This window comes from Glycine max, chromosome 6 (assembly GCF_000004515.6).
Source record: "Glycine max cultivar Williams 82 chromosome 6, Glycine_max_v4.0, whole genome shotgun sequence".
NCBI lineage: Eukaryota > Viridiplantae > Streptophyta > Magnoliopsida > Fabales > Fabaceae > Glycine > Glycine max.
In genome coordinates, this window is record NC_038242.2 from 42,532,096 (window position 1) to 42,604,184 (window position 72,089).

General features: G+C 34.3%; 3 protein-coding genes and 1 non-coding gene across 9 annotated transcripts; 3 read left to right on the forward strand and 1 right to left on the reverse strand.

The window, feature by feature from the left end:
• Positions 1-4,436: 4,436 nt before the first annotated feature.
• LOC113002056 (small nucleolar RNA R71) lies at positions 4,437-4,543 on the forward strand. The gene has a single exon (XR_003267584.1). It is a non-coding gene; the product is annotated as a small nucleolar RNA R71 (small nucleolar RNA).
• Positions 4,544-16,042: 11,499 nt separating this feature from the next.
• LOC100801017 (uncharacterized protein YnbB) lies at positions 16,043-21,519 on the forward strand. Its single transcript, XM_014777051.3, has 13 exons — positions 16,043-16,120; positions 16,196-16,286; positions 17,702-17,820; positions 18,575-18,684; positions 18,903-18,993; positions 19,125-19,238; positions 19,321-19,470; positions 19,730-19,807; positions 19,888-20,110; positions 20,220-20,308; positions 20,700-20,819; positions 20,952-21,044; positions 21,125-21,519. Exons 1-13 carry the CDS (start codon positions 16,043-16,045, stop codon positions 21,161-21,163), a joined length of 1,395 nt encoding a protein of 464 aa, XP_014632537.1. The 3' UTR covers positions 21,164-21,519.
• Positions 21,520-32,418: 10,899 nt separating this feature from the next.
• On the forward strand, positions 32,419-38,306 carry LOC100813477 (transmembrane protein 184C). Of its 6 annotated transcripts, none has more exons than XR_003267462.2 (6): positions 32,419-32,620; positions 34,912-35,209; positions 35,359-35,481; positions 36,272-36,562; positions 36,769-36,912; positions 37,027-37,164. XR_003267462.2 is itself a non-coding variant. In XM_006582127.4 (6 exons), exons 2-6 carry the CDS (start codon positions 34,961-34,963, stop codon positions 37,957-37,959), a joined length of 912 nt encoding a protein of 303 aa, XP_006582190.1. In that variant the 5' UTR covers positions 32,420-32,620; positions 34,912-34,960; the 3' UTR covers positions 37,960-38,306. The 6 variants fall into 6 exon arrangements, 5 of the variants coding, with proteins under 5 accessions (XP_025984761.1, XP_025984762.1, XP_006582191.1 ...); XM_006582127.4 differs by lacking the exons at positions 36,769-36,912; positions 37,027-37,164 and adding exons at positions 37,212-37,446; positions 37,946-38,306 and having other exon boundaries at positions 32,420-32,620; XM_026128976.2 differs by lacking the exon at positions 36,769-36,912 and having other exon boundaries at positions 36,976-37,427.
• A 5,560-nt stretch (positions 38,307-43,866) lies between these two features.
• LOC100814017 (uncharacterized) lies at positions 43,867-46,055 on the reverse strand. Its single transcript, XM_003527229.4, has 2 exons — positions 45,815-46,055; positions 43,867-44,464 (listed from the first exon to the last, which is right to left on the reverse strand). The coding sequence occupies exons 1-2, from the start codon at positions 45,927-45,929 to the stop codon at positions 44,178-44,180; spliced, it is 402 nt and encodes a 133-aa protein (XP_003527277.1). The 5' UTR covers positions 45,930-46,055; the 3' UTR covers positions 43,867-44,177.
• Between the last annotated feature and the right edge of the window lie 26,034 nt (positions 46,056-72,089).

A 72,089-nucleotide genomic window follows, 5' to 3' on the forward strand; every position in this document is an offset into this window, starting at 1 on the left:
AGAGCATCATCAAGCCTGGTACTCCAATCTTTCCTGCTTGGCTGCACAATCTTCTCTAGAATTCTCTTGATTTCCCTGTTAGAAATTTCAGCCTGTCCATTAGTCTGGGGGTGGTATGGTGTGGATACCCTGTGTACCACCCCGTACTTTTTAAGCAAGGCATGCATTGCCCTGTTGCAAAAATGGGTTCCTTGATCACTAACAATTGCTTTAGGTACTCCAAACCTGCAAAACAGATTAGACCTGACAAAGTCTGCGACAACTTTAGCATCATTAGTTCTAGTGGGCTTGGCTTCCACCCATTTTGAAACATAGTCAACTGCAAGGAGAATGTAAACATAACCAAAAGAGACAGGAAAAGGACCCATGAAATCTATACCCCAGACATCAAACACCTCACAAATAGCATAGGTTGCTGAGGCATTTGTTGTCGCCATGTAAGTGTATTTCCTGCTCTCTACACTACTCACAAGTGCTGCAGATCTTCCACGCATCTTTAAAGATGGTGGGACCAATAAAAACCACAATCAAGCACTTTGTGAGCTGTCCTTTGAACACCCAGATGACCTCCCGGTGCGGAAGAATGACAGAACTGCAGGACTGAGTCAGTCTCATGATCTGGAATACACCGTCTAATGACCTGATCACTGCACAATTTCCACAAGTAGGGGTCATCCCAAATAAAATGCTTAGCATCACTTTTAATTTTATCTTTTTGGGCCTTAGATGCTAAGGGAGGAAAAACAGAGGCAACTAAATAATTGACAATGTTAGCAAACCAGGGAGTAGAAAGAGAGTCAGAAATACTATACAATATATACAAATGATCATCCGGGAAATCATCCCGAATAGGTGAATCTGCATCAGAGACACGTTCGATCCGACTCAAATGATCAGCAACTAGATTTTGTGCTCCGCTCCTATCACGGATCTCCAAGTCAAACTCTTGGAGCCAGAGCATCCATCGGATCAACCTAGGCTTAGAATCAGCCTTCTTCAACAAGTACTTTAGAGCTGCATGGTCAGTATAAACAATAATGCGAGTACCAAGCAAATAAGATCGAAATTTTTCAAGAGCAAAAACTATGGCTAGAAGCTCTTTCTCAGTAGTAGTATAATTTGCTTGGGCAGCATCTAAAGTCCTAGAAGCATAATATATCACCCTGGGCAATTTATCAATTTTCTGAGCAAGGACAGCCCCCAATGCATAATTTGATCATCACACATAAGCTCAAAAGGGGCTGTCCAGTCGGGTGCCTGGATGATGGGGGTGGTAGTCACGCTCTTTTGAGGCAATCAAAAGCCTCTTTGCATCTGTCATTAAAGTCAAACTCCACCTCCTTTTGCAACAAGTTGGACATGGAAGGGCTACTTTGCTAAAATCCCTTATAAAGCGCCTGTAGAAGCCTGCATGACCAAGAAAAGATCGCACCTCTCGCACACAAGAGGGGTAAGGCAATTGTGAAATAACAGAAATTTTTGCAGGATCTACTTCAATACCCTTATTGGAAATAATGTGGCCTAAAACTATACCTTGCTCAACCATAAAATGACATTTTTCAAAATTTAGAACAAGGTTAGTTTCAATGCATCTATTCAAAACTTTTTCCAAACTATTCAAACAACCATCAAAAGAGGATCCATATACAGTGAAATCATCCATAAACACCTCTATGCAATTTTCTAAAAAATCACTGAAAATACTAATCATGCACCGCTGGAAGGTACCAGGGGCATTGCACAGGCCGAAAGGCATCCTCCTATAGGCAAAAGTGCCGAAGGGGCAGGTGAATGTGGTCTTTTCCTGATCCTCAGGAGCAATAGTAATTTGCATATAACCAGAAAAACCATCAAGGAAACAGTAGTGGATTTACCTGCCAGGCGTTCAAGCATCTGGTCAATGAATGGCAGGGGAAAATGGTCCTTTTTGGTAACCTGGTTCAGCCTCCTATAGTCAATGCAGACTCTCCAACTGTTCTGCACCCGAGTAGGAATCAGCTCCTCCTTCTCATTTCTGATCACTGTGAGGCCAGTCTTCTTCGGGACTACCTGGACGGGACTCACCCATTGGCTGTCGGAGATAGGATAAATGATTCCAGCTTGCAAAAGCTTGGTTATCTCCTTCTTCACTACATCAAGAATCACCGGGTTGAGTCTTCTCTGTGGCTGTCTTACTGGTTTAGCTCCATCCTCTAAATTTATTCGATGCATACATGTGGATGGGCTAATACCAGGAATGTCCGCCAGGGTCCAGCCTATAGCCTTCTTATGCTTCTTGAGAACTGACAACAACTTCTCCTCTTGCTCATCAGCAAGGGAGGCAGATATAATCACTGGAAAACTCTTGCTATCATCCAAGTAAGCGTATTTTAAATTTGATGGCAGAGGCTTCAATTCTGGTGTGGTCGGCTGGACAGTGGTAGAAGGGTGATGGTTTCTCAGCCTTTACCTCATAAAGAAAGTCAGAGGTATGTGTACTTCCTGAAACATGGTTAGTCCTATCTGACTCTATAAAATCAATCTCAAGAGGTAAAACACCACCACCAGGCATGCAATCAATATCACTCTCAGATTCACTCTCAGCATCAAATTCAGACATATGATCAAGTACAATTTCAGACTCAATGCATGAAGAGTGAGAGGCATGCAGATTAGAATAAAGATCAGTCATGTATTCATCAACAACATGGTCAATTATTTCAGCACAAAATACAGAAAGATCTTCAGATGGGTATTTCATAGCATCCAGAATATTAAAATGAACAGTTATGTCACCAAATTCCATAGACAGTGTGCCTGCATAAACATCTATCTTAGTTCTAGCAGTTTTCATAAAAGGTCTGCCTAGAATGATGGGAACTGATCCTTGAGAAAATCCATCTTCCATATTCAAAATATAAAAATCAACAGGGAAAATCAGTTCACCAACTCTAACTAAGACATCTTCTATGAAACCAACAGGGTAGGCAACACTTCTATTAGCTAAATGAATTACCACATCAGTTGACTGCAAGGGGCCTAGAGATAGAGAATTAAAAATAGACAGAGGCATAACACTAACAGAAGCTCCTAAATCTAGCATGGCATTGTCAAACTTACTATTCCCTATGATACAAGGTATGCTGAATGTACCTGGATCTTTGCATTTTTCAGGAATTTGAGGAACAGATTTACCAATCAATGCGGAGACATTTCTGCCCATGCTAATCCGTTCACTTCCTTTAAGCTTCTGCTTATTAGTGCACAGCTCCTTCAAGAATTTGGCATATCTTGGAATTTGCTTTATCGCATCCAACAGAGGTATGTTTACCTCTACTTTTCTAAACGTTTCCAAGATCTCTTTCTCTGCCTCTTCCATTTTTTTGTTGGAAACTGTTTTTGGAGGGAATGGAAGAGGGGGAATGTGCTGCTTCTGCAATTCAGAATTACCTGTGGAAGAAGATTCACCTGCACAGAAATTGTTAGGTAAATTTTTGTCATCACCTTTTTCTGGAATAAAGTGAAGTTTGGCAGGTTCATTTGCAGATTAGGACGGTGCTACGGGTTGAGGTCCTTGACATTGCTTTCCCGACCTCAATGAAATAGCATTGACATTTTTGGGATTTTGGACAGCTTGAGAAGGCAGCTTGTCAGAATTCTGGGATTGTTGTTGATTCAATTGGGTAGCCAATTGTCCCATCTGATTGGTTAAGCTCTGAATGGAGGCTCTGGTCTCTTGCTGAAACTGCATGTTCTGCATAGTCATTTGCCTCACAAGTTCTTCGAGGGAAGGTTGTGGAGGGGCCTCAACTGTTGGCTGTTTCTGGGGTTGTTGTTGTTGTTGGATTGGTGGAGGAATGTATGGTCTGCTTGGGCCAGCAGCATTTTGGAAGGAAGGAGCAGGCTGCTGTTGTTATTGCTGAGGGCTGGACCATCTGAGGTTAGGGTGATTCCTCCATCCAGGGTTGTATCTGTTGCTGGAGAGGTCATAATTGTTCTGCTGTGGTTGATTTTGCTGCTGAGGTTGAGGAGGTCTATTGTAAATATTTGCAGCATAAGCTTCAGGCTGCTCAATTGCTCCAGGTTGCTGCATGGAAGGGCAAAGGTCTGTATGGTGGTCAGCAAAGGAGCACAAACCACAAACCCTTGCAACAGGTACAGATTTCTGATTCAAGGCCAGCTGGGTTACCAAGTTAACCAATGCATCCAGTTTGCCTTCAAGCTTCTTAGTTTCAGATGATGCAGATGGGTTTGTAGCTACCTCATGCACTCCTATAATGACTATGGCATCATTTCTGGCGCTAAACTGCTGGGAGTTGGAAGCCATCTTCTCAATTAAATTTCTGGCTTCAGCAGGAGTCATGTCTCCAAGGGCTCCACCACTGGCAGCATCTATCATACTTCTCTCCATATTACTGAGTCCTTCATAAAAATATTGGAGAAGAAGCTGTTCTGAAATCTGATGGTGGGGGCAACTGGCACATAGTTTCTTAAATCTCTCCCAGTACTCATACAAGCTCTCTCCACTGAGTTGTCTAATACCTGAGATATCCTTCCTGATGGCTGTGGTCCTGGAAGCAGGGAAAAAATTTTCTAAGAATACTCTCTTAAGGTCATCCCAGCTCGTGATGGACCTTGGAGCAAGGTAATACAGCCAGTCCTTTGCCACTCCCTCTAATGAATGAGGAAAAGCCTTCAGAAATATGTGATCCTCTTGGACATCTGGGGGTTTCATGGTTGAGCAGACAATGTGAAATTCTTTCAAATGTTTGTGCGGGCCTTCACCTGCAAGGCCATGAAACTTTGGAAGCAAATGAATCAGTCCAGTTTTAAGAACATATGGGACATCCTCATCAGGGTATTGGATGCACAAGCTTTCGTAGGTGAAATCAGGTGCAGCCATTTCCCTTAGAGTCCTCTCACGGGGTGGAGGTTGTGCCATGTTCTCAGAATGTGCAAAATCAGAATGCTCAGAATCAGAATGCTCAGAATCAGAATGCTCAAAATTATAATGCTCAAGATCAGGATGTTCAAAATCACCAATAACAGAATGCACAGATTCACCAGTAATGGAATGCTCAGAATGATCAAAAGGTATAAAATGATGCCTAACTAATCTATGAAATGTCCTATCTATCTCAGGATCAAAGGGTTGTAAGTCAGATGGATTACCTCTAGTCATACACTACATTCAGCATGCACACAACTAGTTGCCTTATCATGTAAATAAAGGTGTAGGTTTGAACTACAGCTACCCTCAAATGATATCCAAATGACTTGAAATTTTGTGAGCAACCTTATAAAATGATGAGAAGATAGCACAAAAAATTTCAGACAAAAATTCAAAGTCTAACTATGAAAGCTAAAAATGGTAAGTTAAGAAAAATAAGTGAATAAAACTTGAAAAATAAAAAACTTTTGACAGAATCGCTTTTTTTGGACGATGGAGACCTCAGCCGGCCCATGGCTGGCTACCACGGCGTAGGAAATTTTTTTCTACCCCAAATGCATATACAATAATTGTGATTCTGATAACCGGAGCAAAAGTTATGGCCGTTTGAAGTTTTGACAAACACAAAATTTGCTAGTTTTTTTGAACTTTCAAATCTGACCAAACTAAAGGCTCTAGCTATTTTTCCCACAAAATATGGATTAAAAGAAGTTACCACAAAAAAATTCAGCCAAAAATAACAACCCTAGCTACTAAAACAAAAAATCTCAAATAATTCAGCATGGGTGGTCGCTAAAATCCGTCTCTAATTGATTTCTACTACTACTCTGTTTTTGCCGCAAGCACAATCTTCACAGCAAAACACCCAAGACTGAAACAGGGGAAACGCTTAATGGAAAAACTGAAACAGAACACACATTAAACAAAATACCAGGACATTAAACAACACTAACACACATACTAACACAATACTAACAATTTAAACATAAAACACGAAAGGATTAAACACACAACACTAGCTAGCTATTATGAACCTTTGGACACTGCTCCCCGGCAACGGCGCCAAATTTGATCGAGGCCGTACCCGAATCAAATAAACATGAAAATGCAGTAACTAGGAAGTGATCCTAGGTCGTTTCCCAACGAGCAGTGACAAACCAAATGTTCATAATATACTTGCAGTAACAATAACGATTGGGGGGGGGGTTTGTTTGTTTTGTGATTAAAGAGCAGAACAAGTAAACTGGAATACGAAATTACTAATATTAAAAACGGGTTGTTTCCTTTGATTCAGAAGCCATTCTCTTATCCTGGGTTATGGAGAATTCGTCCCTAACAGTCAACCACTTAATCCAACCCTATTTCAATTTACTAAGCGAAAATCAACTTAGGGTTGTCAATACATGATTAGGCACCACATACACCAGTTAGCCCTTCGTCCATTAAGCATGAACGCAAGTTAGGCTCAGAGGCAATTAATCGAACACGAAGCGTGCACTGATTAATATTCACGAATTTGGGATAACTGATGAAGGGAAAACTGCCAGGGAACCACATTACAAGCGAAACCTCAAAGAGAGTTGGGCTTCGTCCTCAAAAGGAAACAACACCAGAAAATCTAGCCTTCCATGGATTCAAACAAAAAACGCAAATGAAACATGAAGTAGAAACGTAAATGAACAAAACGTAAATGAACAGAAACGTAGATGAAACAGAAACGTAAATGAGAGTAGAAGAAGAAGCAAGAACGAAATTGTAATTAGAAACAGAAAACGTAAAATTGCATTATGTGAACAATAGCATTAAGCAGAAAAACGAAAACCCTAAAACAAAAGCTCTGAATAATGAATAGCATAACAGAATGCCCTGCACGAATCCCAAGGTTGCTATTTAAAAAGAGTCACTCAAAGTCACTAGGCCCTATTACAATACTCTGGCCCAAAACGAAATAAACACTGAACAACATAAAATAAAATTGCGAAATTTCCTAATTAGAAATTAACTAAGGTAAGCGCTGCTTAATTTGCCCTCTTCAAGTCCATAACCAAAATCCGGATTAAGCCCAATGTTTCATTAATTCCTGAAATTAGATTAAAAACATCAAATTAGCTAAATGAGCCCAAATAATAAAACTGCCTGATTAATTGACAATTAAGACCAATCAGTAATTAAAATGGTGCAAAAAGGGTTTAGAAAATAGAAGAAAATGATGGCACATCACCTGGTGTGTGTAATATTTCATTAGAGGTGTCTTTCAGGGTGGAACTTTGTCTTTATCTTCGCAATCAACCCAGATGTTTCTCTTCCACCTTCCACTCTCTTCCCTTAAAGCATGTTTCTCAAATTCTTCTAGAGTCACATTCACTGATTATTACAAATAAAGATGTTTCCACCAACTTCATTGTTCCCCCTTATTACTTAGAGAAATTAATAATTCTGGTCTTGATCTAATATAATGGGTACAAGGTAGCCAACAAATAATGCCTAGCATCCAAATAATAATCATAGTAAAATAGTGTAATAAGATTATCTATATTTTAAAAGTTTGACTTTGGTGGGATTGTTCTTGTTAGATGGCATTGATTCTTTAGTCAATCTTTACGCTAATCGTATTAATTTTAAACAACTTGCCATATGTTGACCAAACTTGTGTAATAAACTAGTAGAAGAACTAATATGGTCTAGCAGAAAAACTTTAATGGAACAAAGTGGAACTTTAAAAACATAAGGGATCAAACTGAAATCTAAAATATAAATAAGAAACCAAATTTTTATTTTAGGCTAATAATAATAATTTTCTGTCTCTTTTCACTGGAACATATAGATATTAATTTGTAAATATTGTAATTGTAATAATGGTATAATTCATACTGACAATGGAAGCTTATTACCCGTTAATAAACTTAGAACTTTGTAAGTTATATGAATGTAGCAGAGATATATATCATTCACTACCAACTGAGTATCCAGCAGAAATAGTGGTTTTGTTTAACAATTATTGGAGTTTACTAATGATGAAGAATTTATGTTTTTTTCAAGAATAAATTAGATTTGCATCTCCTGTATTTTTTTGAAATTGCACCAGACACCATTTATTTTTTGCATCTTATAATAAACTCCTTAATTGTTTAGCTCATATTGCACCCAGAACTCCTCCCTCCTAAACATCGTTTAATAATTTAATAGAAAGTAGACACATGATAGTCACTTGACTTTTAATGAAAATTTATGACTAAAATATTTTCATTCATAAAAGACATGATATCATTTTGAACCTAGAAATATTTTAATAGTCTTCCTTCTTTTTCTTTTTTCTCTAATTGAACGTGAACCCAGTTTTTTGTTGAGCATGAACTTACCTTGTTACTACACATGTGTTAACACCCTTCCTTCTTTTTTTAGTTCAATTTTTTTATGTGTGTTGGATCATTTGGTTGTTGCATTTTTGTTGGACGTGTTCTCATCAATGTCTATTGATTGAATATGGTTATTTGCTTCAAATTTTAGTGTCTTGCTTCTGCATTTGTGTTTTTAACTCCTTGCTTTCAAATATTTTTTTATGATTAGGTGTTTGATATAATGTTTCAATCAAGAGTTGTATCTTCTTCAAGTGTTAGCAACAATGAAGTAAGAGTCAAATATTAAAGGAAAAACTATTATTGCCTTAAGAAATATCCATTCACAGGATTAATTGTTAATTTTTTATTGAGTATTTAACAAAGATGTTATGGCAATTTTATCTGCTCACATATCTTAGTTGGTGTTAGTTAAGGATGTTAATAGAAGGGGGGGGGGGTAAAAGTAATGTAAAAAAGGAAGGAATATCTGGTGCAATTTGAAGAAAAAAAACAGAGGGTGTGCGAATGTAACAAAGATGTTAGGACAATTTCATCGACTCACATATTTCAATTGATGTTAGTTAACGACGTTAACAAAAGGGGGATAAAAATAATGTAAAGCAATGAGGAATATCAAGTGCAATTTGATAAAAACATAAGAGCTATGAGTATAATTTACTTATGAATATTAGCATGGTATAGGTTTTTTTCCAAAGAAATACTCTCCCACTCTAATTAATAAATGGTAATTAATTAATTTTCTAAAGGGAATTAAACCAAATATATAAGTCTTGTAATAATTAATAATTTCAACAGCTAACTTTTTTTCCGCATGTAATTGCACCATGTTCATACATATTTAAAGAGAAGGAAATTAGAGAAAGCAGATATATAAAAGTCTACATGTGCTATTTATTTTTTTCCTCCAGATTACAAAACAAAAACTATTATTTAACCTATTGTAAATAAGAAAGAGAATTATGAAAGGCTAAAAAAAAGATCAAGATACTCTGCAGTTCTTGTCCCTTAACTTTTTTTATTGTACAATTATAACAAGGCAAAACAAAAATACTTGCTTCAAACATGAGAGATCAATTATACCATAAAAAAAAGCTTAAGAAATGAAAAGTGGAAAACTTACTAAAGGGACACCCTGGACAGCACACACAAGTGATGAAATATTGACCTTTGTTATTAATTTTTAACCTCCCAACATAATCTCCATAATTTTTTGTTTGAAGAGACACAAACAACCTCAATATAGTCCTCACCTCTCTTAAAACCTAGAATCATTTTGAGTTCTTCTTCATCAAACAATATATTACCATCATCTCCAACCTTAAATTGCTTTCTTCGTTTTGTTGGCCCTATTTATATCATCATAAAAATAATTCCAAGCTACGAATTATAGACAAAAATGAAAGTAACTAAAACATGTTCACTGGCATAATGGTGTAAAATTGTGAACTAGTTAGGCGACAATATTGTTACACAACAAAGTAGAGACAATGGTCAAGTAGGCATAAAAATATGCATGCAAATATACACATGATAAGAGGGATATAATGGCCTAAATGTGAAACTAAGTATGCTCTTGACAGAGGAAGTATACTCTTGACAGTTTGGAGGAGACATGCATACAGAATTGTAGACATGTTGATAGCCCTATGGATCCGAATATGAAGCTCAAGGTAGATCAAAGTGAAATTTATCCTGACCCAGAGAGATATAGGAGACTTGTGGGAAAACTCATTTATCTCACCATTACAAGACCTAATATTTCCTTTGTTGTTGGAGTGGTGAGCCAATTTATGCAAAATCCCCATGTTGATCATTATAATGTTGTTATACGTATTCTTAGATATATAAAGAGAGCTCCGGGACAAGGATTGCTTTATGAAGACAAAGGTAACACACAAATATCTGGGTATTGTGATGCACACTGGGCTGGTTGTCCCATGGATAGGAGATCCACATCATGATATTGTGTCTCCATTGGAGGAAATATTATCTCTTGGAAAAGCAAGAAGAAAATTGTTGTTGCTCAATCTAGTGCAGAGGCTGAATACAAATCTATGGCTATGGTTACATGGAAACTTATATGGGTTAAACAAATTCTTGAAGAGTTAAAATTCTGTAAAGTGGTGCAAATGAAGTTATACTATGATAATCAGGCTGCTCTTCACATTGCTTCAAACCCAGTCTTCAATGAGAGGACCAAGCACATAGAGATTGACTGTCACTTTATTCGGGAGAAGCTACTGTCCAAAGAGATTGCCACTGAGTTCATTAATTATAATGATCAGCCAACTGATATTTTGACTAAGTCCTTAAGGGGTCCTAGGATTTAGTTTATATGTTCCAAGCTTGGTGCATACAATTTATATGCTCCAGCTTGAAGGGGAGTGTTATAATTATGTGTATCTCTTGATAGATTTTTTGTTTTTATCTTTCTTAATTTCCTGCTTAGCTTGTTGTAGAAGACAGTGGTATGTCTTGTCTTGCCGAGTTGTCTTTCTCCTTTTTTGGTGTATATATATATATATATGTTATTTGAATGTAATAAAGCAAGCTAGTGAGTGAATTGTTCTTCCTCACAAAAGTCACAGCTTCAAGTGCAACTAATTTCCACATCAGTTGGGGTTTTTATTATTCTTCTTCTAGTCTTAATGCTTATTTTAGACTGATCACCTACTCCATGATTATAGGAATTATTAGTTTAGTTGACAGACACTCTTTTGGTTCTTGAACTGAGAAGAGTAATTGGGATTGTCACTAGACATAGGTCAATACCAATTAGGCTCCATTAATTCTTAAATGTTAATGTTGGTTATTTAGATTAATTTTCCATGACATTGGGAATTAATCTAAATAATTTAGACTCTTCCGCCTAAGACATTAGGATTAGAATATATTTGTGAAATGAGGATAAATTTCATGATAATTAGGTAAATTGTGTTTATTATATTGAAAGAGAGGGAAACCAAGTCTAACCTCTCAATTCTCACAACAACATTACGATTGTTCTACTACTATTCTCTTTTACATTACTTTTGTTCTTACATTAGTTCTTTAATTAATTATTTTTACTGTTCATTGTTCTTTATTATTCAAGTACAAACATGTGAGAAATCATTATTCCAAAACCTGAGTCTTTCGATTAGAATTGCTTGGATAAGCACTAGTCCTTTGGGAGATGACTTGGACGCAAGTCCTATTATTTTGAAACTTGTGGTTTCATTTGACCATGCAAAAAACACCTAACAAGACTCTATTGTGATGCTTTTGCAAGTTGTTGCATTAAAAAAGTGAAGCTCTACCTCGGACTAGATAATGTACATATTCCTGAGTTTTTAAATACGATTGTTACATCTAACTTTTCAACCATCAATTAAAGCTTAAGATTGGTCTTCCCATCGTGCTATTAAGAAATATAGTTCGATTTTCTAGGTTGTGTAATGAAACTAGACTCATTGTCACCCAATTGGAAAATTATGTTTTGGAAGCAAAAGTCATTTATTGCGTCAACATTGGAGAAAAAGGTTTTCATCCTAAGATTAACATTGATTTCATCTTATCATAGAATTCCATTTTAGTTTCAGCCCAAACATTTTTTTAGTAGTCTTTTCCTTTGGAATGACAATATACAAAAGTCAAGGGCAAACTCTAAAAAATGTTGGAATTTATCTTGTAAGATCAGTTTTTTTTTTTTTACATGGACAATTGTATGAAACAATATCAAGCTTACAACTCGCAGACGATTGAAGATTCTTATATATGTAATGAGGATGAAGATAATTCAAATATCATATATTTTCTATCAAATACAATATTTCAATATTTTTTACCATTTCATTTTTTTATTTCTTAATTTGTGTAACCTTCAACATTAATTTGTGGTTTCAAATGGACAATAAATGCAACATGAGATTGAAATTTAAACATCTTTACAATCAGAAACACATTGTAATGAAAGTTTTCATTTTAATAAGTTACAATTCAAAATATAGTTCATCAAATTCTTGCATATAAAATCATATATTTCTAAATTATTTTTATCTTTATTTTCTTTGATAAGCAATTATAGATATGTGAAGAATAATTGAATAATTACTTTTTTGTTTCAACACTTTGTAACATCATTAATTGCTTTGCAACAGTGACACATTTTATCTAAGTTTTATTAATTTGAATATTTTTTAATGTTTTACTTATTATATGTCAAAACAAATAATTCAATAAAAAAAACTTGAATATTATTTTGTTACAGAACTATATTATTTAACACAAAATTATTCTTATAACTACACAAACAAACTGTTTATTGTGTGCATTGCACATGTCAAAACTAGTAGGTACAATTGCAGAGTTTCAAGCCAAAAGATAAGGTGCATGCATATTGGGAATTGAATTTTTATCACTAATGCTTAGGTAGCTTAAATGCAAAGTGGAAGATTACATTTTACTATATGAACCTTATTAGTTGAATGGATGAATTGAAAGTTGTTTTTGTTTCAACTTCCAAGAGAACTTATTTACTATAGTTGGTGATAATCTTCACCATAAATAGAAAAGAGATTTAGTGGAGAAACAACACATGAAGAAAGTGTGAGAGAAGAGAGATTATGAACCAAAGTCATTTTGTTGAGAGAAAAGTGTCTTTGTGTGAGAGTGTTATCATATCTTGTAATCATTGAGTGAGATACTCGGGTTTGTAGAGTGATACACTATTTGAAGTAAGTTACAATCTTGTAATCATTCTTGTGATATTGAAAATATTTTTTGAGACGATTCCATGGACGTATGCAAGAGATGTCGAACCACGTTAAATTTTTGTGTTTGTTATTATTTTTATATTGGTGTAATCTTTGTGTGTGTTATCACGATCCTATGTGGGTGTGGGTAATTTTATTTGTAGGAGTGTTGATTACCCAACAGATACTAAGGTAGCTTATTTGTTCTTTTGGTGCTTCACTATTGCAACAATAAAGAAACAAAAAATTTAATGAAGTTGCAACAATATACATGTCAAGTAATATGTCAATTGTCATGACATTTACATGTCATCATCTAGTACCATATCGGAAAAATATATTAAATATTTATCACAGACCGACGAAAGGAGAAAAATCACACAATTATTGTACTAGAAGATCTAATTCACACAATTAGAACTTGAAGTACCAAAATTGCATAAGTACAATAAAAACCAAAAGTTCAATTAAGTTAAAAACATTTATAAATTACCCCACATTTGTATCAAATTTAACCAATTTGTCTAATAATAAAGATAATAAATTGACATAATTATATTAATAATAAGTTAAATAATAATAAAAAAATTCTGAATCAGATAATAATAAGAATTATTTAAAAATACATATATTGTTATATAATACAAATTATATGTATGCGATGAAAATCTAAATTAAAAAGCTTATATAGTATTTTATTGTGAGACTTATTTTCATATGAATATTATAATAACTTGTTTTAAGATGAATATATAAGTCTTAATTATTAATTTAATTTTTTTTAATGTTAATCATACAGAGAGAGGATATATTAAATTATATCAAGAGTAACTCTTTTAAAGCTACTTTTAATCTTTATCATTTATTTTCTTAGAATCTAACTTATAAGATTAGTGACTTATTATAACTATTAGATTTTAAAAAATAAATGATGAGGATGAAAAGTAACTCTAAAAGAATTACTCTTTGTGTATATTGATCCCTCCTCGTATGTATGGCAACTTCTATGGTGGACCACCTTTTTAATTGGTTCACCATGAACTACATCTTTTAATTGTTGAATTAATCTCATGTGTACGCTATTATGGTAGACCCTAACCACCATATCCTGTCTTTGTTCCCTTGTTGTGTTATCGTCTATACCTTTGTCATAGCCAACGACACTTCCGACACCAGCAAACCCCTCATCATCGCCACAAACACCATCGTTGTCCTCCTCAACACCTCCATCATCTTTTTTAACACCATCACTGCCACTGATAATCCCTAACCGTCGCCACATCATCCTTCTTCTGTCACCACCGCAAGAACCCAAACTCCCTTGCATCGCAACCTTCTTCGTCACCAAGCGCCACCAAAAACTACCATTGTTGAAGCTCCTTCACATCTTCTCCAAATCAATTCAACATAAGACATCCTTTCAACATCTCCCCAATAGTGAACGAACCCAACACAATTTGCAAATTGCCATGAAGAAATCTACATCATAGATCTCTCATCACATTGCAAGATTGAAAGCGTTATTTCTCTTTATTGTCCAAAAATTTGAACAACAAATTTACAAACATCATATCGCTTTATCTTTTGAGATTTTTGCTTGAAATCTAGTTCTTCTCCCTTCAACGAGGTCAAGGTTGTTGTTGTGTTTACATGTGTAGCACTGCTATAATTGTGGCACCATGTGTTGCAACCTACCCTTCGGCGGGGGTGCGAAAAGGCCAAATAATAGGCCAAAGTGTTTGTCTCCAAGGGAGAAAACAAGCAGAGTCGCCATCAATGTTTATTCGAGGAAAACACTAGAAACACCAAAAAGACAAAGGTCTGCGGATTTTGAAAATGAGGGTTCGGAAATTGTTTACGCACAGGAAAGGTATTAGCACCCCATGCGCCCGTCACAATGGACGACAGCCTCTAATCGAGTGTGCAAAACATGACTTCAAAATTATGTATTTTCCCTTTTTATGTTTTTTATTTTTTTTTCCCTTTTTATGTTTTTTTACTTTTTGGGGTCGACAAGGGTGTTGCCCTTGCTCCTACGTATCCTCAGGTGCGATGAGGAAATCAGACCTACGTATTTCTTTAAGTCTAAAATGTGTGTGTTTTATATTGATTTTATGTTTTTTTTTAAAAGATTGATTTATTACGAACAAAAGTCATTTAAGGCGTTAGACCTTGAAACGATGTTTCAAACTTTTAAAAAGCGAAGAGGATCGTTAAGGCATTGGACCTTGAAACGATCTTTTTTTTTTTGTAAAGAGGAGAGAATCGCTAAGGCGTTGGACCTTGAAACGATCTCAAGTGATATTTGATAAAAAGGAAGTTAGTTATGAGTTGGTTTTATCTTGGTTTTTGCTTATTAACCTTCAACCTTTTTTAAAGATAACTTGCAGGACTAATGATCGGTTAAAACATGCTTTACAAGAGAAAAACAATTACCGATGATAAGAGAAGGAGATAAAGATGCACAAAACAATAAAAAGGACCCCTAAGGGTCCATGAATCATGTTCAAATCCTTAAAGACAAATGCTAACCAGATGAAGAATGAAGAACGAACGAAGAACGATTGTGGTTTCAATTCGGCAGTAATTGAGCTTCTTTTTCTCTTCTTCCTTCTTCTTTTCTCTTCTTTCTCTTCAACCCTTCACCTCTGGACCTCAAAACCTCCCTCTCCACCCCTCTTCATGCTTATTTATAGCAAAACAAAGTATTTGGGGTCATGAGCTCACCCAGGCGAGCTGATTACTTCACCATGAAGTTATTTGGTGGTCCAGGTGAGCCAGAGGCTAGCCTAGGAGATCCAGGGGTCTGAAAAAGCCTCCAAATGACCCTTTTGCCCTCTCTTTTGGGTATTTTTCGTATTCTTTTCCAAAACATCAAAAAACCTTTCAGATTGCACGACAACTGGTGTTAAGCAGCTCAATTCAACTAGCAATAATCAAAATGTTAGCAAATGATAGTCTCCAGACGAAATTAGGGTATGACACCATGCATCGTCAGTTTATGGCCATGAGTGGTTGTAATGGCGGCAAGAGAAGTTGACAAGGTAGGAGAAGACGAAGCAAGCCACGACAATGTGTGGAGTGCGGGATCTGATGTGGTAGGTCTATAGTAAGCTTGTAAAGAGCAAGCTACGACAATGGCAAATCAATGATGAAGATGAAGGTTGATGAAGGTGGATACAGGACAAAGACGAAGTTGTGACAAAGATGGATTTGCAATGGTGAAGATCTGGAGAGGAGAGTGCTACACATTGAAGGAAGAAAGTATGTGCTAGAGGTGCACTTAAGGACATGTGGGGGATATTTATCCAAGGGTTAAAAAATAATGGTTCACCATAAATCATTTGAGAGACTGGGCCACTGTATTTAGTTTTGTTAATGATTAATTTTCATCAAAGAATCTGATTGGTTACTTTATTGAGATCTTCTCTTTCAACCATTTTTTTTCCATCAACAATACTTAAACATGAGATATTATTTAAAGAGAACCAAACTTATACCTATCAAATCAAGAACTTGTTGATATATATATGGACGTGCATGTGTCTAAAGGATCAATTTACACTAAAAATATCTCTTTTAGTTGTAATAAATCAATAATTTTATATGGTAGATTAAAACAGAATGAATAATAAAGATGCAAAAATATCTCTAAAAAAGATACTGTAGAAATAACTTGATTTCTTCTTATATATATTTTAGATTTTTACCGTGTGCTCGCGTCGTGCGCCATAGTCTGGGATTACAAATAGTCAAAAATCACTACTCAAAAAATTTAAAATTACATTTTTTTTTCCTTATTTTATCAAGGAAGTATGTGCATTGTACGCAGCGCCATTTCTGCTTATCCTATTCGAGCTTCCACTCCAATGGCTACCTCTCCACTTCCCATTCCTCTCAATGTTACCAACACTCATCATGCCATTGCCAACCCCTTTGTGCCAGAGGTACTGTGCAGCGAAACCCACAACCTTAATTTCTCACTCCACCATTTGGTTGCTTCTAAGCATTCAAAACTGTTTAAAAAAAATTGACCTGTTTGAAACCCAGAACCATATTTTGTCGCTGCATCGCATGGTTGCTTGGAAAGCATTCGAAACTGTAAAAAATCAGGAAGAAAAAAATCTTTTCCTTTTTTCTTTTTAAAAGCTATAAAAAAGATTGTATTTTTGTTTCTTTTTTATTGCTGTTAGTTTCAAACATGAGAATTGATTATGCGTGGTTGGTCTTGTGGGGCTAAGAAAATGTTTGGAGGAAGGAGGAAATCAAATCAGGGTCTGTTTTTGGTTGAATACCTTTTTTTATTTCATTTCAGAGTTTGGCTTTGGCCTTTGGGTGTTTACTCTATGTGTTGAGGATGTGAAAGAAATGAACAATAAAAGTTAAATGCTAGTCCTGCAGGATTGTGATTTTCACTGGTTTGTGAGAGTGCAAAAGAATTGTTCAGTTGAATGTGCAAAATTGCTTGGATCAGTTGAAATGCACCTATGAATTTGTATTTTTCTTTTTTATGACAAAGGGCATGTAGAATATGATTATATTTTGTTTGAATAGTGTGGGGGAGCATTACTGTTTTTTTTTTTTGGAAAAAAAAATCTGATGTGGTAGTGGTGTCTGATTCACATGTGGAAAATTCTTATGGATTGGGAAAGAATATTGATTGTTTCCTTTTCTCACAGTGCTGGTGGTGAAAGCAGTGGATTCCTTGCATTCAGAGTTCAGGGCTGTGGATAATTTGGTTGTGTGCAATACCAACCGTGTCCTTAAAGCTTTCCAGAATGCTCGAGTTGGATCCCATGTAAGCATTCCCCTTGATTTATATAACCTTTATGCAAATGTACATTTAATATGATGCTCAATGCTCAAGGGTTCAAGGCTAATAAACTTGTTAACTGTTTTGATTGTAATTGGTAGAGATGTCCTTTAAGCCATTGGGCTGATCTTGATGCCTTTATGTATTTTGACATTTTTACCAAAAACATAACTAATATAGGAACCCAAAAACTTAGGATTCGATTAGGGAGAACCTAAGGCTGCCCATTAAAACTTGAGCAGAAAGTACACATGTACATCCAATAGCTACCTTTAGGATACTTGTAAAAAAAATTTAGGTACTGACTACTGAGTTGGCATACAGTCATAGTTATTGAAAAGTAATCCCTGAGATGCAGGAAAATGGTAGTTTTTCACACTGACATGTGGCAAAGAACTAGAAAATAAAACAATCTCCTTTCCCTGAAACCAGAGAAAAATATGAGTTCTTCAACAGTGAAAGGTTAATGTTCAAATTCATCATCACATTAGTTTATTTTTGTTTTCTGGTACTCTACTAAATTTAATTGTTGGGAGCTCACATGTGTGGTAGCATGCTTGGTCACTAATGTCTTTGTTGTATATAAATTGCTATTTTGTCTGTGAACTTTGGTAGTTGGTAGTTAATACAATCAAGAAGTCAAACTTTTCCATTACAATAATATGCAGAATTAGCTATTTTCGGTGTTTTGGGTTCTAATTGGTTGCTAATAAGCATATTGTTAATTTGCTATCATCAGCACTTTGGTGGTTGCACTGGTTATGGTCATGATGAGGCTGGGGGCCGTGGAGCTCTTGACCAGGCTTTTGCCAAAATTTTTGGGGCAGAGTCAGCTATTGTTCGTCACAGGTTTGTGGTTTTCCATTTGTTCTTTTTTATACTATACTTAGTTTTTACCGAAGATGAGCCTTGCCACAACAGTAAGGCTATTGCATACTAGGTGGGAGCCTTATGCTCTAGGCTACCTTTTTCTTCTTAGTTCAGTAGTTCTTACTGAAGTTGACTCTTAATATAAGGACCTGGTATTATAGAAGTTATAACAATTATTCTGACTTTATTTATTATAGAAGTTATAATATTCTCATCTGTCAACAGTTCTTCTCAGGCACTCATGCTATCACCTGTGCTTTATTTGCTCTCCTGAGGACAGGGGATGAGGTAACACATTGTTTTTGACATTCTCTGCTTTTCATTATTTGCTAGCGATTTACCTTTATAGTCTATAGTTATAGAATATTTTTCTTTTGAATTTATAACTGGAATAAGGTTTAAACTGATATAGCTGTCAGCTTTTGGCAGTTGCTGGTGCTCCCTATGACACGCTAGAGGAAGTATTAGGGAAAAGGGAATCTGGTGGACTGGGTTCCCTCCAAGATTTTGGGGTGAAGTACCGAGAAGTTCCAGTATGCTTCTACTGAGTAACACTATTTTTTCTGGCTGTGGTTCATTAGTCTGCTTTCTGACTCTTGAAATTCTCCCCTCTAGCTTGCTGAGGATGGTGGACTTGACTGGAATGCACTCATGAGTGCTGTAAAACCCAAAACAAAATGCGCACTCATTCAGCGGTCATGTGGTTATTCATGGCGTCGGAGTTTGAGTGTCAATGAGATAGGCAGGGCAATAAAAATAATCAAGGTGAGGTTCTTAACAAGGTAGAAATGGTACCTTAGCAATTTGTTTGGGCCCGTTTGTTTAAACTTAAAAAAATTAAAAAAGTTTTTTTTAGGAAGCAGATAAGATTTGCTTCTTATCAGAAAAGTGTTTATTTTATTAAAAAAAACACTTTTTAAAAATAAAAAATTAAAACAAGCGGATCCTTTGTCTGTGCATTCTCCTGTAACCTATATGCATATGGCATTTTTGCTCTATGATGTGCTCAAATAAATGTGTGCAGAAGCAAAAGCCCAGCTGCTCAGTTATGGTGGACAATTGCTATGGAGAATTTGTTGAAAGCATCGAGCCTCCCATGGTGGTATGTGGTAACGTGACACACTTGTCTTGTGTTGCTTTATTCCAAGGATGTGTAGCATCACACTGTACATTGGTGGGCAGGGTGCAGATTTGATCGCGGGCAGTTTGATCAAGAATCCAGGTGGAACGATTGCTCCGTGTGGTGGATACATTGCTGGGAAGAAAAAATGTGTTGAAGCAGCTGCAGCCCGTCTTTCTGCACCAGGACTTGGTGTGGATTGTGGTTCAACCCCTGGTGATATCATGCGAGCCTTTTTCCAGGGTTTATTTCTTTCATCTCAAATGGTTGGAGAAGCAATCAAGGTACAAGTCTGCAAGATAATTCATTTTTATAGGAGAGATTGTGCTTTTGTTGCTTCTATCTTGCAGTGAGACAATTATGTATTTTATGTAAGGGATCCTTCCTGATTGCTGAAGTTTTGGCCTGATTGCTGAAGTTTTGGCATCTAAAGGCTATAAAGTGCAGCCTCTCCCCCGCATCCCCCGTTCTGATACAGTTCAGGTTTTCTTACTTGATCCTTCTCTGTTTTCTTTCTAAATAAAATATGTAGTCCACTTTACTAGCAAAAGTGCATTGCCGGTAGAAAAACTGTTGTTGAATTAGACAATTAGTTAGGTCTTGTTTGCACAAACTTTTCAACAAATACTTTTAGTTATAGGATAAGAAAATGAGAATGTAAAATGAATCCAACTTTGTCCACAAGTTAAAATCAACTTATTCCCCTTAATTTTTTGCAGAAGTTAAATGATTAAATGAAAGAACTTCTAACATGACGTGGTGCAGAAGTTGTTTTTAACTTCTAGCAGGATTTGAGTCATTTAGGAATCTCTTTCAATATTATAAGATGATAAGTATTCAGATGAAAACTAAAGTTACTATTCAATGCCAATAGGCCATCCAGCTTGGAAGCCATGAGCGTCTCCTTGCTTTCTGTGAGGCTGTTCAGAGAAGCTCTCCAGTAGGTTCGTATACCAAACCAGTTGCAGGTGCCACTCCAGGATATGCATCAGAGGTCTGCTCAGATTTCTCTCCACAATCTAGTAGCAAATCTGTTATGTTTCGCCAATTTTAAACCTTCTAGGATGTTTGTTAGTTGTTACTTAACTCTCCTAGCAGATACTAATAACTCTCATATCAACCTCAGGTGATCTTTGCTGATGGAACCTTCATTGATGGGAGTACAAGTGAGCTTTCATGTGATGGACCACTTAGAGAGCCATTTACTGTATTTTGCCAGGTATGATTATTCGTATCATACAATACTACCTTTGATTTGCTCCTCTCATTTATTGTCTTAATTTGATTTTCCAAATGCAGGGTGGCACCCATTGGACTCAATGGGGACTAGTCCTATGAGAAGTTTTGAAATCATTATGATGGAATATAATTTTCAATCAGAAGTTTATAGAAAATCAGTGTGCAACATTCAGAGCATGACATGATTCAGATTGGTACAAATATAATGGTACACTATAGGAATTATTTGTGGAAGGGAGCACCTACTAAAACTTATTTTTGGAATTGTGTTCCAGCGCATGCAGGTTCTGATATAGTATATAATTTTTATTTTTTATTTTTATCTCATTGGTAGAATTGCTAGCTAGTGTTTAGCTGATCACACCATGTCTTCTGTTTGAACTTTGAAGCAAACTTCTTGGGATGTTGATACTTTGTAGTTTGTACTTGTCTGATTTATTTAAATCTGATCAAAAGTTGTAGAAGTTCAATATAATACTTTTTTCATATTTGCATTTGTAATTATTAGTAATTCAATCTCTATTTTTTCATAATGTCATGTAGACCTGGATTGCTGTTTTTTGCCATATTTTTTTTCTAAGAAATCAGAACTCATCTTTTTTTCTTGGTAAATTGTATCTTCCTCGAATAGATACTTAAGCCACCCCATTTATTTATTTATATATATATATATATATATATATATATATATATATATATATATATATATATATATATATATATATATATATATATATATATATATATTCTCATATTAACTAATAAACACATTTTTCCCTTTTCTACTTTTAATTATTCAAATACTCCCTGTATCCCATTATAATTATGGTGTAAAAAAAATTATTTTAAAATAATTATTATTTTATGTTTTTCAAAACATAATATTTTTTATTTATAACTTTTATAATATTAATAATAAATAATAAAATTTATAAATAAATTAATGATATTAATTTTGTAAAATAATTACTCATTGTTATCTATTTATTATTATTTTTAAGAATAATATAGGATGATAATTAATTTGGGAGGTGGGAGTAACATGTTTTACATTCTTGATCCAAACAAAGTATTTACTGACTTTTAACTTTGCATGCGGCCATGTATTACGGAATATTTCTTCATTAGAAAATAATTTTTTGGAGATCACAAGGTCCACGCCTCATGTCGCTCACATGGTTCCTTACATTGGACCTGACAATTTGATAATATATTAATAAAATACTAACAAATACCGTGGTAACATAAAATGTAAGACACAATATAACATGAATTTTTAAACAGCTATCCTTAGATTCGTTTGAGAAATTATTATTGCATAACTGTGCAAATGGTTCTTCGTAGTCTGTACTCTAATTTGTTTATTTTAGGCCAGTATTCTGATTTTAAATACATTACACTAACCAAAAAAATTAATTAATCACATTTAATTATATCAATTTTAATTAAAAAATATTTTTTAGTTTACTTTTTATTAAAATTTATTATCAAAAATAAGAAAGAATTATTGAAATTAATATATCAATTAAATAAAAGATATTTTAAAATAATAACGTTAAATAAAATAAAATTAGTTTTATTTTTTTATTTCAGATGAAGAAAAACTTTTTATATTTGAGACATGTGACACTCTCTACTCTGACATATATATAAAAATAATAAATAAATTTATGTGGGTAAATAATTCACATTCACTTCACTATTATCAAATAAAACTTATTAAAAATATATCCGGCTCATAACAAGGTTGTTAAAGTTTACAAAAGAAATTTTGTTAAATCAGTAAGGGAAAATAAAATAAAATAACATCATACAATTAAAATAAAAACTCATCCTCAATGTCACATCCAATCAAAGCATTACGCATCAACGTCCTTTAGGACGAGGTTCTTTAAAATCATCTACCTAGTCATCTGCTCCCACAAACACAAAGTTTGAGATCATCACAGGATCCAAACATAAATAGCACACAAAGAGTGAGTTATCACATTTCTAAAAAACTACAAATAAACAAAGACGTAATCAAAAATAAATTATGGAAATATTTATAATATAACTCAACTTAATACAATCCACGTCACTTCATCACTTTATCATTTAAAATTTATTTTTCAATCATCAATTACATTACACATGAATCACACACTTGTGTCAAGACATAATAACACTCATCAATTTCATAGTAAACAATTAGCAAGCGTTATGCAACAATTAGACTGAGAATCAAGCCTATATGCAGTGTGATACCATGTCAGTGAAAAATCACCTTAGGCACTTAGGAGTACATAATAAGACACACCACTCAATAGGTATGTAAGGTCACTCTCACTAAGTAAAATCATAAGGTGACTAGTTAGGGTCACTCTGTTTTGCGAGAATGCACCAACCATATGGGATCAACATAGGCTTAAAGGAGTACTCAAACCGAATGTCTTTACCCCCAAGGCCTAGACTCCAAAGAATCCGTTGGGGCCTCACATTCCTAATCCAGGTCCAACTCCTAAAATAATTTTTGCATGCAGACACTGCTCATGAATTTTACAATACACAAGACTTCACTCATGTTTCAAACATGTTTAACATATTGCACTACAATTTAACACTTTAGGTTCCTAACTAAGAATCCTACATTTTTGCTTTAACACTGCGCATAAATACTTTTCTCAAGATAAACACTAGTCGGATTATTGTATAATTCACATATCACAACATAAGTATTGTTACATCAAGGATTAACCATACACTTATTCATAACCAAATTTCTTAATAAACAATTTTAACATATCACAACGTTACAATCCACCATCACATGTTTACTTGTATCTCACAAATCAATGCATGTTCAACTTTGCACTTATACTCAATCCCAATAACCATGTTATGATCTCAAAGCAACATGTTATCTCACAATTCATCACATATTCAATTTATCACTTAGATACAATTTTAATCACAATTTCATAATCTCAATATAATAATTTATTATGTCAATCTAGCAAATCTTGTCCAAAGTACAAACAATTTATACAAAAATGTTTCTCACAACATGGGGAGTAAAACCCCTCAAACAATTTCACACAATCATATCAAAATCAATGAATCAAAATCCTATGTTAAAAATACGAAAATACCAAGAGCATCAATTTTATCAACCAATTTGCATTAGGACATCAATTGGTTTGTCAAACACAATAATATTGTATTTATAATCATTAAGGAAAAATTATAATTCAATAAACATCCCAACACATGTCCATTATAACCTCAATTGCGATAAACTCATTCCTTACATTTAAGCGGGCTAACGTGTGTAGTCCGATAGTGATAGTGGCATCTCTAACAGTTTCCTAAGATTCCTCAAGTTTTTCCTCTGTTTGCTCTGTTAGGATTTTCAAGCGTTAGAGAGAAGAAGAAGAGGTTGTAACCTCCATTTTACTGTCAATCTATGAGACTAATTTCTCTCTGCAAATCCATTATTTCACAAATGGCAATGGTTAGAATATGCGAATATGGGTTCCAAAGGTGGTGTCCAAATTTCACAATGATCCAACGATTGATGAGTCCAGGATCGTAGTTTTAATGAAACAAGTTTTGAGTGTCTGTGGGAAAAAAGAAAACTCAGTGTGAGGGACACTTCTTTCACAGGTGTTATCTCAAAAATCTCAACGGTGATTGTGCGCAAAAATAAGTCCTAAACCAAGCATTCAAATTTGACGATCTAAAAGTTAAAGAGTCCGGGATCATTATTTTATTGAGATACAAAAGAATATTTTACTCTTTTTTTATAAAAATGAACTCAATTTTATTTTGTATCAAATGAATAAATAAAATATCTTTTTTATTGTCTTTCAAACCATTATTTTAATAAAGTTATTTTTCCTTATTTATTTAATTATAAAAATTTTATCATTTTTATAAACTCTATTTATTTTTAAATAAAAAATCATTTTTAATTTATTTTAAAAAAATGGGTGTTACACGACATCAGAAAGTAATTATTATGACTACAAGCATAATTTTTTTTATTTTATAGTGAGGATAAAAGTTTTTTAAGTAATGAATTTTTCAAAATTGACTAAAACATACATGCAATAATTAAGGTCATTAAAGTTGTGCAAAAAATACATATGGCTATTTTAATTTAAAATTTGATAATCGAATTATTTTAACCATGCATTTCAATAATTCCGTCAGTTTTATTAAAATTAATTTAAACTTAAATATTTTTCATTCTTTATAATATATTATTATTTTCATTTTGAGCCTCTTAAGTTTTTATTTACATTCTATTATTTTTTTTATTTTAGTCTATGATATCAAGAGGTGACACACAAAATTTGAATCTTATTTTTTTAAAAAAAAATAGAGACTAAAATAAAATAAAAATAATAGTGTAAAATGGACCAATACAAAAGAATTAACGATGTAGTATAAACTAAATAAAGAGGGAAACCAAAATGGAAAGATCACTTAAGAGAAACTTAATGTCAATGATACTAAAATATATTGAATACAACTATTAACTTCTTTTTATTTATAACATCTTTGAAATAAATTTGTTTCTTTTTATAAGGTTTAATTTATAATATTTTTTATATTAATTATTTTTAAATTAAATGTATCTTTCATTAAAGAAAAGAAATGTATTTATAAATTATTAGGAAGAACAAAATTTTAATGATAAAAATAATTTTATAAAAAGTTCAATTAAATTAATCAATTTTCAATTTTAATGAATTAAATAATTGTGTTTTATTCTTAATAAAATAAGTATTATTATAGAGTCTGTACTTACTTTTCATTTTCATAAATTTTAGACCATTTGTTCATTAATTAATAGACTTAATTGTAAACAGTGCTCTCCTATTTTTTTATTTCACTAAATCGGTCCTCTTATTTTTTTAATTCATTATCAGAATATCCTATTTTTCAAAATTCACTATCTGAGTCGTCAAAGGAAAAATTAAACATTGACTGTTAGCTTATAATGTTGATTGTCGCGTGTCTACATATAATTAGTCGTTTAAGAGATATTTATGTATTCAGGAAATATCACTACGGGTACTTAAAAGTGATTAATTATTTTTTATTTCCCATTTATTTTCATCATTAATTAGGTAACTAAAAAATATCTCATAAACAATTACCTAACCCCAAAAAGTTAACTTCATCCACCCAAAATCCCTAAATTTCACATTACCAAAACTTCCTAATTTCCAAAATCAGGTTTTTTTCTTTCAGAAATGCACATTCTCTCTCCAACCTTTTTCTCCCAATGCACTTGTTTAGAACAGAATACCTAATATACACTACTTTGCATCATCTTTGGGAAGAGAATACCCAATATACCCAACATTAATGATATTTGTGACACACTTTTTCCATATTTTGAAGCCAAAGAATCCAAAAAAATATATTGTGCACCGGTTCCATGGACAACCACCTCAAAATAGGAGAATAAAATAAAAAAAAGTATGATTTGAACCTTTGCAACTATGCTTAAGTGCACATGTTCTGCATTTTTTTTAATTATGTCAAACACATTAATGATATTCATGACACACTTTTTCCATAGTTTGAACATCAAAGAAACAAAGAAAAAACATATTGACAACCACACAAAATTGGAACACAAAATTGAAAAAATTATGATTTCGACCATTGCAACTATGCTTAAGTGCCTATGTTCTATATTTTTTTTAAAATTATTTACAACACAATTATGATATTTGTGACACACTTTTTCCACAGTTTGAACGTCAAAGAATCCAAAAAAATATATTGTGTACCGGTTTCATGGACAACCACCTCAAAATAGGAGAATAAAATCGAAAAAAGTATGATTTGGACCCTTGCAACTATGCTTAAGTGTCCATGTTCCGCATTTTTTTTAAAATTATGTCAAACACATTAATAAAATTTGTGACACACTTTTTCCATATTTTTAAAGTCAAAGAATCCAAAAAATATATATATTGTGCACCAGTTTCATGGACAACCACCTCAAAATAAGAGCACAAAATTGAAAAAACTATGATTTGGACTCTTGTAACTATGCTTAAGTGTCCATGTTCTGCATTTTTTTTAAATTATGTCCAAAACATTAATGATATTTGTGACACTTTTTTTCATAGTTTGAACATCAAAGAATTCAAAAATAAATATCGTGCACCAGTTCCATGGACAACTACCTCAAAATAGGAGCACAAAATTAAAAAAAAATTATGATTTGGATCCTTGCAACTATGCTTAAGTGTCCATGTTCTGTATTTTTTTAAAATTATATCCAACACATTAATGATATTCATGACACACTTTTTCCATAGTTTGAATGTCAAAGAAACAAAAAAAAAATATTGTGCACCAGTTCCATGGACAACCACCTCAAAATAGGAGTACAAAATTGAAAAAACTATGATTTGGACCATTGCAACTATGCTTAAGTGTCTACGTTCTGCATTTTCTTAAAATTATGTCCAACACATTAATGATATTTGTGACACACTTTTTCCATAGTTTGATCATCAAAAAGTCCAAAAACAAATATCGTGCACCAGTTCCATGGACAACTACTTCAAAATAGGAACAAAAAATCGAAAAAACTATGATTTGACCCTTGAAACTATGCTTAAGTGTCCATGTTATGCATTTTTTTTTAAATTATGTCTAACACATTAATGATATTCGTGACACACTTTTTTCACAGTTTGAACATCAAAGAAACAAAAAAAATATTGTGCACCAGTTTCATGGACAACCATCTCAAAATAGGAGTACAAAATTGAAAAAACTATGATTTGGACCATTGCAACTATGCTTAAGTGCCTATGTTCTACATTTTCTTAAAATTATGTCCAACACATTAATGATATTTGTGACACACTTTTTCCATAGTTTGAACGTCAAATAATCCAAAAAAAATATATTGTGCACCGGTTTCATGGACAACCACCTCAAAATAGGAGCACAAATTTCAACAAACTATGATTTGGACTCTCTGAAAATTATAATGGACGTTTGTTGCATTAGTTACCAAGGAAAAATTAAAGTTCAAATTGACAACACTCTGCAATTTCCACACGTCTCTAAAAAATCAAATGTCTCACCAGCAAAACTGACATAAAATGGACAACTCATAATTTCTTTTTTTCACTTTGAAAATTATAATGGACGTTTGCTGCATTGGTTACTAGAGACAAATCACAGTCCAAATTGACAACATTTTACAATTTGCACATGTATCTAAAAATTTAAATATCTCACTAGTAACACTCTGCAATTTGCACATTGTGGACCCTTGCAAATATGCTTAAGTGCTCATTTACCCGTTCATCTAAATGCACAGTTAACTAGTGACTCACCCAACTATAAGCAAATTCTATAAATATCACTACAGTTAAAGACATTTGTAGCACTTTCAAATATTCATCTCAATCCCTATCATAATGTGTCACCCAACTGCATATGTTTGTGTTTACTAAAATGGTTAAATTTGTAACACTAATGAGAGCACCACCTTCGTTAGTAACAACACAAAAACTTTCATGGTCAAGAAGGTCATAACCTTTACACAATTGCTTGAAATTGTTCACCAAAAACAAAACATTGAACCACAACAACATATCCAACATCTCCACTTTCGGTGCCCTGTATTTGAGTCAGGACAACTTTATATGTACATATCTTTTATTGTGTGAGATGATGCTGATGTTCAACAAATGTTCAACATTTTTTACAAAAATCCATCACTACCATTTGTGGAGTTATTCGCCATAATCTATCACAATAATAACCCACCAAGCAACCAATATGGCTCAAACTTCAATCTCGAGGACTTATCAGATGAATACGAGAGTTGTTGGGTCAAAAACCAAGGTAGTGATACTAACTCCTCTTTTGGGCCCGAAGTAAGTAACATGTCTCCATCCCACAAAACAATAGTCAAACGGAATTGGTAATCTAGGGATGATTCATGTCTTAGTTGTTTCGTCTTTGAGGTTTTTATGTAGTGTCTTATATCTGTGTTCAGTGATCGCTTTACGTAATTAAATAAATTTTTTGTTTAAATTTAAGTTAGCAATTTTCAGTTTACCCACTTCTAGTGCACTAGGTGACATGGTAACATAACTGTCAAAACTCACAACACTTTACAATTTACCCTAGACTTTTTCAAAAAATTAAATGTCTCACCAACAAAACTGACATAAAATGAACAACTCATGATCTCTTTTTTTACTCCAAAAAATATAATGGATGTCTGCTGCATTAGTTACAAGGAAAAAATCACAACCTAAATTAACAACACTCTGTAGTTTGCACACGTCTCTAAAAATTAAATGTCTCACCAGCAAAACTGACATGAAATGGACAACTCAGAATCTCTTTTTTCACTCTGAAAATTATAATGGACATTTGCTGCATTAGTTACAAGGGAAAAATCATAGTCCAAATTGACAACACTATGCAATTTGCACACATCTCCAAAAATTAAATGTCTCACCAACAAAACTGACATGAAATGAACAACTCAGAATCTCTTTTTTCACTTTGAAAATTATAATGGACATCTGCTACATTAGTTACAAGGGAAATATGACAGTCCAAATTGACGACACTTTGCAATTTGCACACGTCTCTAAAAAAAAATAAAATGTCTCACCAACAAAACTGACATGAAATGAATAACTTAGAATCTCTTTTTTCACTCTGAATATTACAATGGACATCTACTACATCAGTTATCCGGGAAAAATCACAGTCCAACTTGACAACACTTTGCAATTTGCACACATCTCTAAAAAATTAAATGTCTCACCAACAAAACTGACATGAAATGGATAACTAAGAATTTGTTTTTTCACTCTAAAAATTATAATGGATGTTTGTTACATCAGTTACCAGGGAAAAAGAAACATCGGATTCCAAAGAAGCCTTTAGTAGTAACACAATTTTAACCTTATGAAATTCTAATACACATCAACGGGGCAAAGTGCTCATACAACTATAAATAACACCAAACACCCTCAATACAAACACATAATTTCATACAACATACCTTTACAAACCAAATTCAATCTTAATACTATGCCATTCTTGGGAGAAACAAGCAGCCAAACTATTGTTAACTCGAGATTAGCCTTCATTTTTCAAAATGGATCAATCACTCACAACCAAATTGGTGTTTATTTTCAAAGTCTCACTCCAACACCAATGTGAGTTCCTAATGATTGTTCTTTTGATACACTCAAGAGTAGAATGCACAACACCCTTCAGCTAACCAACAATCAATTAGTGGATGAAATCTACTACCAACAATCATTCATAGATGCAGGTCACTAATATTTTTTTCAATCTCTACACTTGGAAAGTCATGATGATATTTACACAATGTTAATGTGCAATGAGCAATACTTGTGTGTTGGCCCTATAGAATTATAATGTACTATCAATAGAATAACGGATGCTATACTCAACCTTCTTTAATCCATTATCACTCTTACTCATGGTGCAATTCTATATTACAACAGGAAGTGAAACATACCACGCCAAGGTGGATTCTTGGGTTACTCCTTCACTGGAACAAATCCAATCAGATTTGACATTCCTTTGGGATGTAGCATGGACAAACTCAAGGATTTAATCAAGCAAGTTGCACTTATGGGGGTTCCCCCTTGTGGAAGTCATGACGGATGCTATACTCAACCTTCTTTAATCCATTATCACTCTTACTCATGGTGCAATTCTATATTACAACAGGAAGTGAAACATACCACGCCAAGGTGGATTCTTGGGTTACTCCTTCACTGGAACAAATCCAATCAGATTTGACATTCCTTTGGGATGTAGCATGAACAAACTCAAGGATTTAATCAAGCAAGTTGCACTTATGGGGGTTCCCCCTTGTGGAAGTCATGAATCACAGTTGGTGAGACGATTGTTCTTTCGACAACTAGGTCATGCTAAGTATTCAAAAAATTTAATAGAATATGAAATAACAGAATTGAAAAACGATGAAAATGTGTTAAAGGTGTTAGTACAATCCAACTATTGAAAACGATTCTGCTCAATAGAAGTTTTAGTTATTTTTAACAAACCAGAAACCAAAATAGAAGAAGACATGTCTGCACAACATCTTTCAAATTATCATTAGTTTTATCATATTCGCGTTGCAATTGTATTTTTTAATATGTTTTGTTATTCTCGGTTATTATCTCATGTAGCACACTTTTTAATTTTATATCTATTGTATAAGAAAAATGTATCAATTATTTATTCAGTGTGTTTTTTAATTTATTTTAATACTACTAACTAATTTTCTCATTTTTTTATTTAACATACATAATAAAACAAAACTGTCAATGACACATAAATTTAACTAAAAAATACATACATCGTAACTTAAAAATTATACTATAATTTTCTTCAATTTTTATATTTTCCTTTATCTATATATATCTCTTAAAAAATTATTAAAAAAATTATAAAATTATTTTAATAAAAAAGTATTTTTAAAATCAATTAAAAATATATTTACATAATATAATATTTGTATTATTTTAATAATTTAAATTAAAATAAAAAAATTTAAAAGTAAAAGAATCATCATACGGAAGTCGGGTGGCCAGACCAGACTTCCCAAAGATGTTGCAAAGTAGTGTATATTGGATATTCTTTTCTAAATAGATGCATTTTGAGAAAAAGTTTGAGAAAAAATGTGTCTTTCTGTAAGTAAAAAAAAATCCAAAATCAATAACACCAACCCAAACCGAGCCATCAAAACATGAGATAAGTAAAATAAATTAATGATCAATGTTTAATTTTTCCTTTGAGAACTTAGATAATAAATTTAAAAAAATAAAAGGTCTAATTTAGTGAAATAAAAACATGGAAAGATTTTTTCACAATTAAGTCTAATTAATATTATAAACTACACTCCCATAAACAAACATTATAAACTACACTATTATCATATTTTAATTACATTTTAAAGAACCACTTCACTACAAATAAAATCTAATTTCTAACTAATTTTCATTTCTTTTTAATCGTTTTCATCTTTCTTTTTATTTTATTCATTTCTATATATATATATATATATATATATATATATATATATATATATATATATATATTATAAACAAAGTGTGTCTTTTTCTTCTTCTGGTAGAAACTAGTAGGAAATAAAGCAGGTGTTATTGTCAGAAAGACACGTGCAATGGCTGCTTAGTGACGAATTTACGAGACATTTGTACATTCAAATGTCGATTTATACCATAATGTTGACGAATTTTAATTATATTATTACAATTTATATATTTAAAAATCTAAAATAAATATCTATGCCTTGTATTAAACACACTAGTATTTGTTCTATTCGTATATTCCAGAAAATTGATCGGGACTTTGACTTGAATGCATGACGGCTTCTTTGTGTTCTCCATCCGCAATCTAATCTAATGAATCCATCCACAAGAATTTATTTGTAGTGTTCATTACACTCAACAAGAAATTACAGCAATCACCATAGAAGAAGGCAAATCAAAGTTTTGAACCTTGGTAACACTGTCTTTCCTACTTGTATTTCAAAACTTAGTCTAGTGCTTTGGTGTGGTTATATTTCTGTGTGATATATCATATGACATATTCACATTTGAAGAAGTTGTTGTTGATGGTGCCACTTATCTATTTTGCTTCTTTGAGATATAAGCTGTACTTGTTCTTCTGTTGAGTTCATTCATAGTCTCTATAAATCTAGATTCAGTGCTTCCCTTTTGGTTGCTCGAGATGCACAACAAAAGGGAATTTAAGATTTAGTGTTTTGTGATGTTTTGATGTTATAGTCAATCACGCTAGCGAGCCAAGGCCAGTGGTTTTTTTTCTTGTTTTTTTTTTTTTTTTTTGAGATGCCAGAGAAACATAATTGTGTTTGCTAGAACTGCTGTTATCCTCGGTTCTCTGAGGGTCAAGGATGAGTTTTATGATCCAGAATATGTCTATTTAAAAGGGTTTGTTTTAATTGATGGAGGGGTTTAGATAACTGATTCCATGATAGAAGTAACAGAATAATGGGGATTGATGGAGATTAATGAGGCTGTTTTTATCGGTAAATGTGATCCTAAATGAGTAATCTAGGGCGGCCCATAGCGTAGGTGACCAAGAATCCGAGATAATGCCATAAGTTCTAGAGGAGCTCGGCAAAGATTGGTCAGGACGGACCACAACTGCCGAGCATCGAGCCTGAAAGACGAAGCTGGTCTGCCATCTCTCATTGAAGGCATGGTTCTGTCGGGACAATCCAAAATCCAATTGCCTAGTTGTTCTGGAGTGTACAGTAAGGATAGTTTGTTGGATTGCAACTAAGATCTTGACCTCTATCGAGCGCTTTATCTTGTGATTTTGAGTTGGCTGCTAGAATTCTTCTTTTGTTGTCATGTGAGTAATCTGATGGAGACAGAGTAAGGCCTGGTTGAAAATTATCAGAGTGGAAAAGAAGACTATTTATTTGGTGGGGTTTAATCAATCTTGAGCTGTTGGAAGAGATGGGTGGGGGAATATAATAAGATAGCACAGCAGAACTTCTGTGTAAAAGTATTATGTGAGGGAGTTTCATGTTCAAAGGTTATCATATCAACAGATTGATAAGATTCAACCAGATTTTTTGCTGGTTTTGATTTGTGCAAGTCTCGTTCTTTAACTGTTGAAATGTGCACATCAAATTCAAATAGATCCAAGTTTTATATTCCAGTTTGCAACCACATTTATGGCTGCAATATTGTGGTTTTTGAGGTCTATGGCAACTACACTGGTTGCAATTATAGCTACATTTGTCTGCAATTTTCCATAATTTTGATATTTGCAACATGAATGCAACACTGATGGTGGCAACCACAATTGAAAACCATGATGGATCTAACATAAACAAGACCATTTCTTAGCAAGATGTTGTGTATTCAGGTATTAGAAAGAGATTCAAATGTCTTTATACTATAGTCAACAAAAAATACAAGGGACTAACAATTTATTCATATAGAGAAAAAGGGATGCAGCGGTAAAGTTGTGCCTTGGTGACTTGTTGGTCATGGGTTCGAATCCGGAAACAGCCTCTTTGCATATGCAAGGGTAAGGCTGCGTACAATATCCCTCCCCCATACCTTCGCATAGCGAAGAGCCTCCGGGCAATGGGGTACGAAGTAAGAGAAAAAGGGATGCACTTGAAAATATTTAAGTGTTTGTCGTGAGGGCACCGTACCATGGTGATCGAAAGAAATTTTGGTATAATGAACTATGAAACATTTGCCTTTGTTTCTTCTTTTCTCATGGTTAAGTACTATGTAAAAACTAAATCAACTGATTCACCTCCAGCCTTCCGAAATTGGGATGAACCTCCTATTATAAATTCTGTGTCCATTGGCATTGTATTCTTATTTTAACAAATCTACAACATTACCTGTTCAAATTAACTAAAGATGTGCATGCCAGGACCAATTTTAAAACGGAAGAAAAATAAATAAACTAGAATTAGAATCAGGTTGAAGAAATGCTATCTAGTTAAGTGATCTTCACTCCTCCTTTTTCTTTTTGGACAAGTGTAAAACGATTAATCAATGTTTATAGAGGTAACAAATGATCAGTTGACTCAGTATCTGTGAAAAGCACACTCCAAACTTGCAGAATTGACATACTTGTCACCTAGCATAATGGGAACTGATTATTCTGTTCATGCCAAGTGTAACAGTCAACAATCCTTTGTTAAAGCAGCTTATGTATTGCATTGGAGTCCTGTGTGATACCTTTCAAGATATTACTTCAGATGAGTTCCCTTAACCGCTTTAGTCATCCTTCTGCAGGTTCAATATCTAGAGTCCCTCCAAGCTCAACAAATCAGAGATAATCAAAATGCATCCTGCGCAGATCGTTTTGTATGGATCAACTTTATGTGTCATGATAACAGTGCACTTCTCCATGAAACTACTAGCAGAACATGTTTTGAACTGGAAGAAACCAAAGGAGCAAAACGCCATAGTAATTATAATCCTTATGGCCCCATTGTACGCTGTGGACTCCTATGTTGGTTTGATAAATTTCTTTGGAAGTGAAGCATTTTTCACATTCTTGGACTCAATTAAAGAGTGCTATGAGGCTCTGGTAAGATATTATACGTTGAAATTTTATTATGGCCTTGTATGAAACTATTACTTATACTTTCATACTACATATATTTAAATTCATTTCAATTTAGTAATTTAATGTATTATAATTCACTACTTGCTCAATGTGTTGCCTACTGCCTACAGGTGATTGCTAAGTTTTTGGGTTTGATGTACAGTTTTTTGAACATCTCCTTAAGTAAGAACATAGTGCCGGATGAGATCAAGGGAAGAGAAATTCACCATTCATTTCCAATGACTCTTTTTCAGGTTGTTGATACTCAAACTATTTTGCAGTGTTCTGATTAATAATGTTTTCTGCATGTCTTCCGCATGATTATGTTTGCAGAAATGATGCATCACATAAATGAAGATTTTTTACTTTTTGTAGTAGATGTGTGGTCTCTTGGACCATGTACAATGAAAAAGGAGTGTTTATTCATTAGTATTATCCCTTACTGATGTTATTTGTCATTTTACTGTGATGAGTCTGTATCAATCCAGAAAGATAGTGCATTCTTAATGTCACAACTCATACTGAGATCCCACTAACACCATATTTGAGTTTCCCTTTCACTGGCAACAACTTGGTTTTGTACACACACACAAGATGACTGTAAAGTGACATAAGGTTTTCATAGAACAATAGTGAATGTTTTTCTTTTAGTAAAAACATTATTTATAGTATATCAATAAATTAAATAGCTTGCCAGTTTTCTTTCCTTTTTTTCATAAAAGAAAAAAAATCTAACTACAGTGTATTATAAACCTACATGCTAGTATACATGTTCTCTATACTAAGCCATCACTTTCAAAAAAAACTCCAGTTATTTTTTGCTGTGGCCAAATGAAGGAGGGATCTAGTTACATAGTCCTGCAGGGGATCTTACGCAAAATGTTGTGTGGCTTCATAAGATGCATAAAATCACCAGCAGTTCATGGAATAATACATTTGATTCATCAATTAATTTGATTGCACTAAACATTGTATTATGTTTACTTCCCTGGAAAATTCCACTTATAAATCCGAAGGTTAACTTGTCATGACCATAATCTGCAGCCTCACACTACTCGTCTGGACCATAAAACACTGAAGCTTCTAAAAAACTGGACTTGGCAATTTGTCGTGATACGTCCAGTGTGCTCAATCTTGATGATAACTCTACAGTATCTTGAAGTTTATCCCACTTGGGTCAGCTGGACAAACACAGTCATTCTAAACATTTCAGTGTCACTGGCACTGTATTCTCTTGTTGTTTTCTACCATGTGTTTTCTAAAGAGCTGGAACCACATAAGCCTCTTGCCAAGTTTTTATGCATAAAAGGGATTGTCTTTTTCTGCTTCTGGCAGGTATTTTCCTATGCTTTACCTTGATCCTTTGAACCATTGTAGATAGACAATTATATAATTTTGCTTCTGTAGAATTTGAATGGTGCTATTAAAAGTCAGTATTTTTCAGATGAGAGATACTGTATTTTGGTTTGAAATTTCAATTTGTCAATCATTGATAGTCTTTAGTTGCAGCATGCTACTTTTAGTTAATTTATTGGTTTTAGGTTATGAAAATTGAGGACTTTCAATTCAGGCTAAGGAAAACATTTGACTTATCCAAGATTATGAACACTACACACGTACTATTATGGATCTAAGGTTATATTTGGATTGGTGGAAGATAGGATGGAGGGAAATGGAATAAAATGGTATTATTTAGTTTTATTGCTTGATATAGGAAGGTACTGATTGTGGTATATTGTCCTTCAAAGATGCTTACACTCTTCTGTCTCCTTTCAATAATACCTTGCCTTGGGCTGAAGTATTATGGAGGAGTTGCATCCCTCCTGCAAAATCCATGCCGCTTTGGAACTTCATACTTAACAGACTGCCAACAGATGATATCCTGGCAAAGGCTGGCTACCACATTGTTTCCAGATGCAAAATGTGTCATAAAAATTTGGAGACTGCTGATCATTTATTTCTGTGCTGTCCTTTTGCGATTCAGCTATGGACCTGGCTGGAGTCTATGCGCAGCTGCAGCATCAACCGATCTAATGCCTTGTCTCTTTTGAATATTGTGTCGCCTTTCACTTCAGCCCAATTAAATGATGTCAGAATTGCAGCTGTTGGATATGTCATTTGGATCATTTGGACAGCTAGAAACAATAGTCTGTTTTCCAACCAAGCGACTTCTTTCCAAAGCCCTTGCTTGTTAGTTGTAGCTAATGTCAAGCTTTCAGGTAACCTTTCTTCTAACTCCATGTGGCACTAGCTGCAGTTTGGCCTTTTTTTGTCTAAAAAAAATAAAAAAAAAGGATGGAATATAATGAAAACTAGTGGAAACTATACAATCCTATTCCATTATTTACCTTCATTTTTCTTTCTTCCCAATTTGGGAAATTGGGAGGAATGAGATGGAATGGAAAGCTGGAAATTTTGTTCCATTCCAAAATATCATCCAAACAATGAAATGAAAGTTTTATTCCATCTATACTTCATTCCATTTTAATCCATTCCATCCCATGGCTTTCTGTCAATTCAAGCATAGCCCTTTAGCTTTTTGTTAGTTATACAAGATTCCATGTTGGGTGTAACAGCGAGTTTTATGTTGGCCAGGGCCTAACACAACCACTCTCCTTAACTGGGCTTGGGACCGGCTATGAAAATATATAGGCAGAGTTTGTTAGTTTAATACAGATGTTATATTAGTTTAACAACTAACTTTATTCAATTATACAGGGAATTGTGCTTGATCTCCTGGCAGCACTGGGAATAATCAGATCCCGTTATTCGTGGCTAACCGTGGAACGCATTGAGGAAGGCTACCAAAACCTTTTGGTTTGTCTTGAAATGGTTTTCTTCTCAATATATCAGCAATACGCATACAGTGCTGCTCCATACAAGGTCAATAGTTCACCTTCAGATAAAAAATCAAAGTGATTCCAGGACATGATGGATTACTTGGCTGTTAAGAACATCAATGTATTTACTTTCAGAATGAGTGTTGCTTCTTTCTCACCTCTCCTCCATGAGACAATTAGTAAACAAATGTTCGAGAAATGGCAGAGTCTTTTGAATAAGATCCATATACATTGATGCCTCTTCTAATGATCTAGAAAGTTTTATCCTACATTTCTGCTTGGATTTTCTGTTTTCATTGTATTTGTCTTATCTCATCGCAGACCTAATTACTTTTGTTGGTCTTACACCAACAGAAACCCTTGATTATAACCCTTTTTCGTTTGGTTAATAGCCTCTTTCAACTTGCAATTGCAGTACTCATTGATTGGAAATTCTACCGTTACAATTGTGGTAAAATACATGTTTATATACAATAAATTATGCAGTTAAAATTTTAATTATTAATTTTCTAATGAATGACTATCACTCAACTTTTCCTCCTTAGCTGTGTCATATTTTAGAAGAATCAAACCAAAAAGTGTTATTTTGTCAATATCCATTGTTTCTTCTATTAAAAAATAGGACAAAGAGATCAATCTTGTAACACCTCATCTTTTCGTAAAAAATTAAAAAAATTATTTATAAATAAATAAATTTTTAGAAGAAATGAGGAGATTTTTATAATTAAAATAATGATTTGAAGGAAAATAAAAAAGATATTTTATTTATTCATTTGATATGAAATAAAATAGAGTTTTTGTTTATAAGATAATAATAAAAAAAAAAAGAATAGGATAAATATAGACTGAGGTATCCTACATATAAGTAGAGATATATTAGGTCACTTTTGAGACTCTCAAATTAGTTTCTCCTTCTCTTCCTCTCAAAATTTTCTCTTTTTCCTGCGTACATTTAAATCTGTCTCAGTAAAACAATGATCTCAGACTCGTTAACCATTGGAACATCATGAAATTTGAACACAAGGTTCGGAACTCAATTCTTCACACACCCATTGTTGGGATTTTTGAGATAATGTCTTTCGTGGAAGAAATATCCCTCGCACATAGCTCTTTGTTTCTTCCGCATACACTCAAACTTATCTCAGTAAAGCTACGATCTCGAACTCGTTAACCGTTAGATCATCGTGAAATTTGTACACCAGGTTCGAAATTCATTTCCTCACATATCCACCGTTGGGATTTGTAATGAAATGGCTGTGGAAGGAGAATTTCTCATTTCACGCAGACAATGAACTAGAGGCTTCAATCCTTTCTCTTTCTTTCTAACACCTGAAAACCCTAACAGAGTAAATAGAGGAAAAGCTTGAGAAACTTCAGGGAACCGCTAGAGATGCTGCTATCGCTTCCAAAATTTACACACGTGAGTCCACTTAGAGCTAAGGGATGAGTTTATCGCAATCGGGGGTTAGAATGAACGGGATGAGTTTATCGCAATCAGGGATTAGAATGAACATGTGTAAGGACCCATAGGAAATCAAATTGGAATTTATCTTGGGATGTTTATTGTATTGTAATTCTTTTTATATGATTATGTGAAATTGTTTGAGGGATTTTACCCCAATGTTGTGAGAAACATTTTCATATAATTTGTTTGTGTTTTGGACAAGATTACTATATTAGCGTAACAAATTGTTATATTGAGATCATGAAATTGTGATTAAAATTGTTTGTAAGTGATAAATTGAATATATGATGAATTGTGAGATTATAACATTGTTATTGAGATTAAGTATAAGTGCAAAGTTGAACATGCGTTGATTTGTGAGATACATGTATACATGTGGTGGTGGATTGGGACGTTGTGATATGTTAAAATTATGGTCATGAAATTTGGTTGTGAATAAATGTGTGGTTAACACTTGATATGACAATACTTGTGTTGTGAGTTGTGAATTATACAATAATCTGACTGGTGTTTACCTTGAGAAAAAATGTTTATGCGCATTGTTAAAGGGAAAGTGTAGGATTCCTAGTTAGAAACCTAAAGTGTTAAATTATAGTGCAATGTGTTAAACGTATTTAAAACATGACTGTAAGGTCGTGGGTATTGTATAATTCATGAGCAGTGTCTTCGTGCAAAAAAAATTTTGGGGGTTGGACCTAAATCAGGAAGGTGAGACCCTAACTGATTCTTCAGAATCTAAGCCTTAAGGGTATAGACACTCGGTTTGAGTGTTCTTTTAAGCCTATGTTGATTCCTATATGGTTAGAGCATTTTCGCAAAACAAAGTGACCCTGATTAGTCATCTTATAATTTTACATAGTGAGAGTGACCTGACATACTCATTGTATGGTGTGTCTTATTATGTACTCCTAAACACCTCAGTGTGGTTTTTCACTGACATGGTACCACAATGCATATAGGATTGAGTCTTAGTGTGTATATTGATAACGCTTGTGTATTGATTGATATTGATTGACTTAGTGATATTGTGTTTTGATCTTTGAGTATGTGAATGATGTGAAAATAAATGAGACATGTCGTGTTGAGATGTGGTGGAATGATGTGAACTATGTTTAAGTAAGTTGTATTTCGATTATATGATATGTATATCTACATGTTGTCTTGTTTCTCTCTATTAGTTAAGAATGTAATAACTCACTACCCGTGTGTTGTTTGTGTTTGGATCCTGTGATGATCTTGAGCTTTATGTTCGTGAAAGCAAATGACTAGGTGGATTGCTTTAAGGAACCATGTGTTGAAAGATGTCGGGACACAAAACTCTGATAGGATGTGACATTGGGACATAAGTTTCTATATTAATTACATCATATTTTGGACGACCTTTTTTTGAGCTGAAATGATTTTATTATTTATTTGGACAAGTTCTATTATGATGTTAGAGAAGTGAATGTGAGCCTTTTACCCTTTTGAAATATTTTTATTTGAATGTGTTTTAAAAACTTTTAGGCAAAATTGCACTTTTAGTTCCCCAGTTTATCTCCAATTTTGGATTTGGTCCCCCGATAATTTAGTTCACAAATTTGGTCTCCCAGTTTTATAATTCCTGCAAAATTGGTCTCCCAGTTTTATAATTCCTGCAAAATTGGTCCTGAAAACTCGATTTGAACGTTAACCGTTAATCTCAGATGTTGACTGCCACGTGTCAACATCTGAGTGGTTCCTTGTAAAGGCTTCATTTTTTGTAGGTAAAATTGCACTTTTGATCCCCCAATTTTACTCCAATTTCAATTTTGGTCCCCCTATAATTTAATTCACACATTTGATCCCCCAGTTTTATAAATTCCTTTATAAATTCAGCTAAATTTCCTTACTGAAGAAGTTGTATTTCAAATTTCAAACAAAAATACCATTGTCATACATAGGCCACTTAAGCAGTCGTATACATATAATACCGCATGGGGGAGCAAAAAAAAAGAGGGGGTTATTATAGAACCTGCTAAAACTCCTCAAAACTCATTTTAATCGAAGAAAAACTATGTGGTATGGATAACAATAAGCTATTATCAGCATTCACCAGAAACTATGGTTTGAAATCAGAGCAACTAGCTTGCTTCGTCAGAAGCGAAGAACTAAATCCCACCATGGAAGTATCAAAATTAATCTGCACCAACACATCCTTCAATTGAAACCTTCTTGTCGTTGATTTTGACGGAATTAACGTTGATTGAAGACTGTGTCTGTGTCGGGTCTTGGTTTGCGACAAGGGGTGTGAAAGTAAGAGATCTGAAAATTTTAGACCCAGGTTGGGATTCATGCGCCACTTTCCCAAGTTGAACAACCCCAAAAGTGGGAGAGAGACAAAGAGTGATTTTTCTCAAGGTTCCAAGTGAGTCAAAAACTTGCGATGAAAAAGAAGTGCGAGATTTATCAAGACCTACCATGTCTCTAGCACCAGTGGCTAAACCATTCAAAAGATCAATTTTGCAGGACCAATTTATAAAGGGATTTAAAAAACTGGGGGACCAAATGTGTGAATTAAATTATAGGGGGGCCAAAATTGAAATTGGAGTAAAACTGGGGGATCAAAAATGCAATTTTACCTACAAAAAATAAAGCCTTTGCAGGAAACCACTCAGACGTTGACATGTGGCATTGACACGTGGCAGTCAACGTCTGAGGTTAACGGTCAACATCCAAACCGGACTTCCAGGACCAATTTTGCAGGATTTATAAAACTAGGGGACCAAATTTGTGAATTAAATTATCGGGGGACCAAATCCAAAATTGAAAATAAACTGGGGACCAAAAGTGCAATTTTGCCAAACTTTTAATTAATTCCTCATTCCTATTTCTTTTATTATTAGTACATATATGTGTAGGGTAGAAGGTGTCACAGATCTTGTTTGGGACTTAAATGAAAAACTTCTTGCATGGTGTTTTCATGTCTTGATTCATTTGACTTGCCTAGTCACAAGTCGTTAAACTCAGCCAAGTTATAATGAGGTACTCAATCAACATGTTAAGAAAAGTGTTTGTTCATCTTACAAAACTGACTATGTATTTGGTTCTCTGTTCAATGATCCTAAACATCCGTTTTAAAAAACTTCTTCTCACATACTTCTCCATTCAACGGTCTTGGAGTTTGTGCTACCAACAAATCAAACACATACTAAATTGTAGAGCGAAGCAAACCACCCCCTTCTTTTTATATTTGAAATTTTTGGCAACTTTATCTTTCAACACTTATAGTTGATATAACATAATAAAACTATTAAAATTAACACATTTTCATTCTTATTTTGCTAGTTTTGCAAATTAATGAGTATGAATTTGGCTCATTTCAAATGCTCTTCTCCTTTAATTTAATCCAACAAAAAAATATAAGCTCTAGAGTTTTAATAACATAAATTAAGACATCATAAATGAAATCATAGTTGCACGGAGCAAAACCCTTACACAACCATCACAAAAGAACTGGTTGAATTCACTAGCTCACTGTCTGTTTCTATCTCTGTCCCTCTCTTTCGTCTTATGTGATGGTTTCCTTATTTTGAAACAAAGTTTTGCTAAAGTGTGCAAGGAATTGAAAATGGATTATTTGTTAATTGCTATGTGTTTGGCCTTATTTTTTTATCCGTATGAATTGAATATGATACCAAAGAGTAAGGTTATCAGACTTGAGAGTTTACAATATAATAAAACAAAATAATAAATCATAAATTTCACAACAATCACAAAAGTTAATAAGTTAATTCGAGAGTTTGATAATCATGTTAAGAGTTTATAACACTCGCATACCTTGTCCAACCAACTAAATTAGACTCACTTGGTAATATGTGCTTGTACTTATTACATGAGCTCAGAGTATATTTCGCATATTTATCATCTCTGTAATGTGTTTTCTTATATTAGATTCCTTTGTCCCTCATAACTTGTGACAACCTCATTTTTTTCACAGAAGTCAAATAATACGAAAAGCACTAAAGAGCCTCATATCTTAAAAACTCCTTTAATTTAGACTAGGAAAACCTCAAGTAATGATTTAATTTAGTTGGGTCAAATAAAAGATTAACAAATCAATAAACACAAGGTTTCCTGAAAATTGTGAGAATATACTCATAACATTTACACAATTACACTTTTTAGAAAAATCTTTTCTCTCTTGATTCGCTAGTTGTTACCCTAATGGCAATAGTTAGCAAAACCAATAGAATAATGTTCATAACAAATGCATAGTTCATAATCTAAACAACCCTTCCAGTTTTTAAAACAAAACTATGCCTCCAACTTTTCTGTTTCACTGAAATAAAATAAAATAAAATAAACAAGTGGGGTTTACAAATTGCAGTATATCCATTGAAACATAGATGTTATAGGACATGTTACATACAGGGCTTTGAAAAATAGATATTATAGGACATACTATATGATATAAATACTATAGGGAAGGACATGTTATAGGACCTAATAAACTTAGTATACTTCAAGTGGTGATAGTACCCAGGCTCATACGATCAAACCTCAAACCTGGTTATCATCCCCCTTCCCATCTAACATGGTGAGAGGGGAGAACAGAAAAACAAAGCACATATTATGTTTCACTATCTTATGGATATGTAGAATCCTAGTGTATGTAAATTCCATTCTACAGTCGAGATCGGATGAATACTCTCCTTCCATTGCTCTGCACATGATTGATTTCCTTAAAGCCATCATCCGATTTGTTCGGTGGCTGTGACTCCTGGATGCGTTTGGTTGATGTTTTGTACTGCTGCTTTATGTTATTCAAGTCTTCCTTCACTTCCTCCATTTTTGTCTCAAAATGGAGATCATTTGCAACCTTTAAATCAGGGTGTTTCTTGGCATTTACAGGGGTTGGCAAGGGTATGTTTATCAATCCTTCTGGCACCATCTTATCTACCTGCTTCCTACCTGTAATAAATACAGTAATGATATTAGCATATGAAACATGTAGGGACTAAACCAAAAAATGATGTAAAGTGTAGGAACTGGTTACTAAATTTTTAATTTAACCATTGTTTTTGGACAAATTAAGGAAACAAGACAAACACATTTTCTCAGCCTTTTCTCCTAAAATAAGTGTAAAAAAATGTAAGGATTTTGATGTGTAAATATCATTTTGTAATACTTATTCAGGCAAGGAGTTAAATGGAACCTAGAAAAGCAACATGCTTACAATATATGATATTACAGCCCCAAAGAGATAATATTAATTGATATTGATGGTGTATGATCAATGTAGCAGCAAAAGGTTGAGTATAAAGGATTATTAAGATGATCATCAAGGAAATACATTAAAGCCCTCACCGAATGCATTAAATTCACCACAAATTCTTAGTAAAGGCCTGTGTCACAGAAGGAGATCCAAAACTAAGATTTGGATCAGTATACATTTGTCTCTAAACCAAAAGAATAATGAAGAGGTAAGTGAGAAATCACAAATGGTTTTAACTCCCCGAAGATGACAGGTGATTAACAAGAGAATAAAGCTAAAATGTGATAAAATCAAGAACATGTATAATAAGCTAAAATTAATTACAATTTCAACATTGATCTTCTAATTTAGTATAAGTATACTTTATCCTCTGCGTGCACTTCTCTCATCTTAGAAGAACCAAATCCTAATCAATAAAGTCAGAAATCAATGGCTATCTGATGAAATAGGATCATCATCATCATCAACAGCAACAACAACAACAATAATAACAACAAAAAAGCCTTATCTCACTAAGTGAGGTCGGCTACATGGCTACATGGACCACACGACGACGTCATTTTGCACATATAAAAATCAAATTTTTAGGATGAAATAAGATTAAGGATGTGAATTACAAGTAGTGCAAAACAGGATGATAAATGCATCATAAAACATGGGACAAGATACTCCAAAGTTGCCACACCCAAACACTCAACTACTAATCTTTCACAAGTAGATTCATTTCAATTTCTGCACACATAAAACATGAGTGTTTGGCTTAATATTTCACTTTTAGTCAATATATACAAAAACTACTACCTTATTTTTCATTCCCCTCAATGCTTCCATAATTTAGAGATACAGATTTGAAAACACGAATACAACATGAAATTTGCATAAATAATCACACAAATAAGAACACACCACTTAATATAACAGCAACAAAATTGCCCAGCGTTAGTAGTAGAAATTATTGAGTTAGCACTCAATTGATCACAAACTCAAAACGATTATTAAAAGAAATTTAATTATTTTCCTAAAATTAGAGAGAGAGAGAGAATGACCAGGGATGATTTTGCGAGAGCCGTCGATGGCGGAACCGACGGCAAACTTGAGGAGGTCCACCAGTATTTGGCTAATCGTGTGGCGGCGGGCCATATCTGTCACGGCGGCGGCCATGTCGTCGTCGGCGGTGTCTTGCGATTCCGATTAGCTTCTTTCTGATTAACCGAAGTGTGTGTGGTTAACTGGTTATGTATTCTGAGGGAGGAGCTTTCAATTTTATCATTTCGGTTAGATATTATTATTAGTAGTAGTAGTATTTATTATAATTTATTAATTATCTAATTGAGTGATTTATTAATTATTGCAGGGTGTTGCTAGGTGCACCCACCACTATTGCTGGTGCACCTAGCATTTTTTCAAAATACCAGAACTGCCTCTCATTTATGTTGGGTGTGCGTGAGAGGGCGGTTCGTAAAAGACTTACGGATCAAGTTGATCTATATGTTGATATTTTAAACATACGGATCAACTTGATCCATAAAATTCTTACAGATCAACTTGATTCGTAAAAGGTTTACGGATCAAGTTGATCCGTAAAAGAATTATGGATCAACTTGATCCTTAAGCCTTTTACGAATCAAGTTGATCCATATGTTGATATTTTAAACATATGGATCAAGTTGATTCGTAAAATCCTTACAGATCAAGTTGATCTGTAAGCCTTTTACGGATCAAATTGATCCATATGTTGATAGCATACGGATCAACTTGATCTGTAAGCCTTTTACGTAGGAGCATTTTTTACTTTTACCATAAAGTGTTGGGTGCACTAGCAATAATGTTGGGTGCACCTAGCAACATCCTTGAGTGCCCTTGAGTGCATGAGATGAGATCAGATATGTGTACGCTAAAAGTCAAATAAAAAATATGTTTTTTTTTTTCTAGAATACAATTACCCTGTAGGTAATTGTGTAAGATTATTTAATAGGAAAGTTTTCCTCCAAATACTATTTAGTTAAGCTGGAATAATTTTAAATCAATTAATCAACATGTTTAATGGTAATTTATATTAGTTATTATTTTTTTCTTTTAAACTTGATTTTAAAAGAAAAAAAATAGACTTGTAAAAGAAAATGAGATGAAAAAAAATTATGTATTAAAAGTGTAAACATCTAATCACAAACCACCTTGTGATAATTTTGTCAAGTATTACTATAACAATTTTAAAAGTTGGATTAGCTGTCATTTTTTTTACATTAAATTCTGGTTTATAGTCATTTTTGTTGTAATCACTTACTTCCTACCATATTATTCTGAGTTATTTATTTTTGGTAATGTTATCTAACTGCACTTTTGTTATAATAACCACTATTATTTCGTGTGACATCATTTTGATGATCTAACAACACTTGTTGTAACCATTATTATTTCCTACAAGTATGATTAGAAATAGAACACTACTTAAAGGATAAGTTATGTATTTAAAAAGTATGGTCTTTTTTCTCCTCAAAATCTTGTTTTTAATGGAGAGCAAATATTTACAATAATTTTTAGCATTCCCTTCTTACTTCTTATTATTAAATATTCACATGCAAGAGCGTTGAGGGGTTCTAAAGAGTAAAGACAAAGACTAAGTGATCTTAACAAATTCTAATATTCATGACTTAACATGACTATATGAAGACACACTTATTTATTAAATGTGATTAAATTTAGTGGTGTTTGGATGGTCGGTTCGGTAAATCCAACCTTCTTTTCAAGAAGCATCATCTTTCTGACTTCTAGGGTGAAAGTATATTGGATTTTGTGCTACCACAAAGCAAAGACTCTCTTAGAAGTTAGAGGCTCACTCATCCTAAATTAGGACAATCCATAGCTCCTCAAATGTTCAACCTGAAAGGTGTGAAAACTTATTCCATCAAATGATCCTTATTCGATCCATGAACGCTTACTATGTTCAATTGATTTACATGAATGATCTACGATTTCTCGTATATTGAGTCTAAAAAACATTAAGTACTTTATGGTTGATTTACTTAGGCCAAACAACAGTCCACACTAAATAAGAAACGTGATTAATATATTCACTTCACTTTTTCTATCATATTTAATTCCACTTAAAAATTTAAAATACATGAAAACAAATAAAGGGTTAGAGATGCAATTTAGATTCTTTTGGTTTTTAAACGGACTATCAACTAAATTTTAGTTCTTCGGCAAAAATTTAATACATGTTTGGAAGAACATTGCATCAACAAATGACAAATCAATCAAAATGATAATTTTGTTTGCAATTTACAAAACACAATTTGATGCAATCATATCCCGCAAGTAGGGGTGGGAATAGGTCAGGGCAGGCCAGACTTTGAAAGGCCTGAGCCTAGCCTACAATAAATCTTTGAGACCTAAGCCTGACCTATAGTCTATCAAAGGCTTTTATTTTGACTCGGTCTGGCCTGATAGCCCTTTTAAAAGTCTTCTTCACAATAAATATTTAATATTTTATGGAGTAGGAACATAATAGGAAAGTTAAAAAAAAAGGAAAGTCAATCAAAATCATGAAGAATATAAAAGGGCACATGACTCACACCTAAATTGTAACTAAAGTCCTTGATTATAGGAATAGAAGTTATGGAGCAGTAATGTGTAATCAAAGTCTGATAGTTTCAAAAACAATTAATTGTCTCCAAAAAAATATTATATATATATATATAGGTCGGCCTATCAGGCTTATAAGACTTTTTAATAAGCCTAAGCCTGGTCTATTTAATTTAATAGGTTTTTAAAAAAGCTTGAGCCTAACCTTTTAATTAAATGGGCCAGTTCAGGTCAGGCTTTATGTAGGCCAGGTCGTAGGCCGGCCTGGCCTATTCCCACCCCTACCTGCAAGGACATTGGATAGAAGACTCCAAGTAGATTGAGTCAGAGATCAAGAGAATGTCCTAAGGTTCTCATGAGCCTTTGGATAGATTTCGGACCCATAGGCTAAGTATGAACCCAATTATCTTTGTACATATTAGATTAAGGTTTCATTATTTTTGGGCCTTGTATTTAGGGCTCCATAATGTAGGTAGGGTACCCTTGAAATGTAGGATTTTTCAGCCCTTGTATTTTAGGGCACCTAGACTAGTTTTTGTATTAAAAGTAGTTTTGTAATTTCACATGCATTAAGTAAATATTTGATGTGTGTGTTGGTAAATAAATTTAATTGAATTGGGAGAAGGTCAATCAATTAAATTTTAGAGGGGGAGGTGAGCATTTGCTTGCTACACCTCATTGCCACATCATATAGTCACACTTTGTGCATGTCCTTCATATTTTACATGTCTCATGACACCTAAGCACACTTAGTGGAGAATCTTGGACTTGATCTTAGATTAGTGGACTGAACCATAGCTGAAATTCACTAATCATAATTAGTGAAATTTTGGCTCCAAAATTTGGCTTCACAAATTCAATTTCAAATTCAAGTAAAATTTGAATAGAAATTCAAATTTCTCTCCAATTTTGTGTGACACTTAGGCTATAAATAGAGGCCATGTGTGTGTATTTTTTGCAACTTTGATCATTTGAGAATTAAACTTCAAAGTTCAAATCTCTTTTGAGGCACAAAATTTCGTGCTCCCTCTCCTTCTCCTTCCATTCTTCTTCTTCTACCTCCAAGCTCTTATCCATTGCTTCCTATGGTGGTAAGCTTCTTCTTGACTCATCTTCTCCTTGAAGTGGCGTCTCCTCTCAACTCTTCTTCTTCTCCATTCCGCTACCATTAAAATTCATGAAGCAAAGGACTCCATTGATGAAGAAGATCCAAGGACTTCAAGCTCCAATGGAGCTACATCACAATTAAACTTGTATACCTTAAGAAAATATTTTTTTTTTGTAATTTCATGTGTATCGTTTAAATTTAAAGAATCAAATACTTATTTTTCAAAAAAAATCTAAAAAAATTGACAAAAAATGGTTTTAAAAATAAATTAAGCCAATCTCGCACTAAATATGTATTTATAGTATATATTTGAAACTGCATAGTAGAACTGCATTAAAAAGTTAGGGCATTTGATTAGTCGGGTGTATCCCTCACCTCTAATACACACCCCCACCCCTCCTCCAAACAAAAAAAATTAAAGTAGCTTTCACTTTTTTTATATAAAAAAAAGGAACTATAGAAGCTTGTTAGAGATAGGGGGAGCAACATGAGATGAGCAATATGAACAACATGATGAACAACCTAAAGACTAAAGCTTGAAGCTTAAGAAAAAAATTGAAGAAGTTTTTGAATATGTTTTGACTTTTACATGCCTAACTCCCTTAAGTCACTTGTATTGGTTGTTATTTAGTGTATTACATCATAGTATCATTAATCATCATGGTTAGTATGAAGAAAAATTTCTAAGTTAGAAAAGTTTCTTTAGAGACAAAAACTTTTTGTTTTAATCGATTACAAAGTTGTCCTAATCGATTATAGCAAATTGTCTGAAGCTTAAAGAGTTAACTCTCGTATCAGTTTAATCGATTATAGTAGTCTCATAATTGATTATACTGTTGTTTGAGACAATGACTGATTTATTCAAGAGTCTCTACTTTAATCGATTACCAAGTGAATTAATTGATTACTTCTCTCTCGGTTAGTTGTTCAGAGGTGAACAAGAACATTTTAATCAATTACTTAGATCATCTAATCAATTGCATTATTATTGAATTATTTCCCGATGTTGAGATGAATACTTTAATCGATTACTTAGATAATCTAATTGATTATTTTGTTGAAATAATCATTTACCTTATAGATTTAATCGATTACAGACAGTTATAACTGTTTTCTCTATAAATAATCAACTTGTGTTCACATCTATACATCTTGAAAATAATATCTTAGTCTCTGAATGAACAAGATTGCATGTTGTCATTAGTGAATAAGAGAATAGAAGAAAAGAACTTTAGAGAAACTCAACTTCTTAATTGTTTCGTTATGAAGATCATTTCTTGGAAGTGAGTTGTGTCTTTTGAGTTGAAAAAGATCATCTCTTCAATCAATAAGGTTTTTGTGAAAAGATTGATCAGGTTGTATCTCTGGTACTCTTTTTTTTTTTTTTTGGTAAGAATTGTAGATTGATTGTGATTACTTGTAAGAATTCTTAATTGGATTAGATAACTCGATTAACTTCTCTAGAAATAGAAAGTGAATCAGTATAAAAAAGATTGTGCTTTTGTTCTCTTAATCTAATCTATTTCTCTCATTCAAGTATTAATCACGTTTTTTCACAAAAGGTTCAAGTTTTGTAATTATGAAGAAAAAAAATGTTAATGAAAGATCATGTTTAAAGAATGATTGATTAAGTATTAATTATGTTTGATTCATATATTTGTTTGTAATGCAATCCATAGAAAAGTTTTTTTTTAACTGTTTTTTAAAGATACATTTTGTTTTGAAAACCAGTTCACTTCTCCTCTTGGTTTATTGAGTTTCATCATTTTTTTTTCAAAACTTTCAGTTAAATGAAACTGTTAAAGCTTTAAAAATAATAATTTGAATAAAACACTGAATGCAGTTATATTTTTAGTTATGAAATGAATATTTTTACACTAAAAAAGAGTTTACTATTTTTCAAAGGCGAAGAAAATATTTTATAAAATAAACGAGCTCGCAATTATTTTATCACCAGTTGGCATATATAAGAACTCAAACAAATGCGTTGTCTGTACCCAAAGAAACTAATGTGTTGTGTTCATTCAACAATTTTACAGAAATAATGAGAATATTTAATACCTGTATGCCTGTATCCCCCATAATTTTGTTCTAGTAAGAAATCCAAAGACATTGACAATATATTGTGCTTTCTGGTTCTGTATTTTTTTTCCAGGTCATTTCCAGAGCCGTTACAGAGTGTGTCAAAACCAACATATATGATCCATGACCGGATTATGAAAGAAAGTTCCTCCGGCAAGATCCATGAATGAAACGAAGGAAAGTTGGACAGAGGCAGCAAGGTTTCAACTTGCAATATGATGCATTACTATGATATCAAAAGTAGCTAAAGAAGAGTATAGACATTGCTGCTTAAGCTCAGTCAAGTTATGAGTAAAACCCTAACTGACTCTGACCAATATTGCATGGCTAAAATGCCAATACATACATACTGTAAACAAGCCTTGTTCTTTATCTTTTGGACTTCAAGATGCAGATCCACTATTGTCAGGGGCAAGAGAGAAAAATTACAGACGCCAGGATCAGCTGGTTTTAAAACTTAAAAATACCCAAATTAAATTGATGAAAAGACAACTGCAATTATGACAGTCAGGAGCAATATTTAAAGCCAAAATAACATGCATGTAGAGCTCATATGCACAATCACAAACCACATTGCAAATAGTTATAAACCTACTATTGATTCCCCACAACATACCATCGCCAGTAATAATACTTTCACAAAGAAAGGCCAGCAAAAAGCAACTCCAATTCCTGCTCTTGTGATACAGTTCTCTGACATAACAGCATAAAAGAATAATACAATTAATCACTTGTTGGGAGAAAATACATTCTTATGAAACTAAAAAGGAATACAAAGCATATGACCTAACAACCTATGGCTGATAAACAAAGAATGATCTACCTGAACTGACATGAGTTGCAAAATTTTATTTAGAACCTTCATACGATGTGTAGCATATGCACTGTTTGCAGGCAGTTGGTTCATTCTATTCATTTCTTCATGAACGGCAGCCTGTTTTTTCTCACACCACACCTGTTTCAGTGGTTCAGGCTGATTAATGTCTCCAGTCTCCATCATTTGATCTAGGGTATTGCAACCCTTTAAATGATCAAATGAATCCACTTTTTCACTGAACTGAGCAAACATCAACAAAACAAATACTCAGACACCAAAACTACACCAGGCAAACATAGAATTAGAAAGATTCTAGAGCCAAAGATAACCCCATCAATTACAACATAGTAACATACAAATATGATAAACTCTAGACAATGGTGATAAACCTAGGCATCTAGTACTCCAATCATAGTCACCAAGGTTACAAACACCAACCAAATATGTTTTCGTAAATGTTTCCTCGTTTAAATGCAAGCTCGTGATGTTAATTGGCCCCAAGAACTGTCAAGCAAAAGCCTCTAGTTCTCCGCAAAGCAAATACAATCAAAAAGAAGAAACTGACAAGGTTGAATCAATTATGAATAGTTTTAGCAGCCCAATATAACCAAGGAACATTTCTAGAACATTGACCTAGAAAGCTTGAACAAAACTTGACACAGATATGACAAAACAAACACGGGGATATGCAAATTTAAAAAATCATATGATATGCCATGGCCATAATATAATGCATACAATTAATGTAAAATTAACATAAAATACAAACTAAATAAAGACATGCTTGATGTATGAGTTATTGTGAAAATAGGAAAATGCTACATTTATCTAATTGTTGTAATATTCCCATTTGAATTGGTATGAAAGTTTAAAAAACAAAAGTAAAATAACAGTATTAGTGAGAGTTATTGTAAAATGTAGTGTCAAACTTAAATATGCATCCACAGATATTATTTTGAAGAGTCCATGCTTCCTTTGCATCAATCATCACCAAAGGAACGAAAAAGTTTATTTGGTTAACAACACCATCCTTCTTTTGATCATTTTTAAGAGAAAACAGAAAAATAACTACCACCGGAACATAAGGACTCATGTAACCTACAACAGAATATCAATATCACAGAGAGCAAGTTTCCAACATCATCAACAGGGATATCTGGATAAGCAAAATTCCAAATTGAGCTCAATAGTAGATTATAACAGTACAAAATTCTCCAATGTAGTATAGCTTATTCAATTAGTGCAGAAGGTATTCAACTTTTTTTTTTTTAAATGACAATACATGATTCGATGTTAGCGTAAAATACACACAAAGTGAACCAAAATTAAATCCTCAATTTATTTTCCTTCGAAGAATAGCCTCTGAATACGATTTTCTGTTTTATTTTCTACCTTAAACATACTAACAATTAAACAGAGAAAATAATGAAGACAAAATTACACATAGAAGTAAAAAAGGAATTGGAACCCTAGCATGAAAGTAGCGAAGAACTTACGAGGAGAAAGAGAGAAGAACAACGATTCTTTCAAAAGCGCACCGTTTTGAAACAAGACGAATGTGTTCTATTCAGGTTAACTTGTTGCCAAGTGTGACGACGCAACAGCAAAATTAAACGATCTAGTACAAAAATGGCTCTAGCAAGACGGGAATCATTTAATATATATATATGATTTATGATTGGATTTTATATTGGTGCATCAATCTTAAATTCTTAATTATAATTGTTAATAAAAAAATTATTGGTTAAAATTATAAAAAAAATCTGTGAAATAAATTTTAAAATTAGTTATGGTCTTAATTCTTAGAGTCTGAATTTTCAATCAATAATTATGAATATATTTTATTTTTTAAAATGCATTTTTCTTAGTTTTAGAGTAGTTCAAATTCATGAAATAAATTAAATAATAGCGTGAAGATAACAGACTCGGAGGTATCTCGGAGTTGGAAGATGAAAATAAAGTGGATCTCACTGACTGATTTGCTTTTGTAATATATTTTTTGGTATACGATGAATTTGATTTTCTAAATTAATTTGGACACAAAGTACATTTTTAATAAATTAATTTATATTTATATATTTTTATTTTATAATTTATTTTAATTTAATAAATTTTAGTAGAAAATCCTCTTTTGTGCGAAAGTTTATTGTTGAGTTACATTTGAACTTCGGTATATTGAATTTATATAATATATATTACGTGATATAGAAAATAAAGTAAATTGATTGTGTAATGTATAAAATTACAAAAATGACAAAATTAAATTAAAAGATTCAGTCACTCTCAAATAACATATTAATTTAATATCTAGATGTGAATTTGAAAAGTAATTAATTTAAAGTAAAAGACTTGAGAACATAATTGTATCATAAGAAAATTTAAAAAGTGATTAAATAGAGAGTAAAAACATTAAAAAAAAGGTATTTTTATGATAAAAAGCATGCATTTGAAAAGGAAATATCGTATTATATTACATTGTTAATATTTTTTTTCAAAAATATTAATTATTAATTTGTTTAATTTTTGTTAATAGGAGGAGGATCGAATTCATGATATTCTTTTCTTTCTTAATCACCCAATTAATTTTATGTCTCCATTGATAATCCTCTATTGTATATCATAAAAATTACAATATAATTAATATTTTATAGATTTAATTGTAAAAAATATTATGTGATTATTTAAATAGACTTTAGGAAAACCAAAAAGTACACTATTAAAAAAACTTTTTTATACGACACGGTATTTACGACGGTCATTAAAAAACCGTTTCTGTTTATATAATAGTGGCAATTTCGTAAATATTATGAACATTTCAAACACAGTTTTCGTGAGACGGTCTTTGAATGTTTATTATTTAAAATTTTTTTTTCTCTCTCTCTATCTCTCTCTCTTTTTTATTTCGCAACGTACTGGTCATCTCTCCCATTCTCGCGTTCCTTCTTCGTCACCTCGACCTTCTTCGTTGCAACGCTGAGAGAGCTGAGAGAGCTGGCGGGGCTTCGACTTCTTTGTCGTGTCACTCTCTCTCTCTCTCTCTCTTTCTTCTCACACTCACACACAATTCCTAAATCCCTAGCCAGTACAACCACACTCACTTTTTCTCTCTTTCTCTTAGATTCCTACGCACCAGCGCCGAACAACCATAAGATCTGCACCGTCGCCGGAATTGACCTCAACGACACATGCCATTGGGAATCAGCAGCTTTGTGGTAAATAAAAATTGCACGCGTGCTTGGGTTTCTCTTGTTGTTGTTTCGATCGATTTCATGCAACAATGTACTTAGATTTTGCTTTTGTGTTATTCTACATTTCTGTTTTCATGCAAACGCATTTTCAGTACTATTGGATTTCCCCTACAGTTACTTTTTGGTCCACTTTTTCTTTATACAAATATGTTCAAGGGAAATCCGGTTTTTCGGAAAGCGCACCGGATCGTCAAGTATTTAAAATTAAAATGGATGAATTCGAGTATCGAACTCAGGGAACTAGTCTTAGACAGGGTTGAATTCAGAAATAAGGCATTGTTGAAAGAAACATTGATAATTGATGATTTAGAACAGAATTAAACTAAGTCTAAGCTAAAAACAGTAAAAATGCAAGTAAGATTGACAACAGTAGGTAAAGATGTTGGATCTTTCTAACAAACCAGCTGATGTATATAAAGATGTTTCTCTAATCAATCATGCTTTTGTATTCTATGATGTAGCCTAAATTACTAAATCTCGATCCCTAGTTAGACTGAATCAAACCAAGCTTCATCCTTAGATCCCTCTTGTTGGACTAGGCTTAATTTAGACAACCCTACTAGGTTTAGAATAACTTAAACTAAGCTTCATCCTTAGATCCCTCTTGTTGGACTAAACTCAGCTTAAATAGCTTACGAAAGTTTAGACTAATTTAGCCTAAGCTTTATCCTCATATCCCTCTTGTTGGACTAGACTTAGACTAAACAACATTATTGTAACAACATATTTAAAACCAAAACTTAATCCGTAGATCCCTCATTTAAGACTAAGTTTCAATCCTGCTTCATTTAGGTTCTAAGGCAACAGTACATTTCCCAATGCTAAAGTCACCTAACCAGGCACACAAATGGTTGATCAGACCAAGAGCATATAGAATTTAAGCACTGAAAGAAGCATTGAACACAATAAATACAATCAATTAGATATTAAAGTAATTACATCAACTGTTCTTTAGAAATTCCCAACAAGGGTGTTTAGCTAGCCATTATTGAAAACCCTTAATAATAATGAGATTATAAAACCTAGGTATCTCTGCAAAAGTTGCTCCTCTTGCTGCCTCCAGAGCAATTTTCCCGAAATAGGCATTGTGGTGTGCTTTGGAATTCTGTGCAAATCTTCTGCCTTCAGGTTGTGTAAAAATATGTACCCTAATTCTACATAAGACATGCTTTAAATAGGCTATGAATTCGCGACCTTGCACTAAGCGCCACCCTCGCGCTTAGCACGAGTAAGTGGATTTAAGCTTAGCGCCAGTCGTGCGCTGGGCCTGGCTGAAGACAACTGTGGCGCTTATCGCATTGATCTCGTGCTTAGCGCGCGGCCTTGATATTGATGCTCTGCCAGATTCTTTTGTCGCGCTAAGCACGCTGAAACTGTGTGATGTGAATCTGACTAGGAACGGATCGCTTGATACAGGCTGTAGAGTTTTTTGGATGACGCCACTTCTAGTGAAGGAAGATAAGTCAGGGTAGACGCCACTTTCGGTGAAGGAAGATAAGTCAGGGTAGTCGCCACAAGGATTACCTTGATAAGTCTGAGATTGGTTCAACAAGGAACCCAGAGAGAAGCTCTCACCAAATTTTATGAAAATGCCAAAAGTTTTTTTTATTGAAAACAAAAACCAATACTTATAGTGTATCTGAACAAAAGATAAAAATAGACATGAGCCTTCTAAATAGTTTGGGCCAAAATTACAATAAATAAAAATTATAACTAAAAAACATATTTAACTTGGGCCTTCAAATTAGTTTGGGCCTTCAGCAACAATTAATAGTCTTGATAGTGTCTCTACCTCTGGGCCTTCATCCTTTTCCATTCGGGCCTTCATCCTTCTCCACTCGGGGGCTTTATCCTTCTTCACTTAGGCCTCCGTCCTTCTCCACTTGGGCATTTAGCCTGTATTTGGCCAGTTTCAGGATTCTCATCACTGCACTTAGCGGTGGATGCGCGCTTAGCCCACTGATGAGCTGAGCTCAACTATCACTTTTAGCACTTCATGACTTAGCCTCTTTTTCACCTGAAATTGCACATATTTCATCATTAAATCCAATGGACATATTCTAGAGACAACTTTAACAATAAAACAAGATTTATTTACAAAATCACTACAAAATAACCATAAATTGCGGGAACTATACAAGTTTTGGAAAAAGTTTTCTATACAAAAGTTAGTCGTATAAGACGACTAACAAACTTCCCTAAATTTACAGTTTTGCTTGTCCTCAAGCAAAGAAAGAACAGTTCACTTGTCCTCAAGTGATAAACTACAGTGATCACTCAAAATGGTGTTTGCTTCACAGAGAAATTCAATCATATGAACTGAATATTATGGACTGCTTCAATCAATTGATTTTCACAAACATGCAACTTTTCAAAGATAGGAACATACACATTAGAGTCACAACTGAAATAAGCTAGTAAGGATGGCAGAAATCAAGGAAGGATCATCAACCACAACCTCACAGTCATTGTTTCACTCAAGTTTAAGTGTTTAGGCTCATTCCATCATAAACAACTAACACAAGTCCCAACCTTTGCATTTCATCTCATGTCATACAACAATGAACACACAAATTGAATCTGAAGAACTTTCTAGGCTTGTAATGGGGTTAGGCTGCCAATAAATCATGGTTTTTCTAGGATTCAAAAGCTTAGGTTCTAGGAGAGCATTCATCCGTAGATAAACCTTCACTTTTTCATTAATTCACACCCCATACTTGCCTTTTATTTAGGCACTCAACTTCATTTCATTATTTTACAGCATCCACACTTATTAATTTCATTTGTACTTATAGTTTTTTTTTAACACAAGATATACAGAACACATTATGTGTATATACAACAATAGTGTGTGTATGCTATTTACTTTGACCATTTCAATTCTTACCTAGTGCCTCCTCCAAATTTGGGACAAATTTGCTTTGAACCACGCTTTCTGTGGATGATGCTCTCCTAGAGCCTAAGTCAAGGTAGCAAGAGATAACACTGTATAGGCTCAGGGTTCAATCAATCAATAATTCATTTAGCTCAAACTAGGTGCAAAGGGTAAATCATTCAAGCACGTGGTCAGCTTTTTGGCTAAGTGGCTATCACAATCAAACATGGCCTTCATCATCCTCAATTTCATGCATTCAGTCCATACTTCAGAGATTCACGCAAAAATCAGTACTAAATGATAGTCATTTTTCTCAAAATTTAAGGATCACACTCTCACTGGGATACGGTTAATGCATTCCTTCACAATCAATCTGACAAACTGACTAACATTTTCAGTCATGATTCGAATCACATGCTCATTCTCTTATAATGGCTACAAGCTTGATCAAAACAATTATCTAATCATTCGAATCCATTCAAATCATACAATTGCTCATTCAAATCATTCTCAAACACTCATTTCATACAAAACAATCCACTGCATATCATTTTCAATCAATTCACTGTTCAAACACGCGTTTTTTAGAAGCAAACAACTCAAAGTGCTAAAATTTAAATAACTGAAACATAAAAACCAAAATTAAAATGACTGAACATAAATCATAAAATAACTGAAAATAAACTAAAATGTTCAAAATGCACAAATTTAAATGTCCTACTCCTGTGGTTGCTCCAGTGCATGCTCATTAAGATCCAACACCTGAGCAGTTGGTCAATCCTGAGAGATAGGCTGCTCTAACTCAGATGCTGGTGCAGATATCAGGTATGGGTGTTGGGGATGGCTCTAGGATCTGGTCTATGGAAGTCTCCTCCTCCTGAGCCATGTGTACACCTGCATCAAAATAAAAGGGCTCAGGAGGGGTGAGCTCATCCTCCCCCTCTGCTGCTGCTACTGCTAGCTCTTTTGGTTCAAGCTCTTGGGCTGCGAAGGCCCCACCTCCTCCAGAAGGAGAAGGCTAGGCTCCTAGCCTGGCCACCTTCGCGTCAAAATCATCCATGCTCATAATGGATGGCAAGCCCAAGCCCTTAAGGCTCTGCATGATGATGGACTGCCCCCTGTGTAGGCTCTGGAGCATGGAGTGCAGCATCTGTTGTGTAAATAAAAAATCTGAAGATCCTGCAGATAAGGGAGCTGGAAGTAGTATATGTGTATATGCTGGAGGAATAGCTGGAGTCTGTGATAGAGCTGAGGAAGGGGGGGTCTCAGAAGATGGGGGAGCCTCAGACCTCTTCCCCTTGGCTTTGTGTAGCCCTCTAAAGGTAACTGAGAGGTTGTCTAGGTTTCAGTAGTTTTTCTTTATATATGCCACATTAATAGCTAGACCAAGGCTCTCCAATGTCAATGAATCAGAAATGACTCCCCTGGCCTTGCACAGAGCAGTGATTAAGGCTGGAAAACCAAGCCTAGAAGAGTCATGTTGGGCGATCATAGAAATTTGAGCGGAAATAATATAGCCCAGGTTCATATCCATCTTCTGAATGATGCCATAAATCAACCTGGCCCTGTCTAATGTGATATCAGAGGTGTGGGAGGTAGGGACCAGGTTGGAGAATGATAAAATGCTCCATGTCTGAGCAAGCATGGTCAAATTCTTCCATAAGATCTTTAATGGTAGTCCATCAGCGTTTAACTCGAATCCCCTTCCAAGGATGCATAATCGAGCTACCAATTCCCGTGGCTCCGGCTTCGAACGACAGAACCTGGAGTATACTAGAAAGTTCTCCCCCTCCTCAAGTATCACCAGGGTCTTCAGGAATGTGTTCAAGGTGTCTGCATCAAATTTGATCATATGACCTCTCACCCTTACCTTCTTAGGTGGTTTATCCTCGGGGTCATAGAGGTTCGCATAAAACTCCTTTACGATGGCCACATCAATACTACCATTCACAAAGTTTGTCAACTCCTTGTGCCAGTTTCTACGCTCGAGTTCTTCAGTAAATTCATCGAACTCAGTGTGATGGATAATGACATTCCTTTCAGGAAAAATCTTCCTAGGTACCACAATGTCTGTATATCTCTTCCAGGCTTCTTGAGATGTGAACCTAGATCTGTCATATCTGGCCTAGGTAGGTGTAGAAGGAGCTTTCCTTTTCTTAGATGCCATCTGTAAAATATAAGACAAAACAAAAGAGATTAGCACAGTTTATTTTCACAAAAACATAAAAATAAAACTAAATTTTTGACTGGGCGCTTAGCGCAGCTGGCTAAGCTTAGCACGCCTTATGAAATTTTACTCAGGCCTTAAGCGCAGCGAACTGACACTTAGCCTGAAGACACAAAATATTTTTCCTGCAAATTAAGCTTAGCGCATAGCTGAGCTTAGCCTAAGTCTACAATTTTCGAAACAGAAGAGAGTCTGAGCTTAGCGCAGCATGGCGTGCTTAGCTCAGCCTCATCAGAATGACACTCAGGCTTAACGCACAGGGCGTGCTTAGCCTAACTATAAAAACTTAAAAGACAGTGAGAGAGTTGAGCTTAGCGCAGCAGGGCGCTTAGCTCAACACACAACAAGGGCTTAGCGCACACACGCGCTTAGCCTTATTCAAAGGAAAACTTACAGAAGCAAAGTGGCGCTTAGTCTGACAGGTCAGGCTTAGCGCTGAACAAAAATTCTCAAAATACTAATGTCTGAACACCAGTCCCGCTTAGCGCACAAACTAGCTTAGCGGGCTCATCACTTATGTTCATAAGCAGGGATGAACGCGCTTAGCGCGACATGGTCCGCTTAGCGCGTTCATCTGGATATCCAAAATTTTAACAGTTACGATGAACAAACTAAGCGCAACAGGCGCGCTTAGCACGTTCATCGCTATTTCCAAACAAAACCACAGGGGTTTTCACCCGTTTTAGCCACATGGCCCCTAATGGGCTTCTAAGTTACCTAAAATCCTATATTGACTAACCCTAAAACTAATAACCTTACCCTAACAACATACAACTAAGAATACAAGAAGTCATCTATCCTAAGGTTTGAAGAATGAAAAATGGAAATAGAAAAGTACTCACTTACTTGGATTGTTCTTGAAATGAAGCAAAGAAGATGCAGACAAGCAGTACACACACAGCAAAAATACACACTTGCTCAGGGTTCACAAATGTAGAAGCTGAAGGTATTTGGGGTAACACCCAAGATCCTTAGCCTTTGTTTTTTGTAAAAATACTGAAATTCGTATGGTGCGCTTAGCGTGCCTACGTGACGTTTGAGTTTAAAACCTAAGCGCTTAGCCTAACCTCACGCTAAGCCCATCTTGAAGTTGTAAAGTCCAGTGAGCATCTGGGGCTTAGCGCAGTAGGATGCCCATAGCGCTTTCTGCAACACAAAATTTTCTACAATATGCGCTTAGCCTGAGATGTGAGGCTGAGTGTACCATCAAGCTTCAACTTACAGAGAGTATTTCAGGCTTAGCGCAGCAGGCACGTTAAGTGCACTTCCAAGAATTCAAAAATCATAAGAGATTGGTGTTCCTGGCCCGCTAAGCCCAGCTTAAAAACTCAAGTTACAGAATGGATTTGGGGCTTAGCATAGGATAGCGCGTGTAGAGCAGCTACAATAAAATTTTTCCAGAGAAGAAGTGGCGCTTAGCGCATCACCCACACTAAGCCCAATGGTTAAAGTTCAATTACCGTGAAGATGTGGGGTTTAGCGGAGTGATGTTCGCTTAGCTGAACTATTCAGCCAACCAATCAGGGGTCTCTACACTTAGCGCGAGCGAGCTTGGCTTAGCACATGAAGACGGAGCACTTAGCGCCAAGTCTATGCTTAGCGGATAGACAATTGCAAAAAAAATTCTAAGTCTTTTTCTGTCTATCTCTTCACAAAAGCTTAGAACCCCTTGTTCATTACTAAACGAGCTGAAATTAATCACAATCACAAGCAAGGTATCCTAACTACATGCAAGAGATAAGAATGAAAAATAGAAAAAGGAAAGAAAAGTTGGGTTGCCTCCCAGTAAGCGTTCTTTTAACGTCAGTAGCTTGACGCACCGTCCTGTTATCCAGGATCCAACAGAGTTCCTACTTCAAGGACCTTCTTCTCAGGTCTCCTTTCCTCCATCACATGCACTTTAAGACAGACATTTTGGCTAGGTGGATCTTTGTCATCATGGAACAAATCAAAGCTGATCTTTTGATCTTCTATGTGTTGGATCAAGTGGCCTCAGAATAATTAAGAAGAGAGGGTTGAATTAATTATTAATGAACCTTTACTAATTAAAAATCTACCCTTCTTAGGCTTTTACTATGTTGTTAAGAAAGTAAAGAAAAAAAATATAAACTTAACCAAAAGTAAAAGCGGTAATTAAAGTGCACAGCAGAAAATAAAAAATGTAGGGAAGAAGAAGACAAACACACAAGAGTTTTATACTGGTTCGGCAACAACCCCTGCCTACATCCAGTCCCCAAGCGACCTGAGGTCCTTGAGATTTCTTTTCAACCTTGTAAATTCCTTTACAAGCAAAGATCCACAAGGGATGTACCCTTCCTTGTTCTCTTTGAACAACCTAGTGGATGTACCCTCCACTAGAACTGATCCACAAGAGATGTACCCTCTCTTGTTCTCAGTTACAATAGCCCAAGTAGATGTACCCTCTACTTGTACCACAAAGGATGTATCCTCCAATGTGTTAAGACAAAGTTCTTAGGCGGTTAGTCCTTTGAAACTTTGTGAATGGGGAAACAAAAGAATTTTCAGGCGGTTAGTCCTTTGAAGTCTTTTGTTTATGGGAAAGGGAAGAATAAAAAGAATTCTCAGACTATGTCGTTTTGAATTCTTTGACAAGGGAGAAGGGAGACCCAAAAGAATTCAGGCGGTTAGTCCTTGGCGAATTCTTTTTGGCAAAGGGAGAAAGGAATGAAAAAGATGAATAGCACACTTTTGTTTTCAAGGTTTGGAAAACCAAAAAACTTTAGAAAGCTTTTGGCAAAGGAAGAAGAAGAAGATGTTCAAAGAGATTCAAAGGTTGTAAAAGATTGTAATGATTGTTTGTAAAAGTTGTAAGTGTTCTTAAAATGCAAATCAAGGTCTTGCTTTTATAGACTCTTCAAGTCTGGTCAAGAAAACCATTAGAAGAGTTATAACTTTTAGAAAAACTTGAAAACCATTGGAAGAGTTACATCTTTTGATTTTTGTTTAAAACTTGTCACTGGTAATCGATTACCAAATCATTGTAATCGATTACACAAAGCATTTTTGTGAAAGGATGTGACTCTTCACAATTGAATTTGAATTTCAACGTTCAAACACACTGGTAATCGATTGCCAATATATTGTAATCAATTACACCATTTTGAAATCAATTAGAACGTTGTAAATTCAGTTGAAAGCTTTTTGAAAACAAACTTTGCTACTGGTAATTGATTACAGTAAACTGGTAATTGATTACCAGAGAGTAAAAACTCTTTGGTAAAAGATTTTGTGAAAAATTCATGTGCTACTCAATGTTTTGAAAAACTTTTTAGTACTTATCTTGATTGAGTCTTTTCTTGATTCTTGAATCTTGATCTTGATTATTCTTGATTCTTGATTCTTGAAAGTTGAAACTTGATTCTTGAATCTTGAAATCAAATTTCTCTTGATTCTTGAATTTGTTATTGACTCAATCTTGAACTCATTCTCTTGGGCTTTTTGTCATCATCTTTGTTATCATCAAAACAACTTGAATCAATCTTGATTCATCATCATGAAGCTTGCTTCTACACTATGCCCATCTGCAGCATCTTCTTCCCCATGTCTACCACACAGCTTGCAGTAGACATGAATGGGCGGCCAAGAATTAGAGGAATGTCAATGTCCTCTTCTATGTCTATGACAACGAAATCAGCTGGAAATATAAGGTGTTTAACCTTCACCAAAACATCTTCAATGACTCCATATGGCCTTGTGATGGAGCGGTTAGCTAACTGGAGGGTCGTGCGTGTGGGCATTATCTCTATCTCTCTAAGTCGCCTGCACATGGAAAGAGGCATTAAATTGATACTAGCTCCCAAGTCTATAAGATTTTTGCCTACAACAACCTCACTAATAGAACACGGTATCGTGACAATTCCAGGATCTTTGTGCTTGGGTGGAAGAATGCGTTGAATAACAGCACTACAGTTACCTTCCACAAAAATTATGTCACTATGGATGTACCGATTCTTCTTGGTTAACATATCCTTCAAAAATTTGGCATAGAGGGACATTTGCTGAAGTGCTTCTCCAAATGGCAAGGTAATTTCTAGTTTCTTGAAGATATCAAGAAATCTGGCCAAATGTCGCTCTTTATCTTTCTGGGAGGGTATCAACGGATAAGGTACCTCCTTGCATTCCATAGGCATAGTCTCTTTCTTCTTTTCTATGTTAGCCTCACTCTTGACCTTCTTCTTTTCAATCTCAACAACCTTCTCTTTTTGTTTTTCATTTTTCAACTTTTTTTCTTTTTCTTCTTCCTTTTTTATTTCGTCTTCTTTTTCTTTTTATTTTTCTTCCTTCTTCTTTATTATCTCTTGACAGTCTATTTTTGGTGTCTCTCCTTCTTCATCACCTTCTACTTCCTCAACAATTTCTTCAAGTTCAACTAAATCATCAACCGGTTCCAGCGCCAGTTCATCAGCCAGCTATTGTTTAAATCCCTCCACTTTCTAATCAACTCTACTTTCCTCTGCTTGAATCGCCGTTTTGCTTCTAGTCATCATAGCTTTGCACTCTTCTTTAGGATTTTTCTCTATGTTTGCTGTAAAGCTGTTTGATGATCTTTCAGCTAACTGCTTTGCAAGCTGGCCCACCTGGACTTCTAGATTCTTAATTGCAGAATCGGTGCTCTTTTGGTTAGACATTGACACTTGCATGAATTGAGCTAGAGTCTCTTCCAGCTTCTTGGTTCGGTCATAGAGACTTGGCATCTGCTGTTGTGGCCTTGTAGATGAGCCATCCTAGTCTCTATTGAATTGGTTACCAGGGTGATTTTGCCACTGTCTCTGCTATTGATACTGTTGGTTATTCTGAAATCCTGGAAATCCACTTGTATTGAAATTGCCTCTTGGCTGATTTCCCATATTATTGACTTCATGTGCAATTTAATCTTCATTAGGGATACAACATCCATATTCATGAACTCCATCACAAATTGTACATGCTACAACCTGCAAAATAGAAGAATGTGAAGTTTGTGCAGAATGAAGCTGAGTTGGTGTGACACCCTCTACCCCTCACATATATACTAATAAGGAATAAAAAAAATTCAAATATTAATTAAAAGTATTTTTAAACCATTTTTTTTAAACAAGTCTTTCAAAGGGGAAAAAGGCTCACATTCATTTTCTTCTACATCATATTCAAACTTGTCCAAATAAATAATAAAGTATTCTCGACTCAACAAGGTCGTCTAAGCTTCATACAATTAATATAAAACCTATATCCTAATGTCACATCCTATCAGAGCGTTGTGTTCCCGTGTCCTCTAGCATGAGGTTTTTCATAGTCATCCACCTATTCATCTGCTCCCCGAACACAAGTTCAAGATCATCACAGGATCCAAACACAACAACATACAGGGAGTGAGTTATCACATTCCTAGCTAATAGAGAAACAAGACAATTAAATATACATATTATATAAATGAGATACCACTTGCTTAAACATAGCTCATGTAACTTCACCACTTCGTCATTCAAAATTCACTTTTCATTTATCAATCACATTACACAAGAATCTCACACTTCGATCAAGATATAATAACACATCAATTAGCAAGCATATGCAATAGTTATGCTAAGACTCAATCCTATATGCAATGTGGTACCATGTCAGTGAAAAACCACCCTGGGGCGCTTAGGAGTACATAACAAGACACACCACACCATGGGTTTGTCAGGTCACTCTCACTAAGTAAGATCATAGGGAGACCAGTCAGGGTCACGATGTTTTGCGAGAATGCTTCAACCATATGAGATCAGCATAGGCTTAAAGGAGCACTCAAACCCGGTGACCCCCAAGGCCTACACTCCGAAGAGTCCGTCAGGGCCTCTCCCTCCTGATTCAGGTCCAACCCCTAAAATAATTTTTTGCATGCAGACACTGCTCATGAATTATACAACACCCACGACCTTACACTCGTGTTTTAAACACGTTCAACACAATTGCGCTATGATTTAACACTGGTTCCTAAATAGGAAACCTACATTTTCTCTTTAACACTGTGCATCAACGCTTTTCTCAAGATAACACTGGTCGGGTTATTGTACAATTCATAGCTTACAACACAAGTAATTTCACATCAAGTGTTAACTACACACTTATCCACAACTAGAACTCATTCACAATTTCACATCTCATAGTGTGACAATCCACCATCACATGTTTACATGTATCTCACAAATTAACACATGTTCAACTTTACACTTATACTCAATCTCAATAACAATATTATAATCTCAAAGTAACATGTTATTCTACAATTCATCACATACTCACAATTTGAATCATCATTTCATATCCTCAATATAACAATTTATATAAAAGACCATCACAACATGAGGACTAAAACCCCTCAAATAATATTACACAATTATATCAAAATCATAGGTCAAAACATACAAATATCAAGAGCACAATTTATCAAGCAATCTTCATTAGGACATCAATATTTTATTTATAATCATAAAGGAAAAAAAATTGTAATTTAACAAACATCCCAAAATAAAACCCCAATTTAATCCTCTAAGGATCCCTACACATGTTCTCACTAATCCCCAATTGTGAATAACTCATCCCTTACCTCTGAGCGGACTCACGTGTCTTCAGCCAGCGATAGCAACATCTCTAGCGGTTCCCTGAAATTCTTTCAATTATTCCTCTGACTGCTCCGATAGAATTCTCAAACGTCATAGAGACGGAGAAGAGATTGAAACCTCCACTTGTACTGTCTTCATGCGATTCCTTTTTCTTCCTCCACGAATATTGTCTCGCAAATCCCAACGGTGGAAGCGTGCGGAATTGAATTTCAAACAACATATCCAAATTTCATGAAAATCCAACGGCTAACGAAACTGTGATCGTAGTTTTATCGAGACAGTTTTGGGTTTCTGCGGGAAATTAAAATGATACAATGCAAAGGGCTTTTCTCTAAGCTCAGATATGATTTTGAAATTCCCAACGGTGAGAATGTTCGGAATTGGGTTGCGAACATGATACTCAAATTTCACGACGATCCAACGGTGAACGAGTTCGAGATTGTTGTTTTACTGAAACAGGTTTGGTGGGCTGCGGGAAGAAGAAAGGGTTTTGAGAGAAGAGGAAAAACGAAAATGAGGCCAAAAGGAGGCAGCTGACTTAACATAACTATTTATACCTAGGGTACTCAGCCTATTATTTGCTCTATATTTATTTATTTATTTATTTTTACTAAAAAGCTTTTTAAATTTATTTACGAAAAATTGGGATGTTACAATTCCACCCCTCTTAAAAGAAGTTTCGTCCCCGAAACTTGCCGAAAGATCGAGAAAAAGATATCACACATATGATTCTCAATATCAAGTTGTGTGTCTAGTTGAAACTCTTTTTCCGTTACTCCGATCACAAGACTCCTCTGCACTTAACTACTAAATCCGGTGATCCTCGTTTACTCAATGATAGTATTTCATAAGTAAGTCTTCTCACGAGAGTGACATCTCAACTATAATAGAATGTGAAAGACATACTATTCGGATTAGGGTAATATCATAAGAAACACGAATAACAATTAGAAACAAACAAATATACACAAGAAAACGCGACTAAACACATGGTCGGCCCTCTTTTTTTTTTTTAACATGGGACGGTTCAAGAATAGAAGGAAGAAGAAAAGTGTCGAGACTTTGACGCTCCACCAATCCTAGTTCACAATGACTATCGAGAATACATGATTTGCCTACCATTGAGTCTAAGCCTCTTCCTTCAACATGATCTTTCTCACTTTCGTATACTTGACTCATAACTCTCACTTAGGTCCAAGAATTGTAACGATTCAACTCTAAGGTTGCCTACTTGATACTAACTGGGTGCTAATTAGATAAGCAATACAGATTACTCCCTACTTCTGTAAGTTTGTTCACCTTAAGGTAATCTTCACACATATATACTCATGTCACCCTATAACTTTGCACTTAAACTTGAGGTTCCGATTGTTGTTTACAATATCTAACTCTATAACTAGGACACTAGTCATATCATCGGTTTCCTATTCAAGCTCTAACTACTAAGCTAGTTTTAACGTTTAAAACTAAACTCACAACAAGATTCTTGAGAATTTTATCCATCTCTTTTATTCCGGATTCAACTCCAAAGATCCTCACAATGTATCAAACTAACGGTAATGTCTCCCAAAATATTATGGTGAACACCATGGTTACCTATTCTAAATCACATATAGGATAAATCTTTTCATAAGTCTTAAGTTGTCAAGAAACATTGATCACTATTTGTCCTTCTACAAGCACTCCTCTAAACTTAAAAATTATTTCAATTATTTTACTACTCCAATAAGGATCTGCGCGGCCAAGATATCACTCAACGGTTTACAGTGACCGACTTTTCTATGAACTTATGACTTACTCCTTACAAGGATCTCATCCGAAAACTTAAACTTACTTGAGTCATCTCCAACTAGAATTAAGGTTAATTCAAGGAATACTAAAATAACTTTTGGTTCGACTACTGGTTAAGAGAATTTTATCTTAATCTTAAGTTTCATTCATTTCAAAACAACTTCTGCCCAAGAAGGATTTAAAGTTATCTCTCACCTAGAAATAACATACTCTAAGGGTCAACATCATCTAACTAAAATGCATAACAAAACTCTTAGCACGAAACATGAGTCCCAAGGGTCTATAACAACCTTATAATACACATCATAATTCAACTTAACTGGAAACATACTAAACACTAATCATCACAACCACAACAAGAGCTAACTCAGGGTGGGAGGTCCTGTCCCGCATTCCACGAACACACATGTACATCAATCATATTATGACATGACCAGGTACACATAGAGGTCACAATAGGTACTAAGGTATTTCTTAAAGCATCCACAAACTTTTTCCATATTAAGGTAAAAAGAACTAACATTTATCTCGCTAATCATACAACTATCATCAATAATCTTTTAGGTCACCTACCTTACGCAAGAACACTCACTCTTGAATCCTTCTATGCTTAACAATTAATGTCTTACTAACTACCTTACACTCTTCTTAAGGTTCCACATTAAACCTCTTAGCTATACTTCATAACTTTTCCAACTACCCTATGTTCTCAAACAACTCTATACTAGATATTTCTCACGAACTACGATTACAAGTTTCTATGGGTACTACACTTATAAGATTCTCAATCTTGCACTTAGGTGGTAACTAAGCATATCCTCAAGGAACACAAATACATGACTTACTAAGTTTGACTTTCATCTATGGGTAACAAGGATAATGCATACTCAAGTGTTTCCTCTCAAAACATCTTAACGTGATTGTCAAGGACGAAGTCTCTCTTTATTCGTAATAGAAGTAACAACAAGAAAGATTATCAAGCAGTTTAACTAGACATGATTGGAAGATGAGCAACTAATAACAAGATGAATACTCGATTGATTAGGAGATAATAATTTTGAATAAAAAAAATGATCACTTATTCAGAATCAACAACAATATTTCAATGAATTCTAGAAACAAAAACATGACCATAATGTACACCCATATGAAGACATTAACAATCACTTGATTGTGATAGAAACATCAGTAATCCAATTGTTTGATGTAGTCTCATAACACAAAGAATTAATTATACTCAGGCTTTCAAGTGAAATCAATTTATTTGACTTAAGCACGCAACACAAAAAAATAGGTTGCACTAGAATTAGAAGGTACGATCAAAAAAGTATTCCTTATGAAATATAACTTGATATGAGTCATCCAACTATAAAGTATTAGCATCACTAAGAACAATAAATCACAAACAACCATACTATCTATGCAATTAAGGCAGAACACCATACTACAACTATATATACTTAGAATTATAGGGTTCCTATAACAAGTATATAACGTACATTTAAGAAGTAAGAATTAAACAATTAATAAGGATGTATTGAGGAATCACAAGCTTCAATAACTACATTCACGACTACACACAAAATAAGGGAGTTAAGTAGTCATGTGTTTACACATCAAGAAAGACACACTCATCCAAGATATATATATGGTCCAAAAGGTTCTTGCAGCACTAATCCACGCATCAAAGGAGAAATAAGCTAACTAACAACATACACACAGGATGATAGAGGTTTGTTAACACATTATCAATCAATATCAAGACTACTTGCATCACCCAATGGCTTGCCATAATGTCCAACTGCACTTCGCAAATTATAGAGATGGCTAATCTCATAACTCATGATTCAACAGTGGATTTATGGTATAGCAGACATTAAGGATGCAAGGCACATACAAGCATTATTATTAAGTCTTATTTAATCATGTAGGAGAAAATACAAATAAAAATTCAAGCATGCTCAACAAAAGTACTCATAAGTAACCACACAGAGTGCACACCAGAATATGGTAACAACATAACACACTAGCCGAAAGGTTCGACCTGCTCTGATACCACTAAATGTGACACCCTCTACCCCTCACATATATACTAATAAGGAATAAAAAAAATTCAAATATTAATTAAAAGTATTTTTAAACCATTTTTTTAAACAAGTCTTTCAAAGGGGAAAAAGGCTCACATTCATTTTCTTCTACATCATATTCAAACTTGTCCAAATAAATAATAAAGTATTCTCGACTCAACAAGGTCGTCTAAGCTTCATACAATTAATATAAAACCTATATCCTAATGTCACATCCTATCAGAGCGTTGTGTTCCCGTGTCCTCTAGCATGAGGTTTTTCATAGTCATCCACCTATTCATCTGCTCCCCGAACACAAGTTCAAGATCATCACAGGATCCAAACACAACAACATACAGGGAGTGAGTTATCACATTCCTAGCTAATAGAGAAACAAGACAATTAAATATACATATTATATAAATGAGATACCACTTGCTTAAACATAGCTCATGTAACTTCACCACTTCGTCATTCAAAATTCACTTTTCATTTATCAATCACATTACACAAGAATCTCACACTTCGATCAAGATATAATAACACATCAATTAGCAAGCATATGCAATAGTTATGCTAAGACTCAATCCTATATGCAATGTGGTACCATGTCAGTGAAAAACCACCCTGGGGCGCTTAGGAGTACATAACAAGACACACCACACCATGGGTTTGTCAGGTCACTCTCACTAAGTAAGATCATAGGGAGACCAGTCAGGGTCACGATGTTTTGCGAGAATGCTTCAACCATATGAGATCAGCATAGGCTTAAAGGAGCACTCAAACCCGGTGACCCCCAAGGCCTACACTCCGAAGAGTCCGTCAGGGCCTCTCCCTCCTGATTCAGGTCCAACCCCTAAAATAATTTTTTGCATGCAGACACTGCTCATGAATTATACAACACCCACGACCTTACA

What these genes read in the sequence shown, in the direction of transcription:
- LOC100813477 (XM_026128976.2), top strand. Translation starts at nt 34,961, where the DNA reads ATGCATCCTGCGCAGATCGTTTTGTATGGATCAACTTTATGTGTCATG. An exon ending in TTCCAATGACTCTTTTTCAG is followed by an intron (nt 35,482 to 36,271) that starts GTTGTTGATACT and finishes CATAATCTGCAG; the next exon opens with CCTCACACTACTCGTCTGGA. An exon ending in TCTTTTTCTGCTTCTGGCAG is followed by an intron (nt 36,563 to 36,975) that starts GTATTTTCCTAT and finishes TGTCCTTCAAAG; the next exon opens with ATGCTTACACTCTTCTGTCT.
- LOC100801017 (XM_014777051.3), top strand. Translation starts at nt 16,043, where the DNA reads ATGGCGGCAAGAGAAGTTGACAAGGTAGGAGAAGACGAAGCAAGCCAC. An exon ending in CTACACATTGAAGGAAGAAA is followed by an intron (nt 16,287 to 17,701) that starts GTATGTGCTAGA and finishes CTTTTCTCACAG; the next exon opens with TGCTGGTGGTGAAAGCAGTG. An exon ending in ATGCTCGAGTTGGATCCCAT is followed by an intron (nt 17,821 to 18,574) that starts GTAAGCATTCCC and finishes TGCTATCATCAG; the next exon opens with CACTTTGGTGGTTGCACTGG.
- LOC100814017 (XM_003527229.4), bottom strand. Translation starts at nt 45,929, where the DNA reads ATGGCCGCCGCCGTGACAGATATGGCCCGCCGCCACACGATTAGCCAA. An exon ending in CTCTCGCAAAATCATCCCTG is followed by an intron (nt 44,465 to 45,814) that starts GTCATTCTCTCT and finishes TATTTATTACAG; the next exon opens with GTAGGAAGCAGGTAGATAAG.